Raw genomic sequence first — 72,089 nt, 5'->3', positions numbered from 1 at the left:
AATTATCTTACAGGAGAATTTTTATCTATGGGACCCAGTTTAGAGAATATGGGTTTGAAACCTTTTGGAGCTAGTTTTACTTCTTAAATGACATTTTTTTGGGGTAATGATTTCTATTTTAGGTGTTGAATCCCATGGAACTATTCTACAGTTAAAAATATTTACAATGGTGCAATAAATGTGTTAATCAAAGTTCATATGAAAAATTTATGTGTCCTGGAAGTTGACCTATCATTATTGACCACAAGAGTTTTAAAGGATGCAATGTCAACCCTTATTACTCATGGAATATTAGATAGCCACATGGGGAATATGAAGAAGAATCTATAAAGGTTTAGTTGTAACTCATGTTGAGGGTTAAATGGGTCAAACTTAATGCCTAGTTAGGTATTAGGCTATGTTCTAATCAAAACACTAGGATGAAAAGAGGTTACAATATATTTTCTTTCATTTTGTTCCATAGTGAAACAAAGTAGCTAAGTGTAGATAAACAAATATCGTACTATATGGGGCTTGTATTCGATAGCAACTCATAGGCCGTAGGTCTCATGTAACTCTATAGAGAGTGCCTTATTCTTTTATCTCGCATCATTTCATTATGGATTAAAGAGAGTGAAGTAGCCTCACCTTCTCATAATGGTTTCCGAGAGCATATCTTGGTGTTCATTGTGGTTTGTGAGTTAGTGTACTTACTTGTTCTCTATTTTCCACATATTATCTATTGCACTCATAAACAACACAATAGTAATAATAAATATGAAATCTAAAGGAATTAACCCTTCATAGTATAAATATTGGTTTATATTAATAGATCTATTGTGACAAATTGTCAAGTGGAATATCCATGATAGTTTACAGATCATTGAAAAAATATCCACAATCAATAAAAGATAGATTTTCTAAAATAGAAAGTAGTTCAAGGATTAGATCAACTTCAATTTTGTTAGGTTTTAAGCTTCTATGATATTCTTTTGGAAAATTGTGATTCAGTTATCCACAGTATTATGTACATCTTGTCGACGTTTCGAACCCCAAAGGGGATCCATCTTTAGGACAAAAATTTGGGAGATAGATTGAAGGAAGAGTTATCCGACCAAAATAAATAAATAAAAAATTAATGCATGAACAAAAATAAAAAAGCCAACTCATTCCATAATAAAACTAAGCCTACATCAATAAAATGAATATAAAATAATTAATAATTAATAATTAATTAAATATTTTATTTTTATATAAGTAATTAATAATTTTATTTATAAATAAAATAAATAATGATTTATAAAAATTTTAAGAAAAAAGCTAAAAACCTAATCCATTAAATAAAATTAATAAATTTTATATTTATTATTGAAATAAATAAATATTTTAGTACTATTAATAAATTGATATTATTATCAATGTCAATTAATAATAAGAAATTTATTTTAGATATCATTTTTTGGGATTCAACTGCGTTAAGTAAGTCATTCATCTATGACCATTTCCATGAGAGGTAGTCGTAACTGACTAATTTCTCATGATTTTTGAATAGTCAACTTAGCACTCATTGCATCGGGTGATGCTCACAGATGAATGATTTACTTAACGCAGTTGAATCCCAAAAAATGATGTCTAATATAATGCACTACGAAAACCCCCAATACTTAATTCAAAAGAGTGAAGGGAACTCTACTTGAATGTTTCATGAGGCATAATACTTGCTAAGGTTTTGCAAATGGGTTAGCAAGCTAAGTGGGCTTGATTGTGGGGAAAAACTCCATAGTTAAGCACGCTTGAGCTAGAGGCGGTTTGGGATGGGTGACCTCCGGGGAAGTCCTGGTTACCGGGTGCAAGCCCCGAAAGTGATGATTGATGCTATGTGATTCATTTCACTAGTTTCAATCCCACTTTTTCACCCCTGTGAGCATCACCCAATGCAATGACTACTAAGTGGACTATTCAAAAATCATGAGAAATTAGTTAGTTACAACTACCTCTCATGGAAAAGGTCATAGATGAATGACTTACTTAATGCAGTTGAATCCCAAAAAATGATATCTAATATAATGCACTACGAAAACCCCCAATACTTAAAAGAAACTTATTTATTTATAAAAAGTTTATTTATAATTTTTTATGAAAAAAGTTAGGTACCTAGTAGTTCCTTTAATTAGTAATAGTAATTTTATTTATGTTTGTTTTATAAATAATTAAATAATTAATAATGTTAGTTTAACTAATAATTACTAATATTTATTATTAATAATAAGTTATTCAGTTAATAATAATTATTTATTTATTCTTAATGAATAAATAAATAATTATTATTATGATTAAATATTCATTAATAATTAGTAATTTAATCAATTTATTGATGGATGTTAGTTAAAAATGCTTATATATAATTCATAAATTTTATAAATTTTAGGAGATTCAAGGTAAGGAGAGAGGGTTATACTTGGGATACTATACCTCAAAAGACCTGGAAGCACTGATATGCCTAATCAGGGGAAGCGAGTTTCCACTGATCTCATTCTCAACATTCCTATTGAGGTTATGCAGATATTTCCTAATCTCAAGCGCCTCTCTAATTTTTTTTTCTTTTGATAATGATCTTCCTTGGTGATAATTTTGGTGTTATCTAGACAAACATGATGCTTGGTTTTCAAGGAGTTCTCTGCAAGGGCTGAAGTGTGCGATCTACCATTCTTGATATCTACTCCATGCTCTTTAAGTCTTGTTTTTAAAGAGCGCACTGTCTCTCCAATATAACTTTTGTCACAAGAACAATCAATCTTATAAACTCACTTAAGCTGTTGTTAATCGATGTTATGCTTGACAGATATCATTCTTTGTTTAATTATTCCATATGTCGTAAATTGAGTGAATATGTCTTTATTTCTTAAAATATTGGTGATCTTATCCGTGACTCCTTGAATGAATGGGAGGTAAACTTTTCCGCAATTCTCTTGAGGGCCCTTGGAGAGGACCTTTCCTTCAGCTCTTTTTATAGCTTTCTTAATATCCTTTTACTTGTATCCCATATATTTAAAAATAGAAGTTAAGTGCTTAATTTCCCCATTAAGGTGATCAACGTCAGAAATTCTAAGGGCCCTAACAACAAGAGAGTTAAGGACCCCAAATCTTTTGGATGGATGATGTTATGAATCAGCATGAAGATAGCTTTTAGTGTGGATTTCTTCCTGAGGACCTGGTGTTCCAATGTACCATCCTATTTTCAGATAACAAGGACATCTAAAAATGAAATTTTACCTTTTTCTTCAAGCTCCATAGTAAACTTAATTTTTGATCAGATCGAGTTAAGATGATTAAAAAAATTCTCATGTTCAGTCCTACCATGGGTCCATTTTAAGTTGGTGTCATCAACAAATCTCTTCTAGCATGCTAGTTTCAAAGGGTATGAGTCATGGGCCTTTTTCTCAAAATACCCCATGTATAAATTGCGACAATTGGTGGTAGAGGGGAACCCATTGCGACCCCAGATATTTGTTCATAATAACTTCAATTTTGTTAATTGAAATAAGGTAATACATAGAAAATAATAGAAATGGAAGGATTGACATAATCTTAGAAGTGTGAAAGTGGCTATAACTTCATCCAACTTGTCTATCATAATTAATTATCTTATTGAATATTTTCAAAATGTCTTAGAGAATGATTATATGTTATATAAGGAGGATTTAACTACATTTATTATGAAAGTGTGAGATATGAATGAAGCCCAAATAAAAAAATAAAATTTTCCATCCCAAAGTAGAATGAAGTAATTAAAGGATTGATGAAAGGAAAATTTTAATACACTTTGAGAATTAATTTCCAAATTCCACAACATTAAGACAAGAAGGAGTGATCTATTTTTTAAGTTAATTGAGGTGGATAAGCCTAGATGAAAGGTCCCAATTTAATTATGGATAGAATGTTATTAACCCAAGATAAAATGCAAGAATGTGTCAATGTACTAAATATCACATGGGAAAATGACTTGAATGGGCTTGTTGATTCTTCAAAAGAAGAAATTGATAAATGGTTAATTCATTTCATTAATAGAAATGACGTCTAATCTGAAATAGTACACTAGGAGAACTATGATTTAAAGGAGACTCAAGATGAATTATTTGATGCCCTAGTAAAGCAAGAAGTGACTATTACACCATTACAATATTACCATGAACAATGGGTCAAATATGCTCTAAAAGGTTAAGTGCCATCAAAGTGACTCATAAACATTTTTGGCAGTTAGGTATTCAATCTACATCCAATATGTAAATTGAGGAGGAATTCGACATAGATGAAATTCTTCCTTTTCCATCATTGTAAGTAAATTGTCTAGTTGGTCCCATTGCATTTTCTTCTCACACAGTAATAATTCAACCTTCTTACCTTTGGATTTTTCTAAGCATCAAGGTCGATTCCTAGTTGCAATTTATTTTCTCTTCTATTTCTTTTTTGTTTTTGAATGGTTACCATGTTCCATGCTTAACATTCCATCTAGTCATCTAAAATCATTTCGCAAAAACCTATAAGAGATTGTTTATTGTCACTTATTTTGAAACCCTTCTTGTTCAGTTGAGGCTCTTGGTATGTTTTCCTTCCAACCTTCATTCACTTAAACCCTAACTAAGTTTTCTACTGCTTTTTTTCTCATAGCCTATTTCGAACCATTTCTTTTCCCCTACAAATAATTTGATGCATTTTTCATGTCTCCCATTCTCATAATTGAGCCAATTTGAGGGAAAATTGTTGAGGAATACAAATAGTACCTTGCCTTATTCAAGAAAGTCAGTTGGTGGGACTTCATTCAGTCATTCAGGGCACCAAAGTTAGAAGTAGAAAAATAATTTGCACATTATTTTAATTATTTTGTAAAAAGTAGGCTAAAAACAAAATTATTAAAAAAAACCAATTATAAAATATATTAAAACTAAAATTTATATTATTTATAATAAAATAATCTAAAATCAACTTGTTTTCTTTTTAATATTTAATGTCTTGTCTTTGCAATAGGGGATGCTACGGATCCTTTCCCGTCATTAATGGTCATTAATGGGTGAGTGTCTCGATCTTTTTGTGTTCTTAATCTTCACATTTTTTTTTCTAGGTAGTTTTCTTTGTTGTAACATCTAAATTGAGTATAAATATTTAAGATTTAGTTTTTATTGAATAATTAAAAACTAACACAATTACATTAATAAATATTGTTGATATATGTTGATAAGTATCATTTTCCAACTTTTATATACCTAATATTATGAAACCTAATATATACCTAATATTATAAAAGTTAATATACTTAATATATATTTTTTCTTGTACTTTACATGCGTGAAAATGTTGTAATTAATGGTTGATATATATTCCAATACCTATGGTTTAGATTTAGTTAAGAAACCAATTGCACACCAACACTTCACATTGCATTACATTAAACATACATTTAAATACATTAATTATTAGTTGAAGATAGAAAATTTGTCTCAACGACACAATCACTTAGTTTAACAAATATCTCAACCAAACACTAAACTAGGAATCATCTAAGAAACTCCTTTACTTAGAAACTATCACAACTACGACAACTAGAAAGTATATTTTCCAAGTCTCCCCGTTAATGACTACTTGTCTCAATCTCAATCAGCGAAGGATAGTTGTGGTCCTGTTGTTTACAAACATAAAGAAGAATATGTCGACATCCATATAAAGGAACAACCATCCATCAGAATTCATGGGTGCCCAAATGCTGCAACCTCCAATCTACTAGGATGTCCTTTGCATACATGGTTCTATTAATCATTGTAACTTCATACCTATCCATTATTATGAATTCGAAATCTTCTAGGGTACAATCTCCATCAAGTTGCCACATAACCCTCGTGAGGGTGTAGTCGGGATGCTATATTCCTGAGTTCCACTCTCAAACACCCGAATGACAGATCTCTTGAATTCAATTACCGAACAACATTCCAAGTTGTCTCATAACCTCACCATAATACCACTCCCACGTCTTCAACAAATGAGGGATCATTCCCTAGATCTACAACTGCCAAACTATCTAGACTACCATTCATGTTGAGATTTTACCTCCACTTCATTCCTTCTATAAGTCCCTTCAGACTATTAAACCAATTTGTTGGCCTCTTTATATAATTTTGAAAACTTATCCTGATCAATTTTACAATCAAACATATTAGTATTATTAAGAATTTTAGTAGAAAAATAATTTAATTTCTACACCACCAAAATATTAATACTTAATAAAAACAATACTTTTGGTGCATAACTATCATTCTCATAAATTCTTCAACACAACTAGAGTTCTCACAGCATAACCATAACTCATTGGCTTCTTCAATCTGCAATGTGGTATCCGGTAAATCTGGTGTAGGCCTTTGTTCTATTGATGCATCTCCGAGCATGGGAATATTATTTTTATGTATTCGGTATACCGACAAACAACACATTATAGAACATAGAACCAACAGTGGTCACTAGATCTTCAACTTCATAACCATGAGATCCCAATTTCTACCACAACCTATTATTTTAAGAATGCCTCATCTCATGAGCCTTCGTGGCCTTCTTCTTGGGTTCTTCCATGGGGTCTGTCTACCATCACACTATATTTATCTCCACTTCCTCAGCAGATGTCCTCAATTTCAACAGCAAGGGGTCGTAGTATTTCTTTTCTATGCTATGAAGAGTTAGACAGAATTGTAATAAATCGAGACCACCACATTCCCTGGATCCACCTATTTTTTAACTAGAAAGATATTGCCCTCATGTGCATCATGGGTTCCATTGTTTATAATCAAATACCACATCACTTAGCCACCTGTTATGGTGTAGAAGCACAACTAAGGTGAGATAATTCTTAGAGTTCCTTTGTAAATGCTTTCAAGGTCATTGCTTCCAAGAAGGAATTCCAGGCTAAAGTATTGTGGCTAGAGTATTTGATTCTCCCATAGGTTATTTGATGTGTGCAACTAGAGGCAGCCTACGACATCACTTCCAAACTCGATTCCACAATTAAATCCCTATGGCACAACATTCATTCTATGTTATTGGTCAAGGTAGGAAGAAACCTTCAAATGATATTTCCTCGTGATTCTTCTCTCTCTGATCTTTGAGCTTTTGGCATGAAGTAAGTGTTATTCGAGGGTAGAGATGCTTGAACAGATCTCTCACACAAACACATAATCGTACATAAATTTCGAAATACAAACTTATACTAATATAACCTACTATAACTAACAAGTAACTCACATATCTCGCCTAATCTTGAGGCCTCCCTAGTCCATAAAGACTGTAATACCAAGTTAAGTTAAGAAATCAGTCGTATACCAAAATTTAACATGTCATTACATTAAACAGACATTTAAATACAACAATTATTGGTTGAAGATAGAAATTATGTCTTAACAACAAAATCACTTAGTCTAACAAATATATCAGTAAAACACTAATATAGAAATCATCTAAACAAATCCTAAAAAAATATGAACAAGCTACTTCATTTCCATATATTGTTTTGGACATGCACTCACATTTCAAATGCAAACTCATAATTCTTGAAGATCTTAATTGTGAATATGTATGTGTGCCTATTGATGATGATCTTGAGCACAACGATGTATGGATAACACTTGGTAATAATTTCTTAACATAACGACAACATTGTACTAATGTTTTCTTGCTTTTGATTTAAAGTATAATGAATAATATTTATAGTTCATTAAATAATATAACAAATTTATTTAAATTTCACACCATTTTTAGAATTTTAAACAATATTTCAGACTTACAAATAATAATAATGAGCTAAGGATTATGAAAAAAATCCCTCCCTTGGTGTTATTAAAATGAAAAATGATTTATATAAAGATGGATGAAATATAAATCTAATCACCAATGCTCTCTACAAAATAATTATTTCAAATCATTTTAATGATCCATGATAACTAAATCTATAGCTTAGGAGGATGGAAAGATACCGTGTCTATATTATTTATCAAGTTATTTGTATTGTTAAATGTGAGGGAAAGGGTTTTTCTTTTCCTAAACACATGTACCTTAAAAATCAAAATAAAATTAAAATCGTTGTCACCCTCCCTTCATAAATAGATAGACAAAATTCATTGGTCTAATAAATACATACACAAAACCTGTAGGACTCATATAAGTTGTGTGCATACAAACTAAAAGTAGATTGAGCTTTACTTACTGCCTAGTTTCTAAAGGTGGACTTAGTTACTCAATTTGAATCTTGAGTTCTTTAAAAAAAACCCATTACCCTACCCACCTCCCATCCTAAAGAAATATCATCAAATCTTACAGGCCTATCCACCTGTACAGGGAAGATAAGGCATAAATCATTCCTACTTGAAAACAATTTCAACGTATAGAAACTAATAAATGATTATGGAGTGGAGGGTGTAAGAGTAATCACTGTTATTTGGTATAAGACATACCTCCATTTCTAAAGACTATTTTATCAACAAACTTACCTTCTAATTCACTTCTTATATGCATCTTCATTGCCAACATGGTTAAAGGATTCATCAAGCGTAGACAACACTCAATGCCTCAGGATTGAAATTTGAACGGAAAAGGTAGAGGAAGAGAAACACCAGCGGAAGGGAATGGAAGCTAAGGTTAAGAGGTGAAAAATAAATTTTTAATTTCATATTCTTAGTTTGACACTAAAAACCATGATCTTCCATTTCCCAAACCTTTAATATTCCGAGTATATGAAATCTTGATCCTCCAAACAATTTTCAATTTATAAAAAAGTAAAATTTCTCAGCCTAAATTCCAATATAAACCATCCGTAAATATCTCAATTGAAAATTCTTCTAATAAGTTATATTATAGAAATATAAAAGTGAAAAATTGTACCACTACCATCAAATCGTTACAGAAATGGATTGATTATAATAATAAATTTAATCACCAAAAACTAATAAAAGACATAGAAGTACCATTACTTATTATAAAATGGGGAATATTACATCTCATTTTCAAAAAGTAAAAAGGATATTCTAACTAGAAAGAATGAGTGGAAGTATAAATAGTGAAATGGTGTAAAGGAAGAACATTATCCAAAAGAATTTACTAGATCCATATCTTACTAAAGAAATGTTAAATTTAGCTTTAGAATCAATTGAAAACTCTATTAAGCAATTGGAAGAAGAAAAAAGATCCATTGTGAAAAGGGAATGCTTACACTCAAAACTAACAATAGATCTACATTCCAACCCTCAACCTAAGGTGAGCAAGGGAATCAAGTGAAAAAAGATAGAAACAACAAGTAGATTCACCCAAGCAAAACAAAATGCAACTCAATGGTTCACTGCTAAGCACATTATAGGAAGGGAAGGCATGGGTAGGGATAGTAAGAAAGAAATCTACAACATTGATGCACAACAAATGATTACCCAAACTCAACACGGTTACAATATAGAAAAAAATCCACATCATAAAAAGAGAAAACATAAATAAGAATAATAAGAAAGCAATATGCAACATTGATGCAACAAATGGTTACCCAAATTCAATATCGTTAAAACATAGAAGAAAATAATTGTAAGAAAAAATTACAAATATTCCCCTCTCAATTAGGGAAATAATAATCTACAACCGTGTAATATTTTGTCGTTGAATGAGGCAAAATCCTTTTAAAATATAATGCATTTTCATTTTCTATTTGATTTAAAATAATATTTTCTCTTTCAATTTTTTTATGAAATGATTAATATCAAAGTATTTTTTAGTTATTTGAGAGATATCATCATGATATTTTAACTTTAATTTAATATCTACAAATTTCATAAAGTATAAAATTTAATATTATTAATCCCTTGCATTTTTATAAATGAACGTTAAATTACATTTTAATATCATGCTTAATTATGTCATTTTTTTATCACTAATCATGTGTTGATTTTTTTTATCATTTTTAAAATAAGTTCATCTCACCTTGTAAATTTATTATTTTTTATAGAGATATGTCAAAATCCATTTCATCCTTTATTATTCCATTACTTTAACTTACGAATAAACACATAGTGTTAAGATGATGATCACGATGATCTAATGATTGTTAATTCTCATCAATATTAATATTGATCTATTTCACATTATGAAAAATAAATAATTATTTGGGTTGCTTTAGAATATTATTTTTATACTCCAAGATATTTGAGAAAAATATTTCTACATCTCCATTATTTTTACATGAGTTAACTATGAGTTAAAAGATTAGAAATTCCTTTATTGTATTTTAATTTGTTTTATCCTTATTCACATCAATGTCTGAAACCATACAATTAACTAGTTTAAATCCTTTTGTGTTAGAGTATTTTAACGCAAAGCCTTAATCTCCCTTCATGTACCCTAGGATTCTCTTTGTAGCACACCAATGTACCTCAAATAGTTTTGCAGGAAACTAGAAGGGATCTCAGCTACAATTGAAATATCTAGTCTAGTAGTAGACAAGTAGATGAGACTCCTCAAAATATATCTATATTTAGTTGCATCCTCAAATTCATTCCCTTGTTTGGATGTGAGCATGAAAACTTTCTCCATTAAACTAAAGATAAGATTAAAATCAGCCATAAAAAAATTATTCAAAAAATCTCTAATGCACTTCTTTTGGTAGTTGAATTTGTAACTTAGATTATGAGTTACTTCAATACCCAAGTGGTAGTGGAGATGTCCTATGTTGTTCATCTCAAATCCCTTCTACAACTCTCTCTTTATTGATGCATTGTATGCTTTATTGTTCCCCATTAACGAAAAATCATCTTGATGCACCAAAAGATAAACAACAAATTTTCCCACTTTCTTGACAAACAAAGTTGCATAATCAAGAAAATTAAAGTTCTTGAAATTCGCCTTCAAATGATGCTTAGTTTTATTTTCATGGCATATGTCAGGTGATCTCTTTAGGCTATGCAAGGACATGATAATATTTGGTGCCTTATGTTTTTGATCTTTGACAACAACTCCTTTTGGTTGACACATCTAAAAAAAATCTTTTAAATCTTTGGTAAGTTATGTTGTCTTCACATCCATGTGATGAATAGACTTCTACCTATTATGTACTACCAAATCTAATAAAGCATGAATGGTAACCCATTTTTTTTAGAAGAAAGTGCCTGTAAATAGTCTGCCTTATTTATGCTCATATCCTTTCAATACAGATCTAACCATATGCTTGTCAAGCTACCCAAGAATATTTGTTAGTTCTTATATAATGATTCACCTCTTCACTTACAAAATTAGAAATCGAGGAATATGATTTCTTATCTTTATTCATTCATATTTCAAGATATTTAATTGCTATATGTTTGATAGGTGAACTATCTCCATGACAATTTCCATCCCAAATATCATTGAAGATAAGAGTATGCTCGCATTTTTTCAACCATTTGGGATAATTTTATTTTCGATCAATTGCAACACCAACAATTGACAAAAAATAATGTATTTTTTCACGAGAGAGAGAGGAAGTATAATTATCTAAAATTTTAACATATATAAAACTTACTCAACATGTTTCTCTACAATCCCTATAGGTAAATGTGAAGCAGAGTGGATCTATGACATGACCCAACCTCCTAGTTCCATATAAGGAAGTGGGGCCTACAAGTGAGAGTTACTAACCACAAACTGACATCCTACAAGGACTACAGATCATTCAAGAGCTGAAGAAACACCCCAGGTGGTCAATCCCTAAGATGGATCCTTATTTCACTAACCTAGAACCCTAACCAAATGCATGACAAGGCCAAGGTGCAGTTGTAGGCCTCCAACCACATGCACAACACTTCCTAAGTGTGGTTATAGCCCCAAATCGCCAGTTCATAGGGTGCGGTCCTCAGATAAAAGCCATCTTTCTAGGTCAACCTCTAGACCACTACCTAGAACTGCCTATAACTTCTTAGAATGATAAATGGCATAATGAAAATGATAAACATACAAACTTGAGTCAAGAACATGACATAGACGGATCATAAGATACTAGGCATTTAGTCAAACACATGGTATGCATGTAAGATATAGGTCATGAATGCATATCTGAGTGTAAATATTTGTTCTTTAGCTTTGAATCATTGAGAATGTCCAACATCCTCTCAAGTAGTTGCAGCAACACTTGTAAAGCCATGCATTCATAAACCATTCATCAACTAATCAAAGCATGACAATAGGCATATCTAGAACATGTTATAGAACCCTGCTTGTAACTAGGATATAATCATAATATTAACCATGACTAGATAACCATCAAAGCCACATAATAATAAGTATAAATTCTTGTAGAGTACAATAGAAAAATAATTCTTATTAACTTATGCAAAATCCAACCAAGTTAGGGACTTCCACGTACCAATCGACCATAGATTGATCTGAACAAAGTAATTTTTTCATCCAATCACACTCATTCCATATTCCAAGAATGAATGTGGGATCTCATGGGATAAACCAAGACATTAAAACCAAGCAAATTCAGAGGTTAAACCACCTCCACCCTTAAACTACCACGATCTTGCCAAAATTGGTCAAGAGATCACAAAACCAGAACAAGCTTGGATGCCTCAGAACTACTTCACCATACCTTAAGGAATTTTTTTATCTCCACCCACCTATTAAAGGCTTCTCATAGAAAACCAACTCCACCCGAAACCCTTGGTAATTTTCCTTATACCACCTCACTTGATTCCAAAATCTTTTGGAAATCTAAAGCTCAACCAGGAAATAGATCCCATCACACCATGGCTATCTGGGAAATGGAAATGCAAGGATGAAAACACTGTGATACTCAGAAAAACCCATGTAAATGACATCAAATGAACCAAATGAAAAAATACATGTTCCATACATTCACACCTTAGCTAGGAAATCACACATGCAACTTGTTACCTGCAAAATCCTCCTGGTTAAGTTGTTGATCCAACCTTCTCCTTACTTCATTTGTTTTCCTTTCTTTTCCTTTTCCTTCCTTTTCTTTCTTGCTTGATTTCTACTCTTGGTGTGCTTCTCTCTCTTTTCACTAATTCCAAAACAAAACTGACAAAAGTTTGTGAATTGATCCTTAGAAGCCTTTTTATCATTGAGGACTCTATTTTCTTCATTTTCCCTCTAATTTCCCTCGCATGTAAATTTGTGTCTCTTCACCTTACTTTTATCCTATTTTCCTTTATTTCATAAATACAATGCCAATTAATGCCTCTTTTCCTTTGGCCATGCCCTTGTCAATTTCCTTAGCCATAAATAAACCAAAAGTTATGCCCACTATAGTGCTTTGCCCAACATTCAACTTGGAATACATGTCCCATGACCTTGGTCTTATTCCTTTTTCATTTTTTTCCTTTATTGCATGAAATTTTAACCCGGCGTTGTTACACCTCTCAAGAAGAAAATTACTAGATTTTTTTTTGTGCTTGTCATTTAAGAGAAGGTATCCTATGGGCTTCCAAATATGATACGTACACTAGTGTGTCGCAATAACAATATTTTTAATATGATGTGTATACTAGCACAATGAAAAATATGTTGATGAGCTCATTTCTCCGCTCACTTCCCCACAAGGCCATTGGTGAAATAATATAATAGGACTTGGAGAGTCTACTAGGAACTTACATTATATATTTATTGAATCTAAAACTACTAGATAAACCATATGCTAATGTGTACAATCTAATAGATTATTCCTTGGCATTCTCTAAGTGTGAATGTAATTAATGAGTTAATTGAATCTTAGAGCCATGCTATATAACATAAATATCTCAATTCATAGAGTTAATAGATGTAATATTTTTGGCCACAGTGCATTCTATATGCTCTCATAAAAAAACATATTGAATTGATAACACTCATGGAAAAGATGCTCAATTAGTTGTACTAAAATTTAACTCAATAGACACTGTCATTCTATTTTATATGCGACATGTGTAATTTCTTCTTTTCTATTATTGTCTCTCTTCTGTCATCTTTTGAATAGAGACACCATTCTTGCTATCCTTGCATGAATAAGATTTGGAACATTATAATTGATTAAATTCATGGTGTTTCATAATCATTATATTTTATGTGTAATCTGAAAACACAACATTTTGTTGTAACTGCGAGGTAGTGACTCTGTGTGGGTTGATGAGAACCTTAGAATCAAACCATCTTCCTTATCCATTGGGTTATTTAGTCATCCCAAACCAGTATCTTTATTTAGCAAATGCTTATAAAGAAATTTTCACTGACATAACAAAAATTTATACAAGATTTACCTACCATAACATAATGTGAGTCAATGGGAACTTTCAAGTATAAGTAGACTTGAAATAGAGCCATGTGCTTATATGCTTCCTCCCAAGTATGTTTTAATGTCTTAGCTTATTGGGAGTGTTCTAAAGATACCTCCCCATAAAGTAGTTATAACTATGCCATGATGAAGTTGCAAAAATGAATTGATGTTGAGAATCCACAGAGAACGAGAGGGTTGATTTTCATTGTTTACCAATCTTATTGTGTTTGAAATAGAGCACACAATCCATCCCTCTCGTTGTAGATGTCCCTTTGGTGTTGATATTGGAAATACCCCTTTTTCATTAGATTCCACTCAATATGAGAAACCAATAGCTTAAAAGTTGGATGTGTATGAAATGGGTTTTCATTCAATCTGTCTTTGAACTCATTCTCAATAGGTGGTTGATGGTATTAATATGCAACATTTTGATTCTCATTTTGAGGAACATAATCTAATTTGCATACATTTCCACATCTTTCATCAATTAATTTCTCTTATAAATTCCCCTTCCTATTTTCATGGAACCATATTAAAAATTTTAAGAGACACCATTACTTTCATAAATATTTTCTTCAATCACTTAGGCCTCCTACATTAACTCTTTTCTATTGCAAATTTTGTTGGGTCCCTATAATACTAGTGATTACCCCATTACTATTGTAGTTATACCCTTTATTAATATTGTTGTGCCCCTATTGCCCCCATATTTTTATTACTGTGCCCCATAGAATCCCTCTATTGTTATTCTTGTGGCTTTATATTATTATTGTTAGGTCAGCTGGGTTATATTGTGACTCCTTAGACTCCTATATATAGAAAGGAGGTTTTGTCATTTGAATCATCGAAGAATTTTTCATTTATGTAATGTAAAGGAGGTTGCCCCCTCGAAGAGGCTGAATTCTAAGGCGTTGATCTATCTTTTCTATCTTTTCTTGAGCTGGTTTCATAACATTTGGTATCAGAGCTTTGGATTCTAGGGTTTCGCTGCTCCAAACAGGTCCTCGTGGAATTTTCGCTATAAATTTTTTTCTACGTCGTTTTAGAAGTCGCAAAAAAACCCATTTTGAGAAGAAATCGCGCTGAATCCCGGGTCCAAATTTTAGATCTTTTCGCTCTATATTTTCGGAGATATGATCTGAGGAAGTTGGCCTTTTTGCAAACTCCTGAATTACATTCCAAACAGGTGACTTGGGGAAAATCATCACAGCTTTCTCTCTGAGCATAAGATTGAAATTTCATAAGAAGGTACAGAAAGAGGAAGGATTGAAGTTTCTTGTATGCGTTTTTCAGATCCAAAGGTCGAAACAGTGACTCGTGGCACGCCGTACAAGTTTGCTCTACTGAACTAGTCTATAATCACGTCACTGTGGGAGATTTCGCATAACTCTTCCTTGGAGAATCGAAATTGGGTCACACTTGTGGCATTGGAAAGAGGACACAGGGGGCTACTGCAAGTCAGAAATTCAGAACTAGATGATTGGAAAGTACAGAGATACATCAGAGGCAATATCAAGCTCCTACAAAGTGAAAAAAGGTGTGTAGATTTTCTTAAATTTTTTCTTAAGCTTGGTTTGAAAATTTATTTTGAATGAATTCAAAGGGCATAGTAGAGCATTATTATCGGTAATTGATGCCTCAAGGGAAGAAAATGCAAGCACCTAGTAAGGAACCTGAAAGCTCGAGCATGACTCATGAAGAAGAGGAAGAAATGCTACATGATATATCAAAATTACAAGAACAAGTGCAACAAATGTCACGGTCACAAAAGCTAACAGAAGCTAAGATAAATGGCATGGAAGCTAAAATGAATGGCATGGAAGCTAAGATGGACAACTTGAAGATAGATTTGAACACAAATTTGAAGACAGGCATGGCAGATTTGAAGACAGATTTGACAAATTTTCTACAAGAAATACTTACTAATGGTGAAAAGGTAGTAAAGGAAACTCATGATGCAAACAAAATAAATGTTAATCATGATTTCTTAGACTCTAATGTGGGATCAAAAACCCAACATATTCCAAAAATCGATATGAGAAAGTTTGATGGCAAGGATCCCGCAACATGGATATTACAAATGGAGCAATTTTTCGATCTCAATAATGTGAAAAACACACAAAAGGTACGTATGGCAACTTTATATTTGGAACCAAATCAGTTTGTATGGTATCAATGGCTTTGCTCTCGTAAACAATTTATCACTTGGGCAATTTTTACGGAAGAATTGATAGCACATTATGAGGATACAAAAAGCAACACTTTTTTTAGCCAATTGATAAGTCTCAAACAAAAGGGTTCAATAATGGAGCACATTGAGGAGTTCCAAAAATTGAACATAAGGGTAAAAGATATTCCAGAGGAGCATAGGATTGATGTGTTCATAGGGTCTTTAAAGGATAATATCCAACATGATGTTCGCCTTTGGGAACCTGATTCATTAGAGAAGGCATTCAGGTTAGCAAGAAAAATGGAAAGCAAAATTATGGCAACCAGGAAGCATACCACTCACAACTATAAAGACGGAAGTGTTGTTGCTCCTAGTCTTCCACAACCTATAAGGTTGACACCACAACAATTGGAAGAAAAAAGAGCAAAAGGGCTTTGTTACAGTTGTGATAGCAAATACACTAAAGGTCATAAGTGTGCTGAGAAGAAATTATTCTACATAGATTGTGAAGAGGAAGAAGAAAAGGAGCAAGAAAGGTCAAAAGAAGAGGATATACTCCAGGAACAAAGCCTAGATGAAAACAAATAAATCCGACCATATCTTGTAATGCATTGGCAGGAATTACCACTCCTCAAACCATCAAGATAGAAGGACAAATCAAGAAGAAAAAGGTAATAGTGTTGATTGATTTAGGAAGCACCCACAATTTTATTCATTGTAAGGTAGCAAAAGAATTGAATTGCTTCCTATATCCAGCACCAGAGTGTCAAGTGATGATTGCAAATGGAGGAACAATAAATTTCTCTGGAAAGTGCCATAATATCAAGCTATCCATGGGAGAATATGTATTGACTAGCCCAATGCTTTCCATTCCAATGGGAGGTGCTGATGTTGTACTAGGAGTCCAATGGCTACAATCCTTGGGTACAATAGCTTTTAATTTTCAAGAACTTTTCATCAAATTTTCTACGGAAGGAAAGGAAGTTGAATTAAGGGGTATTGCAGGGAAACCAGGAAAGATAATCAGCTCTAATGGTATGACAAAGCTTCTAAAAAAGGAGCAAAGAGGTGTAATTGCACAATTATGTTCGCTAGATGTTTCCACATTGGAATCATCTATTTCTCCAGATCTCCAAAAAGTCCTGGACAATCATTCCAAGGTATTTGAGACTCCCAAAGGTCTCCCACCTATGCGTGATCATGATCATGCTATTCATCTGATTCCAGGAAGTGTTCCTCCAAACATCAGGCCGTACAGATATCCCTATGTCCAAAAGAGTGAAATTGAACGTATGGTTGCAGAAATGCTAGAGGCTGGTATAATTCAACCGAGTCAAAGTTCTTTCTCTGCTCCAGTAGTATTGGTGCACAAGAAGGATGGATCATGGCGCATGTGTTTGGATTATAGGGAGCTCAACAAGCTCACTATTAAAGATAAGTTCCCCATTCCTTTCATTGATGAATTACTGGATGAATTGCATGGATCAATTTACTTCACCAAGTTGGATCTTCGTTCAGGATATCATCAAATCAGAATGAAGATGAAGACATTCCGAAAACAGCATTTAGAACTCATGAGGGTCATTATGAATTTTTGGTCATGCCTTTTGGCCTTACCAATGCACCTTCAACATTTCAAGGTTTGATGAATTCAATTTTCAAACCATTCCTTAGAAAATTTGTGTTAGTATTTTTTGATGATATACTAATCTACAACAAGTCTTGGAAGGATCATGTTGAACATGTTGACAGGGTGCTACAACTATTGGAGGAGAAACAATTATATGCAAAAAGATCCAAATGTTTCTTTGGAGTCCAGGAGGTGGAATATCTGGGTCATATTGTATCTCATGAAGGAGTTAAGGTAGACCCTAGCAAAATTAAAGCCATTAAGGAATGGAAAATCCCCACATCCATAAAGCATCTGCGAGGATTTCTTGGGTTGACAGGGTATTATCGCAAGTTTGTTAAGAATTATGGGAGAATAGCAGCACCTCTAACAACATTATTGAAGAAAGATGCATTTTCATGGACTCCGGAAGCAACAAAGGCCTTTGAACATCTTAAAGAGGCAATGTGCCAAGCACCGGTCTTAGCTACACCGGACTTCACAAAAACCTTTATTGTGGAATGTGATGCTTCAGGAAATGGAATTGGTGCTGTTCTAATGCAAGATGAAAGACCCATTGCTTTTGAAAGTCGTCCAATCAAGGGAAAGTTTTTAAGCAAAGCTATTTATGAGAAGGAAATGTTGGCAATACTCCATGCACTTAAGAAATGGCGACCCTACCTAATGGGAAGACACTTCAAGGTAAAAACGGATCATGATAGCCTTAAATACTTTTTAGAACAAAGATTATCCTCTGAAGAGCAACAAAAGTGGGTCACAAAGATGTTGGGTTATGACTTTGAAATCATCTACAAAAAAGGGAAGCAAAATGTGGTGGCAGATGCACTCTCAAGAAAGGATGAGGATGTGGAAGCATTGTTGTGCGCCATTTCTATTATCCAACCAGATTGGATAAATGAAGCAAGGGAGGAATGGAAGAATGACGAAGAAGTGTGGGCACTTATTCGAAAGTTACAACAAGATTCCAGTACGTCTGATACATTTAGCTGGAAAAATGATTCGTTATGGTACAAAGATCGCTTATACCTCTGTAAGAATTCCCAGCTAAAACAAAAGATTCTTATGGAATTGCACACTTCTCCCTTAGGAGGGCACTCAGATTTTTAAAAACTTACCACAGGGTTAAGAAGGAATTTTTTTGGGATGGCCTTAAATCAGATATTCAAAAGTTTGTGGCGGAATGTTTGGTTTGCCAACAAAATAAAGTTGAAACAATTAAGACACCGAGTCTATTACAACCTTTATCCATTCCAAGCCAACGTTGGGAGGAGGTTTCAATGGATTTTATCACAGGTTTACCCAAGTCTGAGGGAAAGAGTGTCATCATGGTGGTAGTTGACAGACTTACCAAGTATGCACACTTTTGTGCATTATCACATCCATTTAAAGCCAGTACAGTTTCTACTGCATTTATGGAAACAATTCAAAAGCTACATGGAAACCCAAAGATTATTGTAAGTGACAGAGATCCCATTTTCACTGGAAATTTTTGGACAGAATTATTTTCTTGTCTTGGTACTCAGTTAGCTCATAGCTCATCTTATCATCCTCAATCTGATGGGAAAACTGAGATAGTAAACAAATGTTTGGAAGGATATCTTCGTTGCTTTGTATCTGATAAACAGACACAATGGGTCAAATGGTTGCCTCTGGCTGAATGGTGGTATAACACTTCCTTCCATACAGCAACAAAAATGACCCCATTTATGGCACTTTATGGGTATCAACCACCATCCATCACATCATATTTAAGAGAAAATTCTAAGGTTCAGGCAGTGGAACATCACATCGAACATCAACAACAAGTCCTCCAACTCTTAAAGGATAACCTCGTGTTGGCACAAAATAGAATGAAACAACAGGCAGATCAACATCGCAGTGAAAGAAGTTTTGATGTAGGTGATTGGGTATTCCTACGGCTACAACCATATAAGCAAATGTCCCTCAAGCAAGCTAAGAAGGATAATAAATTATCACCAAAGTATTATGGTCCGTACAAGGTGTTGCAAAAGATTGGTACTATGGCATACAAATTGGAGCTTCCTGCAGCTTCTCGATTGCACCCAGTTTTCCATGTTTCATGTTTAAAGAAGGTTATAGGTGACAAGCTCCCAGTTCAAACAATATTTCCAGAACTTGACGAGGAAGGAAAAATTATATTGGAACCGAAAGCAGTCACAGAAACAAGAACTCGACAGCTACAAAATCGATCAATTTCGGAGTATCTTATCAAGTGGAAGAACTTATCCGCTGAAGATTCCACATGGGAGGATGAGAATTTTATACAGAAGTATCCAGAACTACTCAAGCGTTGAGGACAACACTTTTTTGAAGGAGAGGGGCATGTTGGGTCCCTATAATACTAGTGATTACCCCATTACTATTGTAGTTATACCCCTTATTAATATTGTTGTGCCCCTATTGCCCCCATATTGTTATTACTGTGCCCCATAGAATCCCTCTATTGTTATTTTTGTGGCTTTATATTATTGTTAGGTCGGCTGGGTTATATTGTGACTCCTTAGACTCCTATATATAGAAAGGAGGTTTTGTCATTTGAACCATTGAAGAATTGTTAACTTATGTAATGTAAAGGAGGTTGCCCCCTCGAAGAGGCTGAATTCTAAGGCGTTGATCTATCTTTTCTATCTTTTCTTGAGCTGGTTTCATAACAAATTTTCTCTTGCTTCAATAAAATATCAGATTTGTAAGTAAATCATTTTCATAGAGATTAAAAAAGATGAAAATATTTGAAAACATTTCTTGAGGAATTTCATGAAAGGATTTCATATATCTAAAAGTGAACAATTTAACTATTTCATCGAGATTTAAACTATTTTCGAAAACAGAAAATATAGGTCTTTCCTTGTGAAATATTTCTCAATAAATAAATCTTCTAACTCATCCTAGGCTATGATGGTTCCAAGTGGAAATGAATAAAATAATTCATAATAATTTACTTCTTGAGTCAAGAAAAACAATCTACAAACAACATCATCTTGAATCACATTATACATATTACAAAAACTATCAAACTTAACCAAATTCTTTTTTTGCATCACTAGAAAACACTCACTCCTTGACTCTAGTTTTGAAGAGGGCACACAGGGAGTGTATTTACCACATTCAAAGTTATAAAATTGCCAAAATATGTAATGGTTTCAACATTTTTATCACACTTCACATTGTATAGTTGCACAATGACCCTATTAACCTCTGTCATAAAACTCTCCCTCTTTTTGATCTCCAAAAGGTGCAAATGACTAATTTTTATATCATAAACAATATAAATTTAGGCCTTAAAATGCAATGGTTTTTTCCTCCATACACATGAACAAGTTTTGGTGAAATGACATGTGCTTTGATTACAAATCATCGTAAATATGCAGCACGAGAGTCAAACTCGTAGAGGTTGCAGCCCAAATCATACCACACATTAATATATTAAAATGAAATATTGTCATGTTCCATGCAATTCGAGGAGAAATGGCTTGTTGGTTAACTTTTTGTAACAACATGTGACAGGTCACATGGTAAGAACCACAGACCTTCCCTTTTTGTTCCAAAAATAACAAAAAAATGTTATATAATATATTTTCTCACCTTCTTTCATAATTGCTCGTGCATTGCCTATTGGTGGAACAATAGTGTATGAACCCGTGGGTCACGGGGTGAAGCCTTATTGGCTCCATATGCGACTATTTTTAAATAGTGTTGTTACACCCATTCACCAAAGGTTATTGTTGGGTCCCTATAATACTAGTGATTACCCCATTTATTGTAGTTGTACCCCTTATTAATATTGTTGTGCCCCATAGAATCCCTCTATTGTTATTTTTGTGGCTTTATATTATTATTGTTAGTTCGGCTAGGTTATATTGTGACTCCTTAGACTCCTATATATAGAAAGGAGGTTTTTTCATTTGAATCTTCGAAGAATTGTTCATTTATGCAATGTAAACGAGCTTGTCCCCTCAAAGAGGCTGAATTCTAAGGTGTTGATCTATCTTTTCTATCTTTTTCTTGAGTTGGTTTCATAACATTTGGTATCAGAGCTTTGGATTCTAGGGTTTCACTACTCCAAACAGGTCATCATGGCATTTTCACTATAACTTTTTTTTTTGCGACGTTTTAGAAGCTAAAAAAAACCACATTTGAGAAGATGTCACGTTGAATCTTGGGTCTAAATTTCAAAGCTTTTCACGCTATATTTGCAGAGATATGATCTGAGGAAGTTGGTCTTTTTGCAGACTCCTGAATTACATTCCAAACAGGTGACCTGGGGAAAATCATCATAAATTTCTCTCTGAGCATCAGATTGAAATTTCGTAAGAAGGTACAGAAAGAGGACAGAATGTAGTTTCTTGTCTATATTTTTCAGTGCCAAAGGTCGAAAAAGTGACTCGTGGCACGTCGTACAAGTTCACTCTACTGAACTAGTCTATAATCAGGTCACTGTGGGAGATTTCGCATAACTCTTCCTTGGAGAATCCAATTTGGATCAGACTGGTGGCATTGGAAAGAGGACACAGAGGGCTACTGCAGGTAATAATTTTAGAACTGGATGATTCGAAAGTACAGAGATACATCAGAGGCAATATCGAGCTCCTACAAAGTGAAAAAAGGTGTGTAGATTTTTTTAAATTTTTGCTTAAGCTTGGTTTGAAAAATTATTTTGAAGGAATTCAAAGGGCATAGTAGAGCATTATTATCGGTAATTGATGCCCTGAGGAAAGAAAATGAAAACACCTAGTAAGCAACCTGAAAGCTCTAGCATGACTCATGAAGAAGAGGAAGAAATGCTACATGATATATCAAAATTACAAGACCAAGTGCAACAAATGTCACTCTCACAAAAGCTAATAGAAGAAAAAATAAAGGGAATGGAAGCTAAGATGGATGATTTGAAGACAGATTTTTAGACAGATTTGAAGAGAGACATGGCAGATTTGAAGACAGATTTTTAGATAGATTTGAAGAGAGACATGGCAGATTTGAAGACAGATTTGACAAATTTTCTACAAGAAATACTTACTAATGGTGAAAAGGTAGTAAAGGAAACTCATGATGCAAACAAAAGAAATGTTAATCATGATTTCATAGACTCTAATGTTGGATCGAAGACCCACCATATTCCAAAAATCGATATGAGGAAGTTTGATGGCAAGGATCCCGCAACATGGATATTACAGATGGAGCAATTCTTCGATCTCAATAATGTGCAAAACACACAAAAGGTACGTATTGCAACTTTATATTTGGAACCAAATCAGTTTGTATGGTATCAATGGCTTTGTTCTCGTAAACAATTTATCACTTGGGCAATTTTTACGGAAGAATTGATAGCACATTATGAGGATACAAAAAGCAACACTTTTTTTAGCCAATTGATAAGTCTCAAACAAAAGGGTTCAATAATGGAGCACATTGAGGAGTTCCAAAAATTGAACATAAGGGTAAAAGATATTCCAGAGGAGCATAGGATTGATGTGTTCATAGGGTCTTTAAAGGATAATATCCAACATGATGTTCGCCTTTGGGAACCTGATTCATTAGAGAAGGCATTCAGGTTAGCAAGAAAAATGGAAAGCAAAATTATGGCAACCAGGAAGCATACCACTCACAACTATAAAGATGGAAGTGTTGTTGCCCCTAGTCTTCCACAACCTATAAGGTTGACACCACAACAATTGGAAGAAAAAAGAGCAAAAGGGCTTTGTTACAGTTGTGATAGCAAATACACTAAAGGTCATAAGTGTGCTGAGAAGAAATTATTCTACATAGATTGTGAAGAGGAAGAAGAAAAGGAGCAAGAAAGGTCAAAAGAAGAGGATATACTCCAGGAACAAAGCCTAGATAAAGAAGAAATGAATCCGACCATATCTTGTAATGCATTGGCGGGAATTACCACTCCTCAAACCATCAAGATAGAAGGACAAATCAAGAAGAAAAAGGTAATAGTGTTGATTGATTCAGGAAGTACCCACAATTTTATTCATTGTAAGGTAGCAAAAGAATTGAATTGCTTCTTATATCCAGCACCAGAGTGTCAAGTGATGGTTGCAAATGGAGGAACAATAAATTGCTCTGGAAAGTGCCATAATATCAAGCTATCCATGGGAGAATATGTATTGACTAGCCCAATGCTTTCCATTCCAATGGGAGGTGCTGATGTTGTACTAGGAGTCCAATGGCTACAATCCTTGGGTACAATAGCTTTTAATTTTCAAGAACTTTTCATGAAATTTTCTATGGAAGGAAAGGAAGTTGAATTAAGGGGTATTGCAGGGAAACCAGGAAAGATAATCAGCTCTAATGGTATGACAAAGCTTCTAAAAAAGGAACAAAGAGGTGTAATTGCACAATTATGTTCGCTAGATGTTTCCACATTGGAATCATCTATTTCTCCAGATCTCCAAAAAGTCTTGGACAATCATTCCAAGGTATTTGAGACTCCCAAAGGTCTCCCACCTATTCGTGATCATGATCATGCTATTCATCTGATTCCAGGAAGTGTTCCTCCAAACATCAGGCCATACAGATATCCCTATGCCAAAAGAGTGAAATTGAACGTATGGTTGCAGAAATGCTAGAGGCTGGTATAATTCAACCGAGTCAAAGTTCTTTCTCTACTCCAGTAGTATTGGTGCACAAGAAGGATGGATCATGGCGCATGTGTCTGGATTATAGGGAGCTCAACAAGCTCACTATTAAAGATAAGTTTCCCATTCTTGTCATTGATGAATTGCATGGATCAATTTACTTCACCAAGTTGGATCTTCATTCAGGATATCATCAAATCAGAATGAAGACTGAAGACATTCCGAAAACAACATTTAGAACTCATGAGGGTCATTATGAATTTTTTGTCATGCCTTTTGGCCTTACCAATGCACCTTCAACATTTCAGGGTTTGATGAATTCAATTTTCAAACCATTCCCTAGAAAATTTGTGTTAGTATTTTTGATGATATACTAATCTACAGCAAGTCTTAGAAGGATCATGTTGAACATGTTGACAGGCTGCTACAAATATTGGAGGAGAAACAATTATATGCAAAAAGATCCAAATGTTTCTTTGGAGTACAAGAGGTGGAATATCTGGTTCATATTGTATCTCATGAAGGAGTTAAGGTAGACCCTAGCAAAATTAAAGCCATTAAGGAATGGAAAATCCCCACATCCATAAAGCATCTGCGAGGATTTCTCAGGTTGACAGGGTATTATCACAAGTTTGTTAAGAATTATGGGAGAATAGCAGCACCTCTAACAACATTATTGAAGAAAGATGCATTTTCATGGACTCCAAAAGCAACAAAGGCCTTCGAACATCTTAAAGAGGAAATGTGTCAAGAGTTGGTCTTAGCTACACCGGACTTCACAAAAACCTTTATTGTGGAATGTGATGCTTTAGGAAATGGAATTGGTGCTATTTTAATGCAAGATGAAAGACCCATTGCTTTTGAAAGTCATCCAATCAAGGGAAAGTTTTTACACAAAGCTATTTATGAGAAGGAAATGTTGGCAATACTCCATGCACTTAAGAAATGGTGACCCTACCTAATGGGAAGACACTTCAAGGTAAAAACGGATCACGATAGCCTTAAATACTTTTTAGAACAAAGATTATCCTCTGAAGAACAACAAAAGTGGGTCACAAAGATGTTGGGTTATGACTTTGAAATCATCTACAAAAAAGGGAAGAAAAATGTGGTGGTAGATGCACTCTCAAGAAAGGATGAGGATGTGGAAGCATTGTTGTGTGTCATTTCTATTATCCAACCAGATTGGATAAATGAAGCAAGGGAGGAATGGAAGAATGAAAAAGAAGTGTGGGCACTTATTCGAAAGTTACAACAAGATTCCAGTACATCTGATACATTTAGCTAGCAAAATGATTCATTATGGTACAAAGATCGCTTATACCTCTATAAGAATTCCCAGCTAAAACAAAAGCTTCTTATGGAATTGCACACTTCTCCCTTAGGAGGGCACTCAAGATTTTTAAAAACTTACCACAGGGTTAAGAAGGAATTTTTTGGGATGGCCTTAAATCAGATATTCAAAAGTTTGTGGTGGAATGTTTGGTTTGCCAACAAAATAAAGTTGAAACAATTAAGACACCGGGTCTATTACAACCTTTATCCATTCCAAGCTAATGTTGGGAAGAGGTTTCAATGGATTTTATCACAGGTTTACCCAAGTCTGAGGGAAAGACTATCATCATGGTGGTAGTTGATAGACTTACGAAGTATGCACACTTTTGTGCATTATCACATCCATTTAAAGCCAGCACAGTTTCTACTGCATTTATGGAAACAATTCAAAAGCTACATGGAAACCCAAAGACTATTGTAAGTGACAGAGATTCCATTTTCACTGGAATTTTTTGGAAAAAATTATTTTCTTGTCTTGGTACTCAGTTAGCTCATAGCTCATCTTATCATCCTCAATCTAATGGGAAAATTGATATAGTAAACAAATGTTTGGAAGCACATCTTCGTTGCTTTGTATCTGATAAACATACACAATGGGTCAAATGGTTTCTTCTGGCTGAATGGTGGTATAACACTTCCTTCCATACAGCAACAAAAATGACCCCATTTATGGCACTTTATGGGTATCAGCCACCATACATCACATCATATTTAAGAGAAAATTCTAAGGTTCAAGCAGTGGAATATCACATTGAACATCAACAAAATGTCGTCCAACTCTTAAAGAATAACCTCGTGTTGGCATAGAATAGAATGAAACAACAGGCAGATCAACATCACAGCGAAAGAAGTTTTGCATGTAGGTGATTGGGTATTCCTACGGCTACAACCATATAAGCAAATGTCCGTCAAGCAAGCTAAGAAGGATAATAAATTATCACCAAAGTATTATGGTCCGTACAAGGTGTTACAAAAGATTGGTACTATGGCATACAAATTGGAGCTTCTTACAGCTTCTCGATTGCACCTAGTTTTCCATGTTTCATGTTTAAAGAAGGTTATAGGCAACAAGCTCCCAGTTCAAACAATATTTCCAGAGCTTGACGAGGAAGGAAAAATTATATTGGAACTGGAAGCAGTCACAGAAACAAGAACTCGACAGCTACGAAATCGATCAATTTCGGAGTATCTTATCAAGTGGAAGAACTTATCCGCTGAAGATTCCACATGTGAGGATGAGAATTTTATACAGAAACATCCAGAACTACTCAAGCATTGAGGAAAACACTTTTTTGAAGGAGAGGGGCATTTTGGGTCCCTATAATACTAGTGATTACCCCATTACTATTATAGTTTTACCCCTTATTAATATTGTTGTGCCCCATAGAATCCCTCTATTGTTATTTTTGTGGCTTTATATTATTATTGTTAGGTCGGCTAGGTTATATTGTGACTCCTTAGACTCCTATATATAGAAAGGAGGTTTTGTCATTTGAATCATCGAAGAATTGTTCATTTATGTAATGTAAAGGATGTTTCCCCCTCGAAGAGGCTGAATTCTAAGGCGTTGATATATCTTTTCTATCTTTTTCTTGAGTTGGTTTCATAACATTTATGATATTGATCCAAGAGAACCCATAATTAGTTCAATGAGCCCCAAACTTTCTTTGCATTTCAAAGACTAACATGTGGTAGCTTTTGATGTGTGCACCTAGAACAAAACATGGGGGATTCACTAGGAGAGAAATACCATACCACATGCATTCATATTGGGGGATATATATTAAGGAAACAATGACATAATATATTGGGGGTAAAAGGTTTTATATTGACAAGAATAAAAAATGAAGCTCAAAGTTAACAAAAAAATACAAAGGGGTATAAAAAAATGTTAACAAAAAAATGGATACCTACAATATCTAGTGAAGGTAGAGGTTTTTTAAATTGGGAAGGTGTATTAGGTTTGTATTGGTAGGGGTTAAATAATGTGATTTTTAGAGGTATTTTCCAATATGTAGTCAAACGAAGGGTATTGTTTAGTATTCCACGAATGCACATGATATGTCAAAGATTGAGTAAATCCCCTGTGACACACAGTCACCCTATCTTATCAGCCCTGCCACATCAACATGTTGAGTCACCTTGTCATATCATCTACCTAGTTAGCTCCTCTGCCATGTCATCGTGCAGTTTGCCACATCATCATATCACCTGCCACATGTCACCCTGAAGGGATACCATGTGTCACTTATGTCTTTCATTTTTGCCTCTTTTTTTCAAAACTTTAGAACGTGAAAAATTCCTCACAAAAAATATGTTTGAGCCCATTCAAGTTATGTTGGAAAGCTCTCGATGTAGTATTCATCATGGTATACCTTTCATCTTGATTTGGGACTACTGAATTTTAAGACATTTTGGATCCTGCCACATCAACATATGATGTATTTTCTACTTGATTTTTCAAACTTGTTTCTATGATGCTTTTCTTATTTTGATCCTTTTTTTTTTTGTCGAGTTCAACTCTAAATGTAATTTCTGGGCCTTCTTTTCTATGTGAACATTAATGTTGTAGTGGTTCCAATGATATTTGCATTGACATGTAGTGGCCACTATCTTCTTTTTCTTCCCTCTTTCCACTTCTTCTTCTATCCTTGGTAGCTTCTGGGTGTTCCTTTTACTTTGAACCACTTGACTAACCTTTCCTTTTTCCTATTCTTTCCTAGTGTTTTTCTTGTTCACGAGCCTTATACACATTCTAGGTTTGAACATCATCACTTTGTTTTGCATATGGTCGTGTAGACACTAGGATACTTGAGGAGTACATCTAAATTCCTAGGAGGAACCGCCTAAGTTCCATATTTTGGATCTTTGTGGTGTACTCTTATACACTCGGGCCATGTCTCTCCCTTAAGTGATTCCATTTGATCCACTAGTCCTCTATGTACATTATAAGGTATAATTGAAACTTTATGGGAGTTCTAAAATCCCTCCACTTAGTTCCTAAAGGATCCGCATATAACATAATGGTTTATGTGTGTCTTTATCACTAGGTCAAGGCATGGCCCTCTAATTTCAAATGAGTGAATTCTCTATTCCACTTCTATATAGTGAACAATATTAAAATTAAAATCTAATTGTTGCAACCAATGATTTAATTTAAGATCATCTATCTCACCTTGATATGGCTTGATATCCACTTTCACTTCCATCTTAAACAAATTTTGTGAATGCTTCACATCACTTGTACTCAACTTCTCTTTTAAGTTTCCTAGACACCTTCTATGCTTCATCCTAATCCCTTGATTTTCCTCTATCAAATGTTAAGGGTTATCATAAATTCATTTGTTATACATTGTTGGGGTTTTATGTTGATCTGCTTAAAATTATCTGATTCTATGCAACTTCCCACAAAATTCCTAAAGAAACTTACTCTTATACCAATATGATCTGTCGTGGATATTCCACTAGATATTTTGTCACAATAAATATATTAAGATAAACAAAAATATATGCTATTAAGGGCTAACTCCTCTGAGATTCTAGATTTTTTTTATTATTATTTTGTTGTTTATGAATACAATAGCTAGTATGAAAAAAATATAGAGCAGGTAAATACAATCACTCAAAAACCATAATTAACACCAAGATATGCTCTAGGAAAGGTTTATGAGAGCAAACCTAGTCAAAAGTTGCGAATATATTATTTTCTTATATCTATAATGGAAATGGTGCAAGTAAAAAAAAAAAGGAAGTCTTTATGGAGTTACCTAAAACTTGCAGACCATGGGATTCTACAAAACACAAAAGCTCTCAATTATCCTCTTTCTCTATACACACTTCGTTATTTTGTTCCACTATGCAACAAAATGTAAACAAATAGAATGGAACCAATTTTCCTCTTGGTGGCTTAGTCAGAACACAACCTAATAGCCAAGTAGGGGTTACATTTGACCCATTGAAGCCTAAACATGTGTTACAATTCCACACTTCTAGAGTATTCTTCATAACCTCATGTGGCTAGTCATTTTTCCATGAGTTACGCAGCCTAACGTCATATCCTCTCAAGCTATAGTAGTTAATGATAATAGGTCAACTTATATGGTTGTATTCTAATCCAGAGTAAATGGATTGATGATTCACGGATGTCATTGGATATATATATATATATATATATATATATATATATATATATATATATATATATATATATATATATATATATATATATATATATATATATATATGTTGTATTGTAACATTGTACATGAAAAGATATATTGAAAACTCTTGTTGGTTTTCCCTTTCTTGGGTTTTGAAGATAAAATATTTGTGTATATGTGGTTGTTTTCTATTGCATATTTTTTGTTTTATTAAGAATTTGTGTGTGGCAATTAATTGTACAGAGTTAATACCTACAACATTTTTCTTTCTAAATAGTTCACCTCCACCACAAAGGAAGTTACTCCCCCTTCTAATGTATGACATTGATCAACGAATTGTCTTTCATATGATAATCACATTTCTTCCTCCTACTTCTTTCTTTCCTTCCTATTTCAATGTTCCATACTGCAATAAATCACAACATAAAAAATTGTGGTGAAATATTTGTTATCTCACATCAAATAATTTTTTTTATTTTTTTTCTGCAACATGAGCTAGTTGTCCAATAAACCTTCACATGAAAGTTTCATGCAACCTAAGCTAGTTGTAAAATAAACCTTCACTTCTCAATAAATATTCACAGTATAAACATTATATCGCATAAAAATTTCAAACTTTTTCCTTAGCTAATAGTTTTAGCTATGCTTAAACTTTCCTTAACTAACCCACAACTATTTTAAGTGAAATCTTCTCGTTCTTAAGCCCAAGTCTTCTCAAAAACCCTTCAAAGTTTTTCCCTACTAGGACAAGATGAGCAATGATGAGGGATCTTGTTATTCATTCCCAACACTCAACTCCGACACTTCCTCTACCGGTAGGCCTTAGCTAACTGAGGTTCTCAAAACCCTAAAATATTACGTTGAATTCAAATATATGGAGGGGATATCTGACAAAAAGATCAACGAGACCATTAGCCTCACAAGGACAAAGATATTATTAATATTATATTTATGGGGTAAGCTTCAAGTGATTGGCGTTAAGTTATTATCAGAATGGGCAAAAGCAATAAAGGAGTGCTCAATTAAAGGATGCTATTATAAAAGTGCGAATTCGGGAATGAATGAAAGGTCAAAACAAACTTGAACGCTACCATACATAGCCATTGGCGGGTCGCCCAGCACTAAAGTAGCGAAATGTTCACAATCCAATCTACTGTAAAAAGTCAAATTTCCGAATATTCTAAATCTACATTCACATAAAATTTTCCAAATATACAACTCCGTAGGCGCGTAAAGGCAACTTTTGACTTCCAAATCTTTGACATGGCCGCATGACATGCCCGTCAAACTCTGCACTCAAAGAATGCAAAAGGTTGCCCAAGTCTCTGGCTGTTGATAGCCAACTCTTACAACTATGTGAATCGATTAATTTGAATTTAAGGAATTGGTCAAGTATCATAATTTTTGTAGCAAAGATTTCAGGTTTTCCTAGGATTTGACTTAACCGTGGTTGTTGATTTGGTCCGCTATTCAAGCTAAAAATATTTTCTCAGTAATGATCTCTCCTTTCCCAGACCTGCCTTCGCCCCTTTGTATATATATACAATGCTTTGGTTGCATTCCTATTGCAATTTATAACCTTCCTGTTCTGTTTTGTTTTGAATACCAGATCAACACAACATATTTATAACCTTCCTGTTCTGTTTTGTTTTGATTTGCGTGACTGTCACCTACAGTGATATTATCATTAACCTTCAATCATGAAGACAGTAGCCAGATTGTTGGTACCCTTCTTCTTTATTTTAGTAGCAGCGCTAGTATTGAATGAGGGTCCAGTTCACATAGGCAGAGTTCTGAAGGGGGATAGTATAAGCATTCAAACTCATAAAAATCCATCTGATCGTCCCAATCTTCTTATCGAGGAGGTGGAAGTCGCACCTTTTGGGCCAAATCCGGGTGGCAACAGTGTCACCCAGTCAATATCCGAAGGTCTTAATTTACAGTTCCAGAAAGGTCCCTTTGGGGATAGTATAAGCGTGAAAACTCATAAAAATCCATCTGATCATCCTAATCTTCTTATCAAGGAGGTGGAAGTCGCACCTTCTGGGCCGAATCCGGTAGGCAACAGTGTCACCCAGTCAATATCTGAAGGTCTTAATTTACAGTTCCAGAAAGGTCCCTTAGTTTACAGTTCTAGAAAGGTCCCTTAGAGGATAATATAAGCACGAAAACTCATAAAATTCCATTTGATCAACCCAATCTTCTTATCGAGGAGGTGGAAGTCGCACCTTCTGGGCCCAATCCAGGTGGCAATAGTGTCACCCAGTCAATATCCGAAGGTCTTAATTTACAGTTCCAGAAAGTGTTGTAACTACTACACACCTACATGCAGACTCTTAGTTAAAGCATGGGACTGCATGCAAGATTCCTTTTGCATGATTGAACTACTACACACCTACATGTGGACTCTTAGTTAGAGCATGGGATTGCATGCAAGATTCCTTTTGCATGATTTACTCCTTGATTTGCTCCTTCTTTAACTCCGCAACTGACTAGTTATCTCGGGAACTTGTTGTAGGTGTTGAGTCTTCTCATTGATCACCACTATAGTGCATTACCTTGGGATCTTCACCCAGTAATGCTATATCATGAGCATTGTAACATATTTTCTAATGAACCATTCTTTTCTTCTTTCGATTTTCTTTTAGTGTTTTTGCTCTGCAAAGCTGTGTGTTCAACCTTTACTAGCTAGATTCATCTGTGCAGGTTTTCTAACACATCTACATGGCATTAGAGCCCACAGGTTGCTAGATAAAAGGTGCACCAATATTTTATTTTGCAGGTATTACAGCTTGGAGATCGAAGATCGATAGAAAAATGGAGTTTCCCAAAGCATTGATCTTAACACCATACAACTATCACGAATGGAAGGACCAAATGGCTCGATACCTTCATCATAAAGGGTTCTACAGGATTACCATGGCTACAAAAGTGGAACCCACTTCAGCCGTAGAGAAATCCAAGTACCTCAACCGTATGGATGAGGCCCATGGATCCATATGCATGTGCATCTCTCCAGAGTTGCAGTTTCATCTATCTACCTGCAATACTCCCAATGAGATTTGGAAAAAGGTTGAAGATCTCTAATAGGATGAGACGAAAGGACATCTACTCGAAGTGGAGCTACTCTCATTGGATCCATGGAACTATGATAGAATTCAAGACTTCTTCACCAAATATAATGATCTATTGCTGCAACTCAAGGGTTGTGGAATTGACAAATCCAAAGAGGAGAGTCGCCAAGTTCTCTCTATTATGTCAAAGCTCGGACCAGAATACTTCGTCTTTGTGTTTACATTTCATTCAGTAAGGCTCGCAACAGGTAAAACCTACACTATGGCTTCTCTCAAAGAATTTATGGAATCCCTTATTTTTGAGCAAGATAAACTCATTGGCATGGGGAAAATCAAACCTCCAAAAGCACATGCACTTGCTGTGCATGATGGTAGCCACAATAAAATTCACAGATCTGATTCAAATAAGAAAAAACAGCAGCAAAAAGACAAGGGAAAAGCACATTCCCATCCAAAGAAGGAAGGGTACACCAAGCCCTTCAACGAGTCCTCCGGCTCGAGAAATGAGAAAGGGAAGAAAGGAAACAGATGCACCTACTGTCAAAGAGGATTTCATCCAGAATCCTCTTGCATGAATAAACAAATTGACCAAATGGCAGAAATCCTTTAGAAGCACAACCTTGGGGACCACATCCCTCAGGGCGCCAAGAAGAAAACTGAGGATCCGCCACACGGGAAAGGTAACAATTTTAATGCTTTAGTTGCAATTAATTCTTCTCCTGATGCATGGATTATAGATTCTGGTGCATCACATCATATGGCTGCTGCAAAGGAAGTGTATTCCTCTTTGGATGTATGCAAAGGACCTCCCATCCTCATGGGATATGACTCACCTATTGAGGTCACCGGAAAAGGTAGAGTGGAACTTTTACACGGAAGCTTTGAAGATGTGCTTCATGTTCCAAAACTTTCGGTAAACCTGCTTTCCATTTATCAGATCACTCATTCCAGCACTGGAAAGAGAGTGGAATTCACTCCAGATGCAGTGAACATATATGATCTACATAGCATCTCCAAAATTGCAACTACTGAGGTAAACAATGGAGCCAAACTGTATACATTTTCTGAATTTATTGAATCTGAATCCTCCTTATTGCTTATACATGCTAATGATAATAGTAGGCTTTGGCACGAGAGGTTTGGTCACTTAAATTACAGGTATATGCAGCAGCTAAGCAAGAATGAGATGGTGGGAGGTTTGCCAAATATCAGTTTCTCCAATGGAGTTTGTGAAGGGTGTGTCCTTGGCAAATATCCCAGAGAAACGTTTGACACCGACAAGACTCACAGAGCATCCTCTCCTCTAGATCTGATCCATAGTGATCTCATGGGGCCTTTTCCTCATCCTTCCATCAATACAGCAAGGTATGTGCTTACATTTATTGATGATTTCTCACGGTATACTTGGGTGTATCTTCTCAGGGCCAAATCTGAACTTTTTGCGCACTTTGAAGATTTCAAAGCACTAGTTGAGACACAGTCAGAGAGAAAGATCAAATCCCTCCATATAGACAATGGGGGGGGATATGTTAACAAATCACTTCAGAACCTTTGCCTTCAGTCCGTCATACAGTTGCAGTACACAGTTCCATACACTCCGCAGTAGAACAGAGTTGTTGAGAGAAAGAACTGATCTCTCAAAGAGATGGCTTCCTGCATGCTGCATGCTAAGTCATTGCCTCATAAGATATGGGCCGAAGCACTTAATTGTGCTAAATACATCCAGAACAGATCTCCTCATAGGTCTATTAAGGATCAGACCCCCTTTGAGGCTTGGAGTGGCACTAAACCGAAGGTCACCCACTTCCATGTTTTTGGCTCCAGAGCATGGGCCAGGATCCCCTCTGAAAAGAGGAAAGCTCTTGATCCACAGAGCATTGAGTGCATATTTGTTGGATACCTTGATGGTGTGAAGGGATACCGACTCCTGATTCCCTCTATGGACAAGCTCATCATTGAGCGAAGTGTCAAATTTGAGGAAAGTCTCTCGCATGCACCTCAATCGCCGCATGCAGCCACCTTTTATCTACCTCATGTCCAAGATGATGACTCAGAACACTCAGATGCAGAAACAGAGCATGCAGATGCGGAGATAGAGTCTTCAGATACAAATCTAGTGCATGCAAATGATGATCCACATCAAAGTCTAGATCGGGCTTCCAACAGTGAATCATATTCCCCTGTCATAAATCAGAGAACAAGGAGCTTACGTGAGATATATGCACAAGACCACCCAGCTGCTAGAAATGGTCTTGTGAGGGATAATTCTGATCTGCAGAGGACTAGCTCAGAGTTTATTGAGCCTCCTCTTGTCCTCACTGCCATTGAACCATCGCCATCCTGGCATTGTCATTTGGTTCAGTCTTCTGCTGAGGCTACTGGGCATCCATTTTGGGAGTCTGCCATGGAGGAGGAGTATAACTCCCTCATCGAGAACCAGACTTGGGATCTGGTCCCCCTTCCTTCAGGAAGGAAACTTGTCCGATGCAAATGGGTCTACAGGACCAAGAGTGCTGCAAATGGGCAAATCACCAGACAGAAAGCGAGGCTAGTAGCTAAAGGCTTCCAACAAGTGCATGGCATTGATTATGATGAGACCTTTGCTCCAGTAGCAAAGATGGATTCCATACGCCTTACACTTGCCATTGCGGCTGCCCAGCGATGGGAAGTACATCAGATGGATGTGAAGAATGCCTTTCTTCATGGAGACCTATTTGAGGAGATCTACATGGAGCAGCCACATGGTTTCATTCAAGATTCATCTTTGGTCTGCAAACTGAAGAAATCTCTCTACGGCCTTAAGCAGGCCCCGAGAGCTTGGTATGCGTAGATGGATTCTTTTCTCTTATCACAAGACTTTGAAAGATGTAAGTCTGATCCGAATGTTTACATGCTTAGGACACATGATTCTCTTCTTATCTTAGTTTTGTATGTAGATGATCTCCTAATCACTGGCAACTCAGCTTCAGCCATTGCTACAGTCAAGAGGGCCTTGCATGATAGGTTCTTGATGACAGACATGGGTCCATTACAGTTCTTTCTTGGTCTTGATATTATCCAAGATGCCACAGGCATCAAACTCTCTCAGGATAAGTATGCACGGGATCTCCTCGAGAGATTTCGCATGACTGACTGCAAGCTAGCACCGACTCCTTTTCTGTCTGGGGTCCACCTTGAGGATGGAGGTGACACTCCATTAGTTGACAGCACTTTCTACTGACAACTAGTGGGGAGCTTATTGTACCTCACCCACTCCAAACTATATCTCTCATATGCAGTAGGGGTAGTTTCCCGATACATGCAAGAGTCACATGAGCTACACTGGAATGCTGCCAAGCGCATCCTTCGATATGTGCAGGGCACCATCACCTTCGGGATTCACTATGCAACAGGCACTGCATTGAATCTCCTTGGCTTCACAGATTCTGATTGGGCGGGAGACAACATTGATTGCAAGTCCACCTCCGGATATTCACTCAGTCTAGGATCTGGCCTTATCTGTTGGTCGAGCAAGAAGTAGGCTGCTATTGCTCTCTCTTCAGCTGAGACCGAGTACAGAGGAGTAGTCAACATCACCATTCAGGCTCTGTGGCTACATCACTTCCTCACTGAGTTGGGCATCTAGTTCCACCAGCCCATTGTCATCGGGTGTGACAACCAGAGCACTCTCAAATTTTGCAGGGATCCAGTACAGCGGCAGCGGACAAAGCACATAGAGATCCATATGCACTACATTAGAGACTTAATACATGATCGAGTCATTGATTTGCAGTTCTGTCCCTCAGCAGAACAAATTGCAGACATCTTCACCAAGACATTCACTGAGCAGAAGTTTTGCTCTCTGCGTGATCGTCTTGGAGTGAAGGACACTGTTGCTTAGCAACTGTTTTTCTTCCTCTTTTCTTTTGATTACATTGTATTTTGAGGGGGGTTTTTCCCACGAGGTTTTCCCTCTTTCCTCAATTTTAGTACAAGTTACACAGTATTTTGGGTGACCTTTGGCCTTAGTTTCCAGGGCCCATTTTCTATTTTTCCCCATAGTGGTGTTCAGGGGGGGTGTTGGAACTACTACACACCTACATGCAGACTCTTAGTTAGAGCATGGGACTGCATGCAAGATTCCTTTTGCATGATTGAACTACTACACACCTACATGCGGACTCTTAGTTAGAGCATGGGATTGCATGCAAGATTCCTTTTGCATGATTTACTCCTTGATTTGCTCCTTCTTTAACTCCGCAACTGACTAGTTATCTCCGGAACTTGTTGTAGGTGTTGAGTCTTCTCATTGATCACCACTATAGTGCATTACCTTGGGATCTTCACCTAGTAATGCTATATCATGAGGATTGTAACATATTTTCTAATGAACCATTCTTTTCTTCTTTCGATTTTCCTTTAGTGTTTTTGCTCTCCAAAGCTGTGTGTTCAACCTTTACTGGCTAGATTCATCTCTGCAGGTTTTCTAACAGATTTACAGAAAGGTCCCTTAGGGGATAGTATAAGCACGAAAACTCATAAAAATCCATCTGATCATTCCAATCTTCTTATTGAGGAGGTGGAAGTTGCACCTTCTGGGCTGAATTCGGGTGGCAACAGTGTCACCCAGTGAATATCCAAAGGTCTTAAGTTACAGTTCCACAAAAGGTCCCTTAATGGACCTGAATAATCAGCGGTTATCAAGAGTGGATGATGGAGATCATCAAATTGGAGATATATATGTTCAAAGTGCAGGAGTAGCATCAACTCATTCAGCTGTATAAATATGAAGATTAGTAATGCGGCAATAACATCAGAAAGTATATGGGAAACATTGAGAATCAACAAACTTCCTTCTGGCTCAAGTGGAGGTGTAGGTCACAATATATCAATGTGGCCGTCCCCTTGAATACTAACAAGGTGTCAGTAGTACCTGCACAAAGATTAATTAGTATTTCGATGAGGTCCGAGTGATGGAGTAGGACACAAGTATGTTGATTGGAATGAAGATCAAATCAGTTCCGAGGACGTTGAACGTAAAGTGCTAGTGCTAGGGATAGAATGTCTGACGCCTTTATTTTCTTTCTTCTTCCATGGTGTGGAAAAATGGATAGCGCATTTCAATGATTAATTAAATGACTCATTTCTACACGTACGATTCCTTTTCTGAAGACTGACTTTCTTTTTTGTATTTTCTAATTTTATATTTTCTTGTTATCGTAAGTAGTTTCCTCTTCTAGGGACGGTTACATGGGTGCAACTTCTAAATTGAGCATAAATTGTATACATTTTCAAGGTTTAGTCTTAATTCTAGAGTTGAAAAATATCTCAACTGAAAATTTTCTAACCAATTACGTAAAGATAATTATGGAAATGGATTTAAGTAAAAGATGTTAAAAAATAATAAATTTAATGTTGAAAAATATAGAAATACGATTATTTTTATAAAATAAAATATATTTCATCACTTTTTCGAAAAGCATAAAAATAGTGTAAGAGGAATGGGTGGATACATAAATAGTGAGATGGTGAAAAGGAACAATATTGTTGAGAAGATTGTAATAGAGCCATATCCTATTAAATAGGTAACTAATATGATTTTGGAATCAATTAAAGAAAACTTATTCAACAATTGAAGAGATCCATTATGAAAAAGGAATATTCACTCTCAAAATTAACAATAGAGCTACATCCCAACTCTCAATTTAACGTGAGCAAGAAACATTTTTGGGATTAACTAAGTTTATCAAATGAGGACGAAACACTTTAACCAAAACAAAACTCTAGTTTCATTTTGATAATGAAGGAGAGAATAAGTTTCCAAATTTTAATAAACAAATGGAAAAATTTACAAAGAAAGGAGGAGATATCTAACAGATACATGGACAAGATCATTAGTCTCAAGGATAGATATAATGTTAGTATTATTATTTGGGATCATTTAATTATCATTAAGTTATTATTGAATTGGTGTAATGTTAGAACATAGTTGAAATAGAAACTACCATTCACTAATTCAATGTCTAGCTTGGCCCTGAGCTTAATATTAGATTATTTTTATTGTTTTTGTCATTTTTGTTGTTATCATCATCAACATCAATATCTCTAAGCATGTGGCATTATTATGAAGATCACATATTGGAAGAAATGAAATGTTAAAAACAAGCTTGAACACAATCATACATCGCCATAGTGGGGCTTTCAATGTTTTTGTGAAAGTAAGTTAAAGCTTTGACTACTACATATGTTCCATCTCTAGGCACAATAATATCAAAACTTAGTGTCACTTACATGTCAACGTTGCAACAAAATATTTTAAATGAATCAAACTACTTATTTTAAAATAATAAGCATAATCATTCATTCATAGGACCCCAACCATTCCCAGAGGGGATAGAATCTCTGGATCAACTTGGAATCAAATGTAAGCATATGGATAGTCTAGAATAATTAGTGGTGTTTCTCTCATCATGAGAAAAATCCTAGTGTAAAGTAGTAACCTACCTTGTCACAACCCACATGCACCATCAAATCACCCTAGTGGCACATTCTTTGATTACATTGGCCTTTAGCTGAGATCCAAATACTAGAATGAAGGGGAGGCACCCCGTCATAGAAAAATATGCACAATAGGAATTTTAAGGTGAATTCCCCATAGTCCATCAAAATCACTAGGCCACGTAATCTAACATTGCCACCCATACCACATAAAAACATACATCCATACCACATAAAAACATACATATAGGGTGCCATCCAACAACCGCTCAATCACAAGCATCTAATCACTTAAAATGTATTGACTCATTGTAATAAATATAAATAGATAAATAAATATTAATAATACTATTAATAATATAATTATAATAAAAATGTACATTCTAACTTTTCATTATAACATTTTGGCTTTTGAAGCATCAACGTGTATATATTGTTAATAGGTGAACGATTCATTGTAAATCATATCTTTGATATCACTTATTCAAAACACTTCTTTATTTTTCATGGATTGTTATATATATATATATATATATATATATATATATATATATATATATATATATATATATATATGTTGACTTGACCCATGGGGATTTTAGCCTTGAATCTCATTGTTTCCATATGCTTCATATTATGGCGATGGCCATTTCAGCTTCCCTTGTGAGCTATGGTTTCTTATATGTTATTTTATTTCTTGTGGATATTTAATTTATAAACTAAGATGTTCATTTCATACTAAATGAATGAATTTTGTTCATTTCAAGATATTATAGTCAAATCTAATCCTCTTCATATATTATTAGCTGAGATTGATCCTATCCGTTGGAAACACATTCTAAAAGAAATTTGGTTAAACAATTTCAACCAATATATATATAGTTTTGATCATGTCAAAGTTTTAAAAAGATTCTTCCATTTTTTAAGTTTTTGATAACAACATATTAAAGCTTTGAGCTATTAAAGAGCCAATATTTTCACTACAAAATATTAAAGAGTATAAATATTAAAATTATTGGCATATAAATATTATTGCTATCATAAAATTGGTATAACATCATTGAATTTTTAATTTGAGGAAGAAAAAAATATTTAATTCAAGGAATAGTAAACCATATGAGGATGAGAAATCTTCTATACCCACTGCATTAACCACCATTAAAATCACATTTTTTAAAATTAAGAGGATGGTAGAATTGATTCCATCTACTTCCATTTATTCAAAAAATCGTTCCAAACCAAGTTGGAGATATCATTGAAGTGATGTTGTAGCTCACCTTAGTAGTTATTATTGACTTTTGTTGGCTCATTCTGGTAAGTCTAAAGGATAGACACCCCTTCATGAATGGGGTCATTTTTGCAGGTGTCTCTTTGGACATCTTAGCTCCTTGTAAGTTTTAAGTTTCCTGCTAGGCATTGGATTTTTAGTTGTTAGCACTAACATAAGATTATGGTGGTAGCCAATTGAATTTAAACAAATAAATTCACCCACAAAATAAGTTACCAATCCTTTAAGTCATAATAATGTTTCAAATCCCTCTAAATCTTTTAAAAGGAAACCTAAGAAAATAAAAATAAAATATAATCCATTAAAAGCTTCTCTAACATGTCACTAGTTGAAAACTAATTGGTGTAGCAATGGTCTACATACCTATAGATTGTGACTATTCCATAACAACACTAATGATGGAACAACAACATACTTAGGGTTTGTATGTCTTTGCTCACCATTACAACTATAGGAAATATTTATTAGCAAATAATCTTGGCTTCACCTCATTCATGCCACCATGGCCACATGGTCCTTTACATTTTTTATAGGATGGTTCATTAGATGACAGGAAATGGGATATTGAGCGTGAACCAACACCAATCAATGCAATCTTTTATAATGGATATCAAAGGAACTATTATCAGGTTATTTAAAACATCATGATATATCATTATATTCCAATTCAAACATATTCCATAAGAGGGATCTAAGACATTAATTAATCAAAAAAATCCATCATCACAACTATGGGAAATATTGATTAGCAAATAACATTGACTTCGCCTCATTCACACCACCATGGGCACATGGTCCTTTTCATTTTTGATATGATGGTTCATTACATGATGGGAAGTGGGATATTGAATGTGAACACACCACCAATCAATGCAATCTTTCATAATAGACATCAAAGAAACTAATTATAAACTAACACATTAATTAATAAAAAATAAATTTAAGATTTTTTAAAAAATCATGATTTATCATTATCTTCCAATTCAAACATATGCCATACAAGGGATCTAAAACATTAATTAACCAAAAAATTTCATCATCATGACTACAAGAAATATTTATTATCAAATAATCTTGACTTCTCCTCATTCACACCACCATGGCCACATGGTTCTTTCGATTTTTATACGATGGTTCATTACACGAAAGGAAGTGGGATATTGAACGTAAACACACCACCAATGAATGCAATCTTCCATAATAAATATCAAAGGAATTACATGAAAGGAAGTGGGATATTGAACATGAACACACTACCAATGAATGGAATCCTTAATAATGAATATCAAGGGAACTATTATATTATAATCTAATACATTAATTAATCAAAATATTTCATCACAGAATTAAAAGGTTATTTAAAAAAACATGATATATCATTATATTCCTATTCAAACATATGTCATAAAAGGTATTTCTATTGAGAAATATTCCTCCTAGGTTAATATTTGTTGTATATATTAGATTATATATATATATATAAACGAAAGCTTTGTATTATAATTTAAAATATTTTTAATAGTAAAAAGACTTACTAAGAACTAGAAATTGACTAAGTTTGGGTAAGAGCTTCTCATTGAGCAGAGAGAACAATAGTAAAATAGTAAAATATTATTAATAGTAAAAAGACTTAGTAAGAACTAGAAATTGACTAAGTCTGGGTCAGAGCTTCTCATTGAGCAGAGAGAACAATTATTCACTTGTACGTTGACCTCAAAGCAAGCAAGCAATTGTAATACATTCTATATTCATCGAATTAATGAAAGCAAGCTTAAGGGTATTTTTCCAGTTGGTTTCCCTTAGATAAATTTCTGTACTTGTATATGTGATTGATGCATGTTTGTGAATGTTGTTCTAAATTGTGAATTAATTTCTGTGGAGCGGTGGAGTAGAATTACGTCTTTCGATTTAGACCCTATATTTATATGTAATATTCAATATTTGAGAAAAGACCCAACCAATATATCCTTATACAGGTTGGAAAATCATCCATCGCCAACATGCATAAGGGAAAGATAAATATTTCACTAGTAACTACCAACCAAGCTAAGAAATTGATCAATTCTAGAAAGAAGTATGTTTTGTTATTCTTAAGTTAAAATTATTCCATAAAAGAGTCATTGAGAGCAATGTAATCCTAGAGAAGTGTACTAAGGAATAGAGACAACAATTGGAATATTTTCTACAAGCATACAAGGGGGTGTTTTAGGAGCTTAAAGGTCTATTGCCTAAGAGGGGAGTGAAGCACAAGATCCAAGTGTTGCTAGACTCCCCATTTCCAAATATCAAGCTATAAGAGTAGTCTGATCTAGAAGTGAATGAGGTTTATACGCAGTAGTAGTTGTTAGTAGACCATGGTGCTATTCAATCAAGTACCTTACCACATGGGTCACCAAGCTAGATTTAAAATTTGGGTTTCACCAAGTTAGTGTTATAGAAGAAGATACCTCGAAGACTGCACTTTAAACCAAACAAGATTTTTATGAGTCGTTAGTCTTGCGATATGGTTTATGCAATGTGTTGGGTATTTGTTATATTCTTTGAATGACTAACTCCATGCACTATATGTTGCGTTGAACATAGAAAGTGGGTCATGGGAGGAGTACCCCCCTACTTGGGAGGTTCATAGGTGGTGGCCTTGAAGAAACTATTTTAGGTGGTTTTTTGCATCCATTTTTGGCAATTTTCAGTACATAATTTTTTCCTCTAGTGCTTTTTTATGGTGTGTGGTGGTTTATCCCACCATTTTATAGTTTTGATTAAGGAATTGCAACTGTATCCTAATCCAGGTGATGAACCCCATATTGCATCAAGGATGTTGCAACTCCAAAGGATCTCAATTTAAATTATCAACCCAAGGTTTGTAAAAACTTAGAGGTGACAATGCTATATGCACAATAGGTTAGGTTCTACTCATGTCACCCTCAATCATTAGATCAAATCAAGTCATGCAAAGACCATTTCCTCAACTAACTACAAAGAGAATTTATATGAAAGCATATCATGGCTAAAAGGGAATGAACATTATTCTATTTGTAGAGATGAAAATACCATTATTAAATGTAAAGACTAATTGTAACTTCATGAAAGGGACACACCATACAACTTTGCATAAGTAAACATATGCTATTCTATTTGCACACTAATTAAATCAATGTTCTACTTGCAGGAATCATTAATCTAATTGAAACTTGCTTGAGAAGAAGGAATTAAATCTTCAATACAACTATGGAATTACAAAACTAAGTCTAACCTACTTGTTATTTTATGTTGCAGAGGATGAATGATATGTTTGGAGTGGTCTTGGAGTCTCCATAATCATGGAGTCAATTCCTGGGGGCTATTATTCAACTTCATTATGAAAGAGTTAGTGTCCTAGGGTGAATTTGGTTAAATTTAGGTAGTGCTACATGATTGCAATAGGAAACCCTGTTATGCTACAGGTCTAGGTTAGAGAGATTTTTCAGGGAAAGTATACCGTTATGAAGGTGGGGAAAGTTAGATGAAGTTGGATGAATATTTATGAAGGATGTATGAGGAATTTTTCCAAGCCTAGCACCCCTCAGAGGCCTATCTTGCACAAAATTTCATGCCCACGGTGTCCCTCATTAACCTTGAAAAGATGATTTCGGTGGTAGAGCTTGAGAGCATGATAAGGTTTCCAGGAGGAATATGGGATTGTATAAGTGAATGTGAATGAGTGTACCAACCCCTGCAAATCACTGAAAACTCCCGCAGATTAGCAATCAAGGACATACATCAATATTGCAGTGAAATTAATCAAAGTGGAAAGGATGAGTTGAATTTTATTTCTTCAAGATCTACTCTGTCCTACAACATGCATCTAATCTAATTGCCAAATCAATGCTTCTAATTTCTAAGTTGTAGAAACCAAGCATGCAAATAAATCTCAATCCAAAACTTAGTAATTTCCAAGAAATCATAAACACATGTTTTTGGCTTGTTGTTGTAGATTCTTCAACCACACTTCCCACAAGAGAGGTGGTGGTCCAACCTGCAACTACAATTTTTGCAATATAATTCCTACCTAAACAAGGAAAGAAACACAATAAATTGAACAAGAACAAGGAAATAATACATGAGAGGGACAAAAGCCTTTGGGTTGGTCCCAAACCCAAGGGTTTCAACCCTCCAAAGTTAACTCAAATTTAGACCAACAATAAGCTTTCCATTAACAACAAATAAGAGTCACATACATCATATGAAAGATGAAAATAACAATGTTAAGCTCTTGTCTCCCAATAGCTATCCCTATGTCCAAGAAAATTTTGAATCCTAATGAGCTCTTAGGCTGGTTTATTTATACAAAAAGTGACTGAGCGGTAGGTCCCTTGAGAGGAGGATTGCTTCCCTCCAAAATCTTGAAATTTGTGGACTTGGTTCCCTTAGATATTCACATGCACTTGAGTTCCTCGGCTGCTAGTGGAAATTTAGTTGTTGGTGAGGAATATTGGGACTCAAGCCGAGTTGGAGAGTTAATGTAGTGGTCAAGACTCCTATATTCTCTCTAGATGCCTCCAACCTGCCTCTACATAGTAAATATCTCATAAAAGTCTTATTTTGCCTACATATTAACCACATTAGTCCATGAAATATGACAAACACCCTTATCGAACTTGTAGTATCCCTTCGAAGTATTTTATGGGACCAATCACATTTACCCTACCTAAAACAAGGAGATATATGCCCTGCTGGATGTTATGAAAAATAATAACACTATCATATGGGAAAGGAGATAGCCATCCATAACGATCACTAGTTCCTATAGTACCTATAGGCCTAGAGTAAGTTACAACATACTAGGAATTACAAGTTGATGGGGGCTTTACAAAAAAATCATTTAGTGATCAAGTACAAGAAGGGAAGCACAAACAAGTTTAATAACATGCTTTCATGGCCACCCACGTCAAAATTCATGTCTTTGGGAACTCTAGGGCACATGGATCCTTCCACCCATGATGGATATAAAGAGGCATATATAGAAGATGAGGACTTTGGGAGGTTTATCAAAAACTATAAGGCTAGATTCATGTGAATAATGTTGATAACACAGTTGAATTCCATCTCCAAAATGGGTGACTCTTCAAGTTCGCCAAGCTATGTGTTCTTAAAGGTGAGTGATTGTAGATAAACAAGGAGGACCACAACTTCATTGCTCCAGGGAATTTTGGCACTGGGAAGATTATTTCCAAATTGGAGAGGTGTGTGTATTAGCCTTAGATGCAAGAATATGTAGTTAAATTCATTAGAGGATGTATACTCTATTATACCATCAAGCCAAAAAATAGGAAATAGGGTCTATATCACCCATTACCTATGCCCACTAATCCATAGGAGATAATTTCCATGGACTTTATGAGAGGTTTAGCAACATAGAGGAATGGACATGACTACTTGTTCATAGTAGGTTATAGATTCATCAAGATGTGCATTTGTATGCCTTGTAAAAGGAGTATTAGGGGAAATAAACAACAAACTTATTTTTTGCATAGGTTTGGATGCATTTTGGAATACTAAGGAGCATCATTTCATATTGGGACACTAGATTTCTTTGTGCATTATGGGATAATATAGACATGAAATTGAAGATGTGTAGAACACTACATACATGGAAAGTGATGAGCCTCATAAATGGGTAATTATATGGGCTCATTTTACCTCCTAACCTAGTCAAATCAACCATTCTTTTAGCTTATTGTATGATTTTCTGATTATATTTATGCTTATAGCGTGAGTTGATTTAGTTATTGTGCCATGTGGTCTAACATGTATTTAATGCAGATTATTGATGAATTTCGAAGTCAAAGTCAAGGATCTAGTGGTCAAACTACAGCAATAACTCGAACTAGATAGAGGAGAGGACTTATAGGAGGGAATCCCCCTCATTTATTGCTCCTCACATCAAATTCCCCTTCATTCAACTTGGAGTATAAGCAGTCGAATCATGCACTAGAAGGAAACCAAGCAAGTGGAAGATGATTGTTAGATATCTGGAGTTTTGGGAGCCAAAACTCCCTGATTTTAAGGAAGTTGTTGGTAGCTTCAGCTGTATAATTAGAGAGGCCTAGGGCCTCACTAGAGTCATACTTTTTTCTTTTGTAAACTCTGCTCAAATTTCGAGCTTATTTTTGTGACAGTTTTATGTAATCTTGCTATTTTTTGATAATAAATATGGAATCCTTTTTGAGCTAGCACTGAGTTACCTCAAAGGGCTGAAGCTCTTGGGTTAGGGCCCAATCCAAGTAGCCAAGCTTCTCTTCAATTGTATTTGTATGCTTTACTTTAGTTGTAGATTAGTTTGTTGTTAGATGTATTTCTTTTATGGTTAAGAATAGGTTGCTTTTGATGATTTAGTAACTTGCTTCCATTTGTACTTTCTGTAGTAGGTTAAGCAGTGATAAGAAAAGATTCAAAATGCTAGCAGTAGTGCCTTGGCCTCTATTCCTCCCTCTAGGACCATGATTTGAGGTAAAGACTCTCTTGCTGCCCCAAAAACACAGATTTTCCTCATTCCTAGGACTTCTAGTGTTTGCAGCTCTCTAGTAGGTTGATAGTCCAGTTTTGCTTTACTTTAGATCTTCTTATCATGTTTAATTCTTGATTTGTAATAGTCCTTTTGCATGCTTTCCTTTCTTATAGCATTTCCCAACATTTTCTTCTATGCATCATAGTCTAGGCCATTTTAATGCAAAACTCTGTTTTTCCTAGTATGCACTCATTTCATTGGTTGCTTGATTTTCTTGGTTGACTGTCAATTTCTATGCAGCAAATCTCTTCCAATAGTAGGCCATATTACCAGCAATCACACCCTCCATCTGATCCATGCCCTATAGGTCTCCCAAACCTCACCTCAATTCTACCCTGGTGTCCTTCATTTTTATAGAACTTCTTCCTCTCTCCTTGAGCAAATCCAATCATCTTTCTCTCTCCTGATGATTCATGGTAGATATTAGGTACCCTAACACCTCATTCCAACCTTCATCCACCTTTTCCATCCACTCTCACACCCTCAAAACAACAAAAATTTCTCTCGGCCTCCTCCTGTAGTCCTCCTATAGTTTCCTTGTTTTCCTCCTGTAGATTTCTTATGTCCTCCTATAGTTTTTCCTATAGGCTTTCTTTTGAAGGTCGAGTGTGGGAAAACCCTCCAGAAGGCCACTTAAGACCTCCTAGGACCCATCCACACCATCCTACATCCTCCCAAGCTCCAAAACCTCCCTCTAATGCCACCTTTTTGTTGCCACACTCACACGCAACAAATTAGATGCATGTTAAATTCACATAAAAATCCAAAAATATGTTTTTTGCCGATGTACTTCTAGATATAGCATGGCTAGATGTTGTTTATTTCCTTGACTAGGTATGGCATTTCTTTCATGGTTTTCATCATGTTTTTGCAAAAGTAGAATTAGCTTGTTAATTAGGGTTTACTAGGTTTTTATTTACATTCCAGTCTTTCTCCTTTCTACAGTTAGAATAGCATCTGTAGAGTAACCTTTCTTTCCTTTCATCACACATAGAGCTTCTTCTGAATTCTATAGAAGTTGGCTTGAGCTCCTAGTGATCCCGTTCTGGCTGACCAAGTGACAACCTATAGTGAGAACTAGTACTTGTGCATATAGCACCGATGCTTCCAAGTTTGTTACAAACTATCGGGTTTATAAAACTAAAGTTGGAAGCCCAGGAGTTGCAGCATTCTTGCTGCAATACTGGCGCTCACCACTTTTTGGCACCATTGTCGGCGTAGCGTCAGATTATTTTGTGATTACTGCTTTCTTCTATTTGCTATTACAACATTATGCTAATAGTTTATTTCAGCAAAAATAGACTATTCATTTCTTTTCTTTCTGTTCTGCATTTCCTTGCTTTGCATTTCAATTCTGCAAATTTCCATTCGGCAAGTTCATTTCAGCTAGTTGCAATTTGTTTTGTTCAATTCACAATTTCAGTTTCTGCAGGTACTTTCAGTGTGGGGAAAAAGAAAAAACCAACCAAAAATATTTCCTTTCATGCCTCGTAGGAATAGAGATAACTTAGGAAAAATTTTGCCCAACACCCCCACTGCTTCACACAGCTAACCTTCTCTCTTCTTCAGTGGCTGCAATCAAGAAGAACCCTTAGGTGAACAACCAGACATATTTGAAGAACCTATAGGGGAAGAAGAAGAAGAAGAAAACATTCCTCCAGAGCCAATGGCTGAAAACAGAAATGCTAGGGGAAATGGAGAAAGAATAGAGGGTACCTTCCCCATTTGGGAAACCAATGGGGACACCAAAATGAAGAATATAAGTCCTTCAGCCCTACCTCACTTCCATGGTCTGCCTACAGAAGATCCTGACACCTTCTTGTTCGAGTTTGCTGTCATCTGTCGAACTTATGACTATGCAGAAGACGAGCAAAAGTTGAGACTGTTCCCTTCCACTCTCAAGGATCTAGCATTGCGGTAGTTCATGTGATTACCTAGCAATATTAGCATAACAACTTGGGCTCAGATGCACCAGGCCTTTAACGACAAGTATCGAGACTATTGTAGGTCAAAAGGTACTAAAGAAGAAATCTTCTAAATGACCATAGGAAGTGATGAGTCCCTGGAAAACTATGAAGAGAGGTTCCAGCTCAGATACAAAACGTTCGGGTGTACACTTGACCCTAAGTCTCTGAAGTTGGTCCTAATTACGGGAATTCAGGAAGACCTTTTAGACACCCTCCATCTACTGGTCGGGGGAGACATCTACCAACTATCGTATGAGGACATAAAGGCTATTTTTCGAAACCATTCTAGAGTAGCCAGAAAGAAATATAAGGGGAGTCAACCCATAGCCAATACCTCTTCTTCCAATTCATCAATTAAAGGTGAAATTAGAAACATGCTGGAAGATTTCAAGAGTGAGATGCTGTAGACTCTTGCCATGCAAATGGATACTTTACATATCAAAATAAAACAAGAGGAAGAAGAGAGGGCTTTGGCCATTTTTTGCCCTAGAAGCACCAGGAGGCATCCTAGGAATGAATGCCCATTGAACTCTATAGAGGTTTGTTCAGTCTGTGAAGAAGATCATTCTATAGATAAGTACCCTTCCTTGCCTGGACTTAAAGCTATATACCAAGGGGCTGAAGGAGTCACTGAACAAATCTATTACATAAACCAAAGGAGGCCACATGGACCTAGACCATACCAGCAGGGGATGCAAGGGACATCTTAGGCATTCTACAACCCCAACCAAGTCACCTCCATACCTTCTTGGGGTCCCCCTGCTAATCGTTCCTGGTCCATGCCTCCTCCTTGGTCCTTCACATCTCAATATCATGTCCAACCAAACACCCATTCATTTCAATCCTATGTTCAGCCGCAACCTCAATGGAATGCATCTCATCAGGGGTGGAGGCCCCAATACAACTTTCTTCTTGCTCTTCTACCTCCACCACCTGCCCAACCACAACCGTTACCTTCTGCTCCACCAAGACAACCCCAAATGCCTACCAAGCCAAATCAGAACTCGAAAAATAGACAAGCTCAGCAAGTGTATAGTGGGGAACCATCATGCCCAACTTATGCTCTGGAGATTCAAGAAATTAACTTGCGATCCAGGAAATTTCTCCCAGATAGCCAGCCTCCCCCTAGGGAGGTTGAGGAAAATAAAGAGGAAATGAACCAAAATCAAATCCACCCTTTCCTAAGAGACTATCCATGACAATCCAGCCTACCCCAGAAGAGACTAAACTCCTGGAAGAATTGAATCATTTATGTGTGAAGATACCACTTCTCCAAGCCATAAAAGATGTGCATATCTACAATATTTTGATCAAAGAGAAGTGCTTTAGGCATCCATGAAGGCGCAAGAGAGATGCCTAACCATCAACATTATAGGACAACTGTTCAACTTGATGTTGGGGCAGATAATCTGTCCAAAATATCTGGACCCTGGAAGCCCAGTAGTTGATGTCCACATCAATGGCACAATGGTTCCACATACCTTGATTGATCTGGGAGCTACCATTAATGTGATGACAAAGGACACAATGCTCAAACTTAACCTCGAGGGCTTCTTGAGGAAGACCACGACAGTGCTGCAGTTAGCAGACCACTCCAAAGTGACCCTTGAGGGGATTGTGGAAGATGTGATGGTCTCCATTGATTCTTGGGAGTACCCTACTGATTTCTTAGTTCTCCAGCCAATTGGGTATCCTCTCATTCTAGGAAGAACCTGCTTGGCTGCGGTTGATGCCTACATTAGCTGTCGAGCTGGGAACATGACCATAAAGAACGGGCACATGTCTAAGCAGTTAACCCTATATCCTCCTACCCAACCTTTGCTAGAACATGATCTACCTCTTTGGTTGGAGGAGGAGGATGAGGATGAAGTTTATTCTGCACTGCTTTGTACATTAGAAATTACCATGGGGGAAAATCGCAAGATGAGGATGATATGATTGAAAATTTGATTCAGAATCCACCGCCCAGTGTATCACCAGTAGAAGACATCGTAAAAGAAACCCAAAACAACCCCTCAATTAATCTCTGTGTGGATGATCCCACTTCTCTTCGTGTTAAAAATATAAAGTTCAGCCTAGAAAGAACGTTGAAAATCAATCCATCCCTATCTACTTCCCGGGAGAAAGAGCTGTGCAGCATACTGAGAAAACATCTAGATGACTTTGCCTGTTATAAGGAGATGAAGGAAGTGCACCCATTAGTATGTACTCTTCATATATACATAAAGAAAGATTGCAAGCCAATTAGGTAGCCTCAAAGGAGGATGAACCCAGCACTCACAGATATTGTTAAGGAAGAACTGCAGAAATTACTTGATGCGAGATTCATCTATCCCATCTCTGAAAGTGAATGGGTCTCTCCCTTGGTGCTAGTTCCAAAGAAAAATTGTAAGTGTAGAATCTGTGTTGACTATCGGGAATTAAACAAAGCCACTAAAAAGGACCATTTTCCTATACCTTTCATAAATAAAATGTTAGACGGTTTAGCGGGGAAAAAGTTTTTCTCCTTCCTAGATGGGTTTAGCAGGTACAATCAGATTCAAATCAGCTCGAAAGACAAAGATAATACCACTTTCACTTGTCCTTGGGGTACCTTTGGATATCGGGTCCTTCCTTTTGGTTTGTGCAACGATCCAACCACTTTCCAAAGAGCGATATTGAGTATATTTTTTGAACTGGTTCATGATGCAGTAGAAATATACATGGATGATTTTACTCCTTATGGCTTTGACTTTTAGGAAGCTTTATCTAACCTAGGAAAATTTCTAGATAAGTGTATTGAGATGAACTTGTCCCTCAGTCCGGAAAAATGTGAATTTTTTATGACTGAAGGGACCATGCTAGGTCATGCAATATCTCGACAAGGACTACAGGTGGACCCCAACGAAATTGCCATCATCCAAAGGGTCCCACCTCCTCAAAAGGTGAGAGATGTTAGAAGTTTCCTAGGCTTAGCTGGATATTATAGGACATTCATTAAAGACTTCAGAAAGCTAGCCTCTCCTTTGTTTGGCCTTCTAGGAAAAGATGCTAAGTTCATATGGTCGGAAAACTGTCAAGAATTCGTCAATACCTTGAAGAGCAAGCTAGTGACTGCCCAAATTCTCAAAGGCCCAAACTGAGCCCTACCTTTTCACATTCACACAGATGCCTCGAAAAAAGCAATAGGAGCAGCATTAGGACAAATTGATGAAAAGTTACCTTATGCCATACACTTTATAAGAAAAAACTTGTCGAAGGCAGAGTTAAACTATACAATGACCGAGAAGGAACTCCTAGCTGTCGTGCATTCCTTAAACAAATTCAGACATTATATCACATGCCATCAAACCTTTGTGCACACTGATCATGCTACAATTAGATATTTAATGAATAAACCAGATGTAAATGCTCGCATTATTAGATGGTTTCTTTTACTGCAACAATTTGATTTGACCATTATTGATAAGCCTGGTAAAGAGAATGTTGTTGCTAACTTTTTGTTTAGAGTAAATTTTCCTGTAGGTGAAGAAGGAATGGTAGATGACCAAATGCTAGATGAAAACCTATTTTCTATATCAGTACTCTCTCCATGGTTTGCTGATATAACAAACTACTTGGTTTCAGCATAGTTCCCACCACACCTATCCTCAAAAGGGAAGAGAAAGACAGTAAGGAAAAGTGCCCCTTTCACTTGGATTGGAGGAAATCTCTTCAAACATGGCCCAGATCAGATCTTGAGAAGATGTGTCAGGGAGGAGGAAGTTTTTGACATCCTCCTGACCTCTCATGACGGGACTTGTGGAGGTCATTTTGTAGCAAAAAGAATCGCTTTCAAGATATTGCAAGCAGGCTACTATTGTCCCACTCTTCATCAGGATGTGAGGAGATACACAAGCCAGTGTGATCGTGTCAAAGGATGGGGAAACCCACTCCAAAGGATGAAATGCCCATGCAGCCTCAAGTGACCTTGGAGCCATTTGAGAAGTGGGGCATGGACTTTGTGGGGCCTATCAACCCCCCCTTAAAGCAAAAGCAGTACATCATTATGTGCACCGACTACCTGACAAAGTGGGTGGAGACAAAAGCAATCAAAGCAGCGACAGAGGAAAACGTAGCTGAGTTTTTGAGGGAAAACATATTCTACAAGTTAGGGTATCAGAGTGTGTTGGTCACGGATCAAGGTAGCCAGTTCACTTCCAATCTGATTGAAGACCTGCTCACACATCATAAGATGAAGCACAGGACTTGCACCCCTTACCATCCACAAGCCAATGGGCAAGTGGAGGTCACTAACAGAGCATTGGAAGGGATCCTGACCAAGGTAGTGAGCAGCAGCAAAAAAGACTAGGTGAACAGATTAGTTGAGGCCACTTGGGCCTACAACACAACATGGAATACCACCACTGGGTTCACACCCTATGAACTGGTCTATGGGAAGAAGGCTTTGCTATCAATAGAGTTTGAATTCAATACCCTAAGGATGGCAGCTCAGCTGGACCTAGACCTCAGCCATGCACAGAAGGAGAGATTACTTTAGCTCCATGGATTGGATGAATACAGATTGCAAGCCCTTCTCCATACAGAAGTAGTTCAACTTCAGAGAAAGATATGGCATGACAGAAATATTAGGGAGAAGCAATTCCAAGATGTAGATTGGGAACTACTCTATGATTCGAGATATAAGGATTAGAAAGGCAAGCTGAGGACAATATGGCTGGGACCCTACACTGTGGAGAAGTGCAATGATAATGGTTCAGTTCTGATCAAAACCATTGATGATGAAGCCATCTCAATGCTTGTCAATGGAAATCGGTTGAAAGCCTACAAGAAACCCCTCTCCAAGCAAGAGTTTATTGAAGATTCGAACAAAACAATGATGGTAGTGGAGCATGTTTTAGCTTCCACTTCACCCACTCACTAAAGAAAAAGGAAAAAATAAGGACTCAAGTGAAAACCTCCATGAGGCGCTTGAGTCCCATCATTGAGTTGAAAACCTCTTTTGAGGAGGCCCAGTGATGTCAAAAAAAAAGAGAGGGAAAAATAAGATCCCTAGGTGAAAACCTCCCTTGGAGGTGCCCAAGGCAGGCAATTAAGGTGAAAACCTCTCTGAGGCACCCTAGTTGTTTCCAAAAATAAAAAATAAAAAAATTTAGTGCATTGCAGGTTTGCAGGAGGACTACAGGGAGCAAAAGAAGGTGCCAAGAGAACCCAGACACTTATACCAACACCCATCTCATCTTCTCCACACCTTCCTCCACCATTTTTGGCATCTCTTTCACCCCACTATACCTCTTCTTCCAAAACTGTGGTTTCTATAGGAGGCTCCTGTAGGAATTACAACGAGCCACAAGTGTTTGCAGGAGGCAGTTTGAGGGACATGAAAAAATGCACGAGGAACCTATAATACCTCTTACCATATTCAAACCTATTTTCCATCATTCCCAAGCCTATATCACACTCCAAGCATCATTATCATTTTTTTCCTTTCCAAGAAAAAACACAGAAAAACAGTTTTTCAGTTTTGAAGAAAAAAATAAAAATAAAAGGAGAAAAGGCACCATGAACTTCACCTGAAGCTTACCTACTATCCCTCCATCTCTATATACACCTCTGGCATCATTCTCGAGCTCCAAGCATAGGGAAAAAGATGAAGTTTCAAGGGGAGAAGCAGCTAGAGGAGCTCCTATAGGAATTCATGTAGCGGTTGATCCCATAGAAGTCCGGTACCAACAACAAAAGATTGCACATCTGCAGGTTGAAAAGGCACATGCAATTCAGCTCTAGTAAAGGAAGAACCTGCAAAACCACACAACAACACCTCAGCAAGCAGAGACAACATGCATGAAGGAAAAAGAAAGCATGCAGGAACACCTCACAGTCGATAGCAGCAAATACACTTGGATCACAGGTAAGTAACTAAATCACTCCTCTATCTGCATTTGTGTAATTAGGAATCATACGAAGGCAATGAGATGGTTGAAATTGAAATGTGGCCAGTTAACTTGGCCACCTTAATTTAGTTGAATCCACTTAATTGAGATGTCACCCACACGTGCGCATAGTCAACTCCAACAAAAGATGCCAAGGATAGTTAGTGGGAGGAAGAGTTAACCCCGATGCAATAATGACGGATGATTACAAGGAGAAGCCATGATGACCAAGCAGGTGGGGACCAACAGTCCTAATTCGGGCAACGTACACCTTGCCAGCTCAGCACTCATAACCAAAAAATCCATAAAGGGTAATGAGCACTCCTGCCCGTGCATTCTCATCACTTTTTCTTCATTTTATCCTCGTAAATCAGCCACACAATAGCCTTCTTGTGCCCCCACAGCCTCGTAACCACCATCCTCCATCGATTTCCTCGATATTCTTGCTCTTGACATTTTCTACAGGAGGGACAGCGGGCTTCTACAGGAGGGGCAATGAGTCATTTTGAAGGGAGAAAATGTGAATTTTTGGCACGAATTGTAGTCTGAAGAGGTAGGGTTCATGAATTCCCTCTGATGATATATCAAAATGCGAAAGAGTGGACTCAAATTGAAGATAAAACAAGTCTTTAAGAGGGAAGAAAATACATTAAAAAATTGTGTTTGTTTAAAAAAAACACAGTCTCCTCTATTTCTCTGTTTTTTTTGTCTCCACCTCCATACTTGGTTTTCCAAAAGAAGTACACGTAGTATGATAGGGGGATTTATGAGAAAAGAGCCCACTAACTCCACCAGACTCAATGCACATCCTCAAGTGGTGGAAATATTCACAAGGGAAAACTAGATGAATTTCTTTGAGAAGTTTAGAGGGTTTGATGATGAAATTGCCCATGAATTTGCTCTCTCTCTAGTCCCCCACACAAGAACTCATGCTATTGTAACCATTAGAGGCCTCTCCATGGAAATAACACTTGAATTCATCAATAGGGTCACTACCCTTCCTCTTGGGCTGCCTTGGAGTAAAGAGAGAAAACAATTGGTCAGGTTGCCAAGAAGAAATTTTTCCAAGATAATGAAACCCCTGTTGAAGACAAAAATGGAATTAGGAGGACTGGTATACCATATCGTTGGGATGAGGTTAGCTACCAAATAATCAAATGCATTTATTGTGAGGGTAGGTACAACATGTTTTATGAATATCATTTCAAAATCCTCCAAGAATTGAGATATGGCATGGATACCCTAGTGCATCAAAAGCTCAGTATCCCTTACTTTCTCCTTCAGTCCCTCATTGACTCTAGCACCAAGGTACAAGAAGGAAATTCATAGCAGCTAGCTCACCATGGCCTAATCAAAATCCTAGTAAAGGAAGCCCTCCATACCCTTACAATCCCTATAGCATGGGAAGTTTTCAAAAATATGACAGTTGAGGATGACATCAATGCATTAACCTATGATGTCAGTATTGTTGTCAGGGGAGGAAAGAAAAGAAATAGAGGAGGATAGAGTTGAAGGGGCAGAGCAGGAGAAGGAAAAAGAGACAAAAGAGGGAGAAAAGGAGGAAGAGAGGGTAGAGCAAGGAGAAGAGTCCCCTGAAACTTTGAAAAGAGAAGCAATAGCTACCCTCACTACCCTCAATACACTAGTCAAGCCAAAGAAGAAGAGGAAAAGAAAAAACTCCATGTATTTTAGGGCAAGGAAGGGAACAAGAATTAAAATAGGCAAACCTCAGCCCTCCTCAAAGATTACCATTATCATTGAAGATTCACCATCTACCAAGGTGAAAGAATTTCCTTCCAAGACACCTATAACCTATGAAAGGGGAACTCCAAGATCTTCTACATGGAAGGGAAAGATAGTTCTACAGAACCCCGAAACAGTCCTACGGGAGACACTGTCCAAACTACAGGAGACACAAAAGCTTGAGAAAAAGATAGGAGGACAGCCAGAGGTGAAGGAGGAAGCACAAGAGTTACAAGAACCTGAACCCTAGACTAATCTTGCCTCTTATTACAGTCTACTTGAGGGAGGTAGGATAATCCCACAGAAATTTGCCATTCCACTATTTTTCAAATTGGAGAAAGAGAGAGTGAGAACACATAGGTGGATGTAGATAGCCAAGTCCAAAGGTATTGAGGATATTGGCCACATGGAAAACAAACTCAGGAAAATGGGTAGAGAATTGAGTGCTCTCAGAGACAGAGAAGCCATTACAAGAAGCCACCTGGAGAACGAAAATGAATTACTAAGGAGGCAGCTGCAGGAGAAAGAGACTCATTTGGCATACATGACCAACTTATCCATGGAAGCATTACAATGCAGAACACCAGCCAAATATTATGGCCTCTAACTGAAAGATCAATGGCTTCAATTTGAAATAAGAACTTTGGCACAAAGAGGCACAATGCCTTTCCAAGAATACAACTAGTTCATGGATTTGTGTGACGAAAGCACCTCAGAGGATAAAGCAAAGATGGTGGAGTTCTAGCTACACAACATGGCCCTCACATACATGTATGTGTGGGACCCTAAGGCCAAGCTATGGGATCTGCAATTAATGGCCATGGCCTCATGGATGAACCATGAATAATTGAGGGCAACAGAAATGAAAATATTGTTAATAAAAGAGCAAAATGAACTGTTGATGATAAGAGCTGAGCCATCAAATCCTATGGCACTCATCATCACACACAACTTGCTTGCCAATGACCCTCAGATTGCCCCTAAATATCTAGCCAATCAACAATAGGCCACTGCGCACTTTGAAGATATGTTTAGGTTACTTGGGGAGGACTGTGTGCATGCATGCATGAGAAGATGGAACACCCTACCCCACAGTTTGCAGATTAGGGAATACCATTCCCCCATGAGGCTAAAGGAGGCATTAAAAAGAGTGCCAATGTACAAGCGCTCCATGCAAAGGCTGAAGGTCAACTGGATTAGCCTCAAATTGAGTCCTCCACTCATATTAGGCATGCTAGAAGGCAGAAGAGAAGAAGAAGAGGAGGAGCAGTGGAAGGACATAGACAGGAATGCAGGATTTTATGGAGAACATGAGCAGACCACATCAGAAGCTTGGAATGCTAGGGAGGCCACCAGGGCCATAAAAGATGAAGAGATTGACTAGGTTGCTTAGAGGATGAGAAACACCTTCAGTAGGGGGGTGATGATGAGCCTCATAAAGGGGTAATTATATGGGCTCATCTTACCTCCTAACCTAGTCAAATCAACCATTCATTTAGATTATTGTATGATTTTCTTATTATATTTATGCTTATAGGGTGAGTTGAGTTAGTTATTATGCCATGTGGTCTAACATGTATTTAACGCAGATTATTGATGGATTTCTAGGTCAAAGTCAAGGATCTAGTGGTCAAAATATAGCAATAACTCGAATTATAAAAAGGAGAGGACTTATAGGAGGGACTCCCCCTCATGTATTGCTCCTCACTTCGAATTCCCCTTCATTCAGCTCAGAGTACAAGCGATCAAATCATGCACTAGAAGGCAGTCGAGCAAGTGGAAGATGATTGTTAGTTATCTCAAGTTTTGGGAGCCAAGCCTCCTTGATTTTAAGGAAGTTTTTGGTAGCTTCAGATGTATAAGTAGAGATGCCTAGGGCCTCACTAGGGTTGGAATTCTGGCTTATGTAAACTCTGCTCAAATTTCGAGCTTCTTTTTGTGACAGTTTTATGTAATCTTGTTATTTTTTGATAATAAAGATGGAATCATTTTTGAGCTAGCACTGAGTTACCTTAGAGGGCTGAAGCTCTTGGGTTAGGGCCCAATCCAAGTAGCCAAGCTTCTCTTCAATTGTATTTGTATGCTTTACTTTAGTTGTAGATTAGTTTGTTGTTAGATGTATTTCTTTTATGGTTAAGAATAGGTTGCTTTTGATGATTTAGTAGCTTGCTTCCATTTGTACTTTTTGTAGCAGGTTAAGCAGTGATCAGAAAAGATTCAAAAGGATAGCAGTAGTTCCTTGTCTCACTTCCTCCCTCTGGGACCATGATTTGAGGCAAAGACTCTCTTGCTGCCCCAAAAACACAGATTTTCCTCATTCCTAGGACTTCTAGTGTTTACATCGCTCTATTAGGTTGATAGTCTAGTTTTTCTTTGCTTTAGATCTTCTTTATCATGTTCAATTCCTAATTTTCAATAGTCATTTTGCATGCTTTCATTTCTTATAACATTTCCCAGCATTTCCTTCTATGCATCATAGTCTAGGCCATTTTTAATGCAAAACTCTGTTTTTCCTAATATGCACTCACTTCATTGGTTGCTTGATTTTCTTGGTTGATTGTTAGTTTCTATGCAGCAGATCTCTTCCAATAGTAGGCCAGCTTACCAGAAATCACACCCTCCACCTGATCCATGCCCTATAGGTCTCCCAAACCTCGCCTCAATTCTGCCCTACTGTCCTTCATTTTTTACAGAACTTCTTCCTCTCTCCTTGAGAAAATCCAATCATCATTCTCTCTCCTGGTGATTCATGATAGATCTCAGGTGCCCTAATACCTCATTCCAACCTTCATCCACCTTTTCAACCCACTCTCACACCCTCAGAATAGCAAAAATTTCTCTCAGCCTCCTCCGGTAGATCTCCTGTGTCCTCCTGTAATTTTTCTTGTAGGCTCTCTTTTGAAGGCCGAGTGTGGGAAAAGCCTCTAGAACGCCACCTAAGACCTCCTAGGACCCATCCACACCATCCTACATCCTCCCAAACTCCAAAATCACCCTCTAATGCCACCCATTCGCTCCCACACACACACAATAAATTAGATGCATGTTAAATTCACATAAAAATCCAAAAATATGTTTTTTGCTAATTTACTTCTAGAAATAGCATGGCTAGATGTTGTTTATTTCGTTGAGTAGGTAATGGCATTTCTTTCATGGTTTTCATAATGGTTTGGCAAAAATAGAATTAGCTTGTTAATTAGGGTTTACTAGGTTTTGCTTTACATTCCAATCTTTCTCCTTTCTACAGTTAGAATAGCATCTGTAGAGTAATCTTTCTTTCCTTTCATCGCACATAGAGCTTCTTCTAAATTCTATAGAAGTTGGCTTGAGCTCCTAGTGATATTGCGTCGGCTAACAAAGTGACAACCTGTAGTGAGAACTAGTAGTTGTGCATATAGCATCGACGCTTCCAAGTTTGTTATGAACTGCCGAGTTGATAAAAGTAAAGTTGGCACCCTAGGAGTTGTAACATTCTTGCTGCAATATTGGTGCTCACCAAAAAGATGGGAAAACAAAGTAGTCAACAAGATCGATGTGTATTTTGAGGGGTTAAACTCAAAGTATATCAAGACCTGTGATGAAAATATCGTCTATTTACATCATTCCTACAATAGAGAAATTCACACTTCAACTAGTAGGTCAACATTGAGGTTTGTTTTAGACCTTTTCCATCTTCACCTTTGGATGTATTACATGTAAATTAAGGAGGAATAATAGAGGATCTAATATGGGATAATTTAAGAGTAGAAACAAATGTTTATAATATTAGACAAATCCATTTATAGGTACATGAGGATCTCAAGAGGTCATAAGAAAAATACAAGGCCATGCATAATGAACACAAGACAGAGAGTTCATTTAGTATGGGACACATAGTATGTATATAGTTTAAAAATCAAAGGTTATAGGGTCCTATTAATAAAGTCAAGGAAATATGATATGGTCCTTTCGAGATACTAGAAAAGGAGGGAGATAATTCCTACATACTCAATCTACCTATATATGTACATTTACTCAATGGTGAATGTGGAAATCAAAAATTATATGATCCTCCATGTCAGACTAAGAAGAGTGGAAGGTCCAACCCTACATAAATGATTTAGCACCAAATGCTTAGGCATAGTTAAGAAAGGATACAATTTTCAAAGGATGTATACAACTACAAGACTAAGGCATGATAAATAATGGTAAAATGAATTGAAAGGAAAGCTTCCAAGGAGTGCTAAATGGTACTCCATCGAGAAGGAAAAGGAAAAATCTCCTCACCTAATTCAGTAAAGATTTTAGGGACAAATATCCTCACAAAATGGGGAGGTATGATGTATATTGGATCAACATATAACTTTCCATCCATATCAATGCTTTTGATGTGGAAAATATGAGAAATTATCTTAGAGGAGCATTTTTATCTATGGGACTGAGTTTAGAGAATGTGGTTTTGAAACCATTGGGAACTAGTTTTAGTTCTTAAATGATATTTTTTGCAGGTAATGATTTCTATTTTAGGTTTTGAATCCCATGGCACTATTCTACAGTTAAAAATATTTACAATGGTGCAATAAATGTGTTAATCAAAGTTCATATGAAAAAGTTATGCATCTTGGAAGTTGACCTATCATTATTGGCCACAAGAGTTCGAAAGGATGCAATGTCAACCCTTATTACTCATGGGATATTAGATAACCACACGGGGGATATGAAAAAGAATCTACGATGGTTTGGTTATAACTCATGTTGAGGGTTAAATGGGTCAAAATTAACACCTAGTTAGGTATTAGGCTATGTTCTAATCGAACCACTAGGATGAAAAGGGGTTACAATATATTTGCTTTCATTTTGTTCCATAACAAAGCAAAGTAGCAAAGTGTAGATAAACAAATATCTTACTAGATGGGGCTTGTATTCCATAGCAACTCACACGCCATAGGTCTCATGTAACTCTATAGAGAGTGCCTTATTCTCTATACTTGCATCATTTTCATTATGGATAAAAGAGAGTGAAGTAGCCTCACCTTCTAGTAATGGTTTCCGAGAGCATATCTTGGTGTTCATCATGGTTTGTGAGTTATTGTAGTTACTTGTTCTCTATTTTCCACATATTATCTATTGCGCTCATAAACAACACAATAGTAATAATAAATATGCAATCTAAAGGAATTAACCCTTCATAGTATAAATAGTGGTTTATATTAATAGATCTATTGTGACAAATTTTCAAGTGGAATATCCATGATAGTTTATAGATCATTGAACAAATATCCACGATCAATAAAAGATAGATTTTCTAAAATAGAAAGTAGTTCAAGGATTTGACCTTCTTTTGGAAAATTGTGATTTAGATTATCCATAGTATTATGTACATCTTGTCGACATTTCGAACCCCAAAGGGGATCCATCTTCAGGACAAAAGTTTGAGAGATAGATTGAAGGAAGAGTTATCCGACCAAAATAAATAAATAAAAACCCAATGCATGAACAAAAATAAAAAAGCCAACGAATTCCAAAATAAAACTAAGCCTACATTAACAAAATGAATATAAAATAATTAATAATTAATTAAATATTTTATTTTTATATATGTAATTAATAATTTTATTTAAAAATAAAATTAATAATGAATTATATTTTTTTTTTGAAAAAATCTAAAAACCTAATCCATTAAATAAAATTAATAAATTTTATTTTTATTGTTGAAATATATAAATATTTTATTACTATTAATAATTTGATATTAATATCAGTGTCAATTAATAAGAAATTTATTTATTTATAAAAAGTTTATTTATATTTTTTATGAAAAAAGTTAGGTACCTAATCTTTCCTTTAATTAGTAATAGTAAATTTATTTATTTTTATTTTATAAATAAATAAATAATTAATAATGATGTTAACTTAACTAATAATTACTAATATCTATTAATAATAATAATTTATTTATTCTTAATGAATAAATAAATAATTATTATTATGATTAATAATTAATTATTTATTCATTAATAATTAATTATTTAATCAATTTATTAATGGATGTTAGTTAAAAATGCTTATATATAATTCATAAATTTGATAAATTTTAAGAAATTCAAGGTAAGGAGAGAGGGTTATACTTGGGATACTATACCTCAAAAGACTTGGAAGCATTGATATGCCTAATCAGGGGAAGCTAGTTTCCACTGATCTCATTCTCACCATCCCTATTGAGCTTATGAAGATATGTCCTAATCTCAAGTGCCTCTTTGATTTCTGTTATGAAACCAGCTCAAGAAAAGATAGAAAAGATAAATCCACGCCTTAGAATTCAGCCTCTTCGAGGGGGCAACCTCCTTTACATTACATAAATGAACAATTCTTCGATGATACAAATGAAAATACCTCCTTTCTATATATAGGAGTCTAAGGGGACATAACATAATCAAAGCCGACATAACAATAATAATGTAAGGGCACAATAATAACAATAGTGGTCTTCTATGGGCACAAGAGTAACAATATGGGCACTACATGGGTACATCAATATAATAAGGGGGTGTACTAATAACAATAAGGGGTTACACTAGTAGTATAGGGGCCTAACATGCCCCTCTCCTTCAAAAAGCGTTGTCCTCAACGCTTGAGTAGTTCTTGATGCTTCCGTATAAAATTCTTGTCCTCCCATGTGGAATATTCAGTAGGTAAGTTCTTCCACTTGATGAGATACTCTGAAATTCATCGATTTCGTAGCTGTCGGGTTCTTGTTTCTGTGATTACTCCAGGTTCCAATATGATTTTTCCTTCCTCTTTAATTTCTGCCAATATTGTTTGCATTGGAATCTTTTTCAACTTTTGAATAAGTGGCCATAATTCTTTGTCCTTCGTCTATTCATCCCTTGCTTCGTTTATCCAATCTGGTTGGATAATAGAAATAGCACAAAACAATGCTTCCACATCCTCATCCTTGAAGAGTCTTCCCATTCGGTAAGGTCGCCATTTGTTAAGTGCATGTAGTATTGCCAACATTTCCCTCTCATAAATAGTTTTCTTTATATGTAGCAGTAAAAATACCCAATCACCTACATCAAATTTTTTTTCACTATGATGTTGATCTACCTGTTGTTTCTTTTGATTTTGCACCAAAGTGGCGTTATCCTTTAAAAGTTGGAGAACTTGTTGTTGATGCTCGATGTGATCTTTCACTGCTTGAACCTTTTTCTTCTTGATATGTCCTTCTATCTTTAGAGTTTGAGGAGTGGTAATTTCTTCCAATCCTTTACAAGATATGGTTGGATTCATTTCTTGACGCTCGATGTGATCTTTCACTTCTTGAACATTTTTCTTCTTGATATGTCCTTCTAGCTTGATAGTTTGAGGAGTGGTAATTTCGACCAATGAATTACAAGATATGGTTGGATTCATTTCTTCTTTCTTGACGTGATCTTTCACTTCTTTCACCTTTTTCTTCTTGATATGTCCTTCTATCTTGAGAGTTTGAGGAGTGGTCATTCTTTCTAATAGTTTACAAGATATGGTCTGATTCTTTTCTTCTTTCTCTGGGGTTGAGTCCTAGCATATATCCTCTTCTTTTGATGTTTCTTGATCCTTTTCTTCCTCCTCTTCGTGCTCTATGTAAAATAATTTCTTCTCGGCACACTTATGACCTTTAGTGCATTTGCTATCACAATTGTAACAAAGACTTTTTTCTCTTTTTTCTTCCAATTGTTGTGGCGTAACCCTTGTAGGTTGTGGAAGGCTAGGAGAAAAAAAACTTCCATCTTTATAGTTGTGAAGGGTAGACTTCCTTGTTGCCATAATTTTACATTCCAATATGTCACAAAGTCCTTTTACTCTTTCCAATTGTTGTGGTGTTGCTCTTTGTATCCTCATAATGTGCTATCATTTCCTCCGTGAGAATTGACCACGTAACAAGTTGCTTATGAGAACAAAGCCCTTTATACCATAAAAATTGATCCGGTTCTAAATATGAAGATGCAATACATACCTTTTGTAACAGTGGTACACCATGTAGATCAAAATATTGCTCCATCTGAAGTATCCAATTTACCGGATCCTTGCCATCAAACTTCCTCATCTTGCTTTTTCTTGATTTTAGGACCTCGATCTTGAAACGACTGTAACTCTGTAATTTTGGATATTTAAGTTCTGAAATTGCTACCTGTAGTAGCCCTCTATTTCCTCTTTCCAATGCCACCAGTCTGATCCAAATTGGATTCTCCAAGAAAGAGTTATGCACAATCTCCCAAGATGACCTGATTATAGACCTTTCTAGAAGATCGAAATTGTATGAAGTGCCACGTGTCAATTTTTCAACCTTTGGTTATGAAAAAGATACACAAGAAACTACAGTCTGTCCTCTTTCTATACCTTCTTACGAAATTTCAATCCGATGCTCAAAGAGAAAGTTATGACGATTTTCCCCAGGTCACTTTTTTTGAATGTAATTCAAGAGTCTACAAAAATACCAACTTCCTCAGATCATATCTCTGCAAATATCGCACTAAAATCTCTGAAATTTGGACCCAAGGTTCAGCGTGATTTTTTCTCAAATAGTTTTTTTTTTCGACTTCTGAAACATCACAGAAAGAAAGTTATAGCGAAAATGCCACAATGACCTGTTTGGAGCAGCGAAACCCTAGAATCCAAAGCTCTGATACCAAATGTTATGAAACCAGCTCAAGAAAAGATAGAAAAGATAAATCCACGCCTTAGAATTCAGCCTCTTCGAGGGGGAAACCTCCTTTACATTACATTAATGAACAATTCTTCGATGATACAAATGAAAATACCTCCTTTCTATATATAGGAGTCTAACGGGACATAACATAATCAGAGCCGACATAACAATAATAATGTAAGGGCACAATAATAACAATAGTGGTCTTCTATGGGCACAAGAGTAACAATATGGGCACTACATGGGTACATCAATATAATAAGGGGGTGTACTAATAACAATAAGGGTTTACACTAGTAGTATAGGGGCCTAACATTTTCCTCTTTTGATAATGATCTTCCTTGGTGATAATTTTGGCGTTATACAAACAAACATGATGCTTGATTTTTAATGAGTTCTCTACAAGGGTTGAAGTGCGTGATCTCCCATTCTTGATATCTACTCCATGCTCTTTAAGTCTTGTTTTTAAAGAGCGCACTATCTCTCCAATATAACTTTTGTTGCAAGAATAATCAATCTTATACACTCCCTTACGATGTTGTTGATCGATGCTATCCTTGATAGACCTCATACTTTGTTTAATTATTCCACATGTCGTAAACTGAGTGAATATGTCTTTATTTCTTAAAATATTGGTGACCTTATCCATCACTCCTTGAATGAATGGGAGGTAAAATTTTCCACAATTGTCTTGAGGGCCCTTGAAGAGGACCTTTCTTTCAACTCTTTTTATAGCTTCCTTAATATCCTTTTCCTTGTATCCCAAATCTTTAAAAATAGAAGTTAAGTGCTTAATTTCCTCATTAAGGTGATCAGTGTCGAAAATTTTGAGGGCCTTAACAGCAAGAGTGTTAAGGACCCAAAATTTTTGGGATGGATGATGTTATGAATCAACATGAAGATAGCTCCCAGTGTGGGTTTTCTTCCTGAAGACCCCGTGTCCCAAAGTACCATCCTATTTTCAGATAACAAGAATATATAAAAACAAAATTTTACCTTTTTCTTCAAGCTCCATAGTAAACTTAATTTCTGATGCGATGGAGTTAAGATGATTAAAACATTTCCCAAGTTCAGTTCTACCATGGGTCCATTTTAAGTTGGTGTCGTCAAAAAATCTATTCCACCATGCTGGTTTCAAAGGGTGTGAGTCATGGGCCTTTTTCTCAAAATACCCCATGTATAAATTTGCGACAATTGGTGATAGAGGGGAACCCATTGCGACCCCAAATATTTGTTCATAATAACTTCAATTTTGTTAATTGAAATAAGGGAATACATAGAAAATAGTAGAAATGGAAGGATTGACATAATCTTAGAGGTGTGAAAAGTGGCTATGACTTCATCCAACTTGTTTATCATAATTAATTATTATGAAAGTGTCAGATATGAATGAAGCGCAAATAAAAAAATAAAATTTTCCATCCAAAAGTAGAATGAAGTAATTAAAGGATTGATGAAAGGAAAATTTTAATACGCTTTGAGAATTAATTTCCAAATGCAATAACATTAAGACAAGAAGGGGTGATCGATTTTTAAGTTAATTGAGGCAGATAAGCCTAGATGAAAGGTCCCAATTTAATTATGGATACAATGTAATTAACCAAAGATAAAATGTAAGAATGTGTATATGTACTAAATATCGCATGGGAAAATGACTTGAATGGACTTGTTGATTCTTCCAAAGAAGAAATTGATAAATGGTTAATTCATTTCAAAAATAGAAATGAAGTCTAATCTGGAATAGTACACCAGGAGAACTATGATTTAAAGGAGGCTCAAGATGAATTATTTGATGCCCTATTAAAGCAAGAAGTGACTATTACACCTTTACAATATTACCATGAACAATGGCTCAAATATGCTCTAAAAGGTTAAGTGACTTCAAAGTGACTCATAAACATTTTTGGCAGTTAGGTATTAAATCTACATCCAATATGTAAATTGAGGAGGAATTTGACATAGATGAAATTCTTCCTTTTCCATCATTGTAAGTAAATTGTCTAGTTGGTCCCACTGCATTTTCTTCTCACATAGTAATAATTCAACCTTCTTACCTTTGGATTTTTCTAAGCATCAAGGTTGATTCCTAGTTGCAATTTATTTTCTCTTCTATTTCTTTTTTGTTTTTGAATGGTTACCATGTTCCATGCTTAACATTCCATCTAGTCATCTAAAATAATTTCGCAGAAACCTATAAGAGATTGTTTATTGTCATTTATTTTGAAACCCTTCTTGTTCAGTTGAGGCTCTTGGTATGTTTTCCTTCCAACTTACATTCACTTAAACTATAACTAAGTTTTCTACTACTTTTTTGCTAATATCCTATTTTGAACCATTTCCATTCCCCTACAAACAATTTGATGCATTTTTCATGTCTCCCATTGTGAGAATTGAGCCAATTTTAGGGGAAATTGTTGAGGAATACAAAGAGTACCTTGCCTTATTCAAGAAAGTCAATTGCTGGGATTTCATTCAGTCATTCAAGGCACCAAAGTTAGAAGTAGAAAAATAATTTGCACATTATTTTAATGGGAAAATTGTGCAAATTGGAGATATCGAGTTTGCAATGAATGAATCCTTCATTGCGGTGGTTACAAAATTTTCTGTCGAGGGTGAAAGTTGGTTAAATAATTGCATAATGAAGGATGTCATGTGGGATAAGTTCTTTTTGTCAAAGAAAACAACATATAACATAAAATATACTCTTTTAAACCTACTCAAACCTAAGTGATGTGATTTAGTGTTGATTGTTAAAACATATGTGACATGCAAAGGCTGATATGGCTAGGTGTTTTATTATCACTTTAGATTTTTAATGATGTTATTAGGCTATAAGCTGAATTTTCCCTTTTACTTTCACAAGAGCCTCACAAAAATAGCCGAATTGTATGAGAGGGGTGTGAAAAACCTTGAGTGCAGTCTCTTTCATTATGTCTTGCTTCACATGTTGCTTGAATTTCGGATCAATCAATTGGGAGACATATGGGATAGTTTCTTGTGTTGAAACAATTTAGCCAAACCCTCGGACAAGTGTAGAGATGTAATACCTCTGCTAGTAAAGGAAAATTAATAGGGTTTTTGTGAAGGAACTTCAAAAACCCTGGTTTCTCTGTCTCGAATTGAAAACCATAGATATTAGGATACATGATTTATTTTTAATGAAAACTACGTTGACTCGGCTCTTACCCGAATCACCCGCAACATGGATTAAAGGATTATGTTCGGGGCTATTAATCGAAAGCCTGATTATGCATTGGAAGATAACTTTGGTGTTGAGTTGAATAACTTTGTGCATGATGACCAAAACGAACCTACAAAAGAAATAAGATAATGTGGGAAAAATGTTGTCCTTTCAACTCAAGTCAAAAGAAAGAAACTTGCTAGGATGATTTCCAGAGTTAAATGAAATAGACATAAAATCAAATCATCTCCAGTTATTCACATTAAGATTGCTTAAATGTCTTTGCCTGAGGGTTGTGGAGACAATTTTGTTTTTTGTAAACCTAAAAGCAATATCAATATTGAACATGGAAAAAATAATGATTCTCTTAAATTCTTTTGGATGTGGTATTAGAAATATAAATTTTTCACCTGTAGTTTCACAATTAAAAGACCAATTTCAACAGTTAGAGAAATAAAATGTGCAGTTGAGGTCACATCACAAATCCCTTAAAGAAAGATATGACAAACAAACAATCAAACTTAGGGAAAAAGTTATAGGTAACTGAAAAGAAAGTAGTTATCAAGGCCTTCGGTGTCAATGTTATTATCACTTCATATTTGCAAGGATTTCCAAAGAAACGTTGAAATCCAATATTTTCTTTGTTTTATATCTATAATGAGGTACAAATTGTTATTGGTTGTTTGAATATGTTTTGATAATAATAGCTACAAAATATCTGATTTTGTAGCTATTATTTAATTTAGGTAATGCTTTGTTAATTATATGCATTTTTCATTCCTACATGTATTGTCTACAGTTGCACTGCCACATATCCCTTTCATGTTTGGTGTTATGGGTTTGGTAAAAGCATGTTAATGTGTCTCATTATATGGCAAAAGAAAAAAAGTACTCAAATGAAAAAAGATAAAAAAAAAATAATATAAAAATATCAATTAAATGAGTTGAGTTTCATACTTGTTAATTATAAAAAATAAATGCTAAATTTGGAACAAAGCTAACTCACAATAAATTTTGGTTAAAGCTATAGTGAACCTATTTAATGGGTTTATAAAATATAAATAATGTTATAAAAAGTAAATACTAAATTTGCAAATAAGTCAAGTGATAGAAAATATTGGTAAAAACTATGGTTAATCACTCACAAAATATAAATAACTTTATGTAAAGTTAAATGAAATGCTAAAACTCTTTAAAATATATATATAAAAATAGAATTAGAATTTCTAAACAAATAATTTTATATATTATATTTTGAATAATATAAAATATGTTATTATAATCATAATTAAAAATTTTATTATAAAAAATTTAAAATATATTTTAAAAATTTTCAAAAAATAATTTTAACATTTCGTTATATGTTGTTTTCAAATTTCTATTAAAAAAAATTGATTTTATAAACTTGAAAGGGTAGTTTCTTGGGTCGCGGTTTTAACTTTTATATATACGAAAATATGATCACTTTTACTAGTATTTTAATAATAATTAAAAAATATGCTTACTTTTTATTTTTAAATTTGTTTAGCAATCTTTAAAAATTTTACAACACATCTCTTAAAGAAATTGAAATTAAAAAACATAAATCAATAGAGAAATGGGGGGTCACAGTTTTGTCACTACTTAAAAATTTATGTAAAATATTAATGATATCTTTTAAAAAAAATGAATAAATTAGATAAAAATATATATATTAAATTTTAGAAAAAAATATGACATGAAATTGAATTTAAATTGACATGTTTTGTCTTCTTTTACCACCACCTAATTTTTGATGATTTTGTAAATTTAAGAGTAAACATTCCAACTCCATTTATTTTTATAAAACTTGGCATGTTGACTCATTGTGTTTGTTTATTTTTAAAGAAAACAATATTGTCATGACAAATGCATCATACATGTAGGATGCATTTTAGTGTCGAGATATTGGGAACACAAATATTGATGTTATTTTGTAATTATTTTTGTATGGCGATCCTTTTTGGTATAAATACATTAAAAACGTATGAGAAAGAGGAGGGCGAACCCAAGTGCTATGCAGGGCAGGTAGATAGATGAAGTTTATTTTGGAGTGAAATTGATACTTCAAATTTCATGTTGTAAGAACATGTTGAATGATTTTAATATAATTTGAAATTTTATTTAATTAAGTTCATTGTCGTTTTTTCAGAATTTCATAGATTTCCTCAATAATGTTTCAAGGAATCTTGTACTTTAAAAACAATATCTCTCATATGAACATGTCCCTTTGAGATGATATTGAAATATCTATTTTTCGGTATGCCATAAATTAATTCTATTTTCTCATGCTTCAAATTAAGTTATTTTTCTAATGATTGTTTTTTGCAAGGAAATAATTTAATTTACATGTGTTGTGCTCTTTGAATTTATGGACTATGTTTTTAATGAGTTGAATTTGTTAGACATATGTGTATGAAACACAAGTGAATTAGTTAGATTGTCTTATTTTCTATAATCATTTACTATCTTTCATTTATCATTAAGGGATGCCTCTACTTAGTGTTAAGTGAATGGTGAATCTGAATTGAATAGGAAATTGTATCAGTCTTGGATTATAATATATATTTTACTTGCAGAAGGCATATTTATAATTTCACATTTCATTTTATCTTTCGATTTTTGGTGAATGCTATTTCATTTGTTCCAAGTAATAACACACATAGTTGTGTTCTTGCTTGTTATCTTTACATTTTCATTACATTGGAAGTCAATTGTATTAGTATTCCTTTTGTGTAAAATATAACTAATTCTTTTAATAATTTATTTTAGACCAATTAGAGTTATCCTTCTGGTGTTTTTCCATTCATTGTAGCTTTGTGTATAAGAAAAACTCTTGCCTAACCAGTTGTACATATGTACAAAAGGAAAACTAGTTGAGCCGTAAACTTTTTATTCTCGAAAGAGAAAGAAACATTAGGCTAATGGAGCCATAAAACTCATTAGGGGAATATATCCCAAATGACTTGGGTTCTTAAAGAACCCTAGACTAGGTTGTTCCCTCATATTGATGGGTAGGTC

This window comes from Pinus tabuliformis, chromosome 2_2 (assembly GCF_031772625.1).
Source record: "Pinus tabuliformis cultivar Carrire ecotype Pingquan chromosome 2_2, CPIR1, whole genome shotgun sequence".
NCBI lineage: Eukaryota > Viridiplantae > Streptophyta > Pinopsida > Pinales > Pinaceae > Pinus > Pinus tabuliformis.
Note: the sequence above shows the minus strand (reverse complement) of the source record.